This window comes from Panulirus ornatus, chromosome 2 (assembly GCF_036320965.1).
Source record: "Panulirus ornatus isolate Po-2019 chromosome 2, ASM3632096v1, whole genome shotgun sequence".
Taxonomy (NCBI): Eukaryota; Metazoa; Arthropoda; class Malacostraca; order Decapoda; family Palinuridae; genus Panulirus; species Panulirus ornatus.
In genome coordinates, this window is record NC_092225.1 from 5662705 (window position 1) to 5734793 (window position 72089).

At 40.6% G+C, this 72089-nt stretch overlaps 1 pseudogene; it reads left to right on the forward strand.

The window, feature by feature from the left end:
* Positions 1-6922: 6922 nt before the first annotated feature.
* On the forward strand, positions 6923-54626 carry LOC139753273 (charged multivesicular body protein 4b pseudogene; annotated as a pseudogene).
* Positions 54627-72089: the final 17463 nt, after the last annotated feature.

A 72089-nucleotide genomic window follows, 5' to 3' on the forward strand; every position in this document is an offset into this window, starting at 1 on the left:
TGAGGGAATAATGGGGTGTTCAGTGTTGTAAATGGAAATGGTGAAGAGCTTGTAGATTTTTGTGCTGAAAAAGAAATGGTGATTTGGAATACCTGGTTTAAAAGGAGTGATATAAATAAGTATATGTATGTAAGTAGCAGAGATGGACAGAGAGCGTTATTGGATTACGTGTTAATTTGATAGGCGCATGAAAGAGAGACTTTTGGATATTAATGTACAGAGAGGTGCAACTGGAGGGATGTCTGATCATTATCTTGTGGAGGCGAAGGTGAAGATTTGTAGAGGTTTTCAGAAAAGCGAGAACGTTGGGGTGAAGAGAGTGGTGAGAGTAAGTGAGCTTGGGAAGGAAACTTGTGTGAGGATGTACCAGGAGAGAATTAGTACAGAATGGAAAAAGGTGAGAGCAAAGGACATAAGGGGAGTGGGGTAGGAATGGGATGTATTTAGGGAAGCAGTGATGGCTTGCGCAAAAGATGTTTGTGGCATGAGAAGCGTGGGAGATGGGCAGATTAGAGAGGGTAGTGAGTGGTAGGATGAAGAAGTAAGATTGCTAGTGAAAGAGAGGAGAGAAGCATTTGGACGATTTTTGCAGGGAAATAATGCAAAAGACTGGGAGATGTATAAAAGAAAGAGGCAGGAGGTCAAGAGAAGGTGAAGAGGTGAAGAAGAGGGGAAATGAGAGTCGTAGTGAGAGAGTATCATTATATTTTAGGGAGGATGAAAAGATATTTTGGAAGGAGGTAAATAAAGTGCGTAAGACAGGGGAATCAGTGGGAACTTCAGTGAAGTGGGCTAATGGTGAAGTGATAACAAGTAGTGGTGGTGTGAGAAGGAGATGGAGTGAGTATTTTGATTTTTTTTTAATGTGTTTGATGATAGAGTGGCAGATGTAGGGTGTTTTGGTTGAGGCGGTGTGCAAAGTGAGAGGGTTTGGGAAAATGATTTGGTAAAAAGAGAAGAGGTAGTAAAAGCTTTGCAAAAGATGAAAGCCGGCATGGCAGCGAGTTTGGATGGTATTGCAGTGGAATTTATTACAGAATGGGGTGACTGTATTGTTGACTGGTTGGTAGGGTTATTTAATTTATGTATGACTCAAGGTGAGGTACCTGAGGATTGGCGAAATGCTTGCATATTGCCATTGTACAAAGCGAAAGGGGATAAAAGTGAGTGCTCAAATTACAGAGGTATAAGTTTGTTGAGTATTCCTGGTAAATTATATGGGAGGGTATTGATTGAGAGGGTGAAGGCATGTACAGAGCATCAGATTGGGGAAGAGCAGTGTGGTTTCAGAAGTAAAAATGGATATGTAGATCAGGTGTTTGCTTTGATGAATTTATGTGAGAAATACTTAGAAAAGCAAATGGATTTGTATGTAGCATTTATGGATCTGAGGAAGGCATATGATAGAGTTGATAGAGAGGCTCTGTGGAAGGTATTAAGAATATATGGTGTGGGAGGCAAGTTGTTAGAAGCAGTGAAAAATTTTTATCGAGGATGTAAGGCATGTGTACGTGTAGGAAGAGAGGAAAGTGATTGGTTCTCAGTGAATGTAGGTTTGCGGCAGGGATGTTTGATGTCTCTATGGTTGTTTAATTTGTTTATGGATGGGGTTGTTAGGGAGGTGAATGTAAGAGTTTTGGAAAGAGGGGCAAGTATGCAGTATGTTGTGGTGGAGAGAGGTTGGAAAGTGAGTCAGTTGTTGTTCGCTGATGATACAGCGCTTGTGGCTGATTCGTGTGACAAACTGCAGAAGCTGATGACTGAGTTTGGTAAAGTGTGTGAAAGAAGAAAGCTGAGAGTAAATGTGAATAATAGCAAGGGTATTAGGTACAGTAGGGTTGAGGGACAAGTCAATTGGGAGGTAAGTTTTAATGGAGAAAAACTGTAGGAAGTGAAGTGTTTTAGATATCTGGGAGTGCATTTAGCAGCGGATGGAACTATGGAAGCGGAAGTGAATCATAGGGTGGGGGAGGGGTCGAATGTTCTGGGAGCGTTGACGAATGTGTGGAAGTCGAGAACATTATCTCAGAAAGCGAAAATGGGTATGTTTGAAGGAATAGTGGCTCCAATAATGTTATATGGTTGCGAGGCGTGAGCTATAGATAGAGTTGTGCGGAGGAGGGTGGATGTGCTGGAAATGAGATGTTTGAGGACAGTATGTGGCGTGTTTAGTGATGGAATGTCTATATTCCTACCATGTTCAATATTGTTTTTCTGTGTCTGATTCACAGTTAGTTCGTATGTATTTCTGTTTGATATTTTGTCTTTAGTGTTTTCAATTATTATTCATATGCTATTTACTCTGGATTTTCTTAAAGTGTGTTTCTTGTATACATTACATTTGAGATTTACGTTTCATATTCAAATTTGGAAGGCAGATTTTTCTCTCTATTTTGTAGATTCCTGTTGATGCCTCTTTGAAGGCGAAAGCTTGATTGAAGAAAAATATATGGTAATTTTGTACACCTAGTGTCGAACATCCATTTAGTTGTAGAATGATACTGGGAAAATAAAAGAACATAAGAAAGAAGATTAATAACTCTATGTTGATGGATTTAAGTGTAAGTGTATATGTGTAATCGCGAACAAAGAACCTGGACACAATTGGCGACTTTTGACAACAACCCCAGTAGTACACATAGAGATGGTAGTTTAAATAATGAATAGAGAGGAAAGTTTGTGTTATAGTGTGTGATTGGTGGACTTATCGCTGTCTCAGTCACTGCCATATAATCATATGTTGGAGAGGGTTCTGTGTGTGAGTACTCTATATCGCAGCGTGAATTATACAGTATAATATCTATCATTACGCGCATTTTTTTTAGTTTTATCAGGGATTATGACTCATATTTACGGCATTGCTAAAGCATATGAATTTGTGGAGTCAACGGGAGCTGTCTAGGGTGTGGGCTCCCTATGAGACCGAAGCCTCAAATGTTTGATCAATTCATATCAAATGAAATACTTTATTTATCAATGCCTTCGTCCACATGCTTTACTAATGGGTATCTCACTGAAATATGGCGTTTTTTTTAACAATCTTTATCACTTAGTTACATTTTCAGTAAATACGAGAGGTCTCCCTTGAAGGTGGACAGAGTTTCATTGAGCACATACACACCCATTATTGTTAATTTCTTCATCAAACTGGTAAAACAATCTAAGCTTTTACTAAACTGATGTTTGTTCAATCCATGATAAATACAGATTGTAGCCATGATACTCAAAACATTCTTATTAAGATCTGTACCCTCTCGCACCACAATCTCTTCTACGAGCTAGCCTCACACGAGCACACACCTCCCAGCTAGCCTCACACGAGCACTTACCTCCCAGTTAGCTTCACACGAGCACTCACCTCCTAGCTAGCCTCACACGAGCACTCACCTCCCAACTAGCATCACAATGGCACTCTTCTCCCACACTGTCTTCCCTGATTTCGTTCATCCTTCGAGTTCAGTCACAAAATATGCACGTTGAAGTAATGTATGGAGAATGTTGTGTCAATAAAACGGCGATCTGTCACTCCACAGTTTAAAGCAAAGAAATTCTAATGAGGCCTTTTGAGGGCGAGTGCATTTTGAAGTCAGTGTAAATGACTGCACTCATAGGGTAAGAGTTGCTTCATCCTTCACACGTGTTACGAGGTAGACACACTATAGCAATCAACTCCAAAGAGCTGATGGACATGCTATTCTTTTACACCGGACAATTCAAATTCATCTACACACTGAGGGTTACCACTTTCGCTGCGTGGGGTTTCCTTTATGTTGAATATAATCGTGTAGCGACAGTCTAAGTAAAATAGTCTGGCATCAGCCAGAGTAAAATACTAGTCACGTGCAGGCCGCTCTTAGCACTCTCTTACCTCTTTTGTCTTTCTCCCTTGCTACAACCTTTATAACTGAGCTAGGTCCATAAATATTTTCTCCTATTTTCGCTGTTTTTTCGCACTTTTTCTTTTTTCGCTCTATAGAAACTTAGATTTGGGCAGGTTTGTCTTTGCTGTATTCGATACTGTAAAAAAAAGTGACGTATGCTTGAGAAAGTTACTTAGATTACAGTAATTCTGTTTTTCACACATTTCATCCTTTCAAGTAAAAAGTGAATTTGTCAAGTATAAGGATGACTTAAGGTGCCGTACATGATAAATCATGATAAATCGTATGCTCTGTAGTACCTCGGGCAATTTCACTTGTATGAAATACCATAAAAAGAAAGATTAAAATCTTTCTTAAGGTTGCAAGGAATACGGCAAATTTGTTTACTATATCAATATGCTTAACGGAAGACGATTTTACTGATAACCAGGAACAATCCGCCATCAATAAGGGTTATAAGTATCCATGGAATAAAGATGAGGTTATCAGCAGATGAGTATTTCCAATTTTACAATATTCTACGTGACTACATTTTCTCTATTCAGCCTTATTTCTCGCAAATGTTTTGTTTTTCATGCAGACTTAGTTTCTAAGTAATAAACAACACCTTCGCGTTTCCTCATGTTTGATTGTGTTGCCTATGTTGATGGAAATAACGTCTAAAGGTGTGCAACATTATCATGTCTCTCTCACAAGAGGTGACATCTTTACATACCATAAGTTTCTGTTTTTTTCTGAAGTTAACAACTGTTCTACTCTCAGCGAACAGACTGAATGGCTGGGTGGTCATCATCTGAGGTAGTATAGGCGCAGTTGAAGCGTAAAATGGATATACACGATGCATGATTAGGAATTATAGCCTTCCTGAACTGTTTACATTCATAATGTATGGTTGATATGACTGTTTAACAGCCGTTTGTATGAAATGATACGGATAACACGTAACCAACAAATCTAACAATACTCCACAAACTTAGGTGATCAGCCTTCCGTGTCAACAGTGCTCATGTTATGACTTTGCTATATTATTACATTATTGGTTTCTGATTTCTTATGGTGCAATTTTCCTCAGAATATCGAGTCTTGCGACCTTCTTTAACCTATTATACGCAGCTAAAGTTCACTGTTTGCTCTCCTTTGCATTCATTAGTATGGCAGACACTACAGTTTATTCATATGTCAATGAAAAATGGTATAGCATGTTTATTATAAGTCATAGCTACCCACACTCATACATCCAAACATACTTAAAACATACACGCAGACTCTGCCATTCTCTGAAGCTCACATTTCAGACCCATACTCAGAGGCCAATCCACCCTCCGCCCATCTCAATTACTTCCGCAGTCGTTCGGGAACAGAAGCCACGTGTCTGACAACCAGCTCAGGCATCCTCTTCAGGATTTCCCACTCCCTCTTGGCGTACAATACCAGTTGATCCGATGTTCGTTCCTATACTGGCTCCCACACATTAACAATATTTGCCCATATGTTCTCAATAGGATTGAGATCGCTTGCTTTGCTTGGCCATTCGAGGAGTTCAACTTTACTCACATCTTGGAACCATCGTCTGACGATCCTGGCCGTGTGTATGGGACAGTTGTCCTGCATAAAGATGATCCTCTATGGGTAGGGTAGATCGTAGGTCTGCATCTAGGGGAGCATGACTTCGTCAAATATTTCTATATGCTTGTCTGCAGTTAAACGTCCCTCGATATCACCACTTCACCTACCCCGTGCAGGTAGATCCAGCCCCTAGTATTGACAATAACGTGACAGCTCCTGGTTACCTCATAGATGTCGTAGTGCACTTAACTGGTTAAAGGAAATGTTTTTTATATTGATTATTTTGTTATTCAGTATACAGCTATGCTAAGTAAAGGAGAAATATGAAAAAAAAACTGATGGACAATAAGTAGTAGAGGTTTTTTTTTATTGACATTCACTGCATGTTATAATCTTAACTTGTCCTGTAGCCAACACAGATGTAAAGAAGGGTAGGAACAGGATTGAAAAGATAAACAGTGTGATATTCTTACAAAGCAAACTAACATTCTTAGAAACCATAGGCACAATATGTCAAAAGAAGATGTAATTGATAATGAAATATCCTAGTAGACGTAAGCAAAGGAATAAATGAATAACTGTGAAACCCTGTAGTATTTTGTAGTCTTTGCATTATACATCCTACTTATAAAGTCGTACCCTCCATTATATCTGTTCCAGCAATGAACTCTTCACGTTGATGATGAACAGAAAGGCTTTTCATCGCTCCAGATGACACACGCCCTGAAGTTCAATCCCTCCTCTGCATACTGTTAGCAAAGCAAAGTCGGTATTCTCTGTGTCTCTCACTGAGCTTTTCTTTTATAGCAGACGTCCGATGGTGTATGCCAGACTCGTGTAGCTTCTTCCTCACCGTTCCCTTGGAGTAACGTCGAGTCTTACCTGTTCCCCAATGGTGACAGCATTCGTGAAGGGGTTTGCTACAACTGCTCCACGTATAGCTTCATCCTGAGCTGGTGTTGTTTCTCTGGGATGTGCTGACTTTAGCCGATCATCGAGATGTTTCTTTTCATCCCATCTTCTTAACCATTTATACACTGTTGTGTGAGACATCCCCAGCTCCAGCGATATTTCTGATGCCATCAGGAGAGCCAGTCTCTCATGCCTACGATGCTTCCGCGTTGAGTAGTTTTCGCCAAGTTCATTTTGACGGTTGGTGACGGGGTGTGTGGAGCGAATGTCAGTAGACCGCCAACCGATTTTCAAACAATGCTTAGGCTTCGAATATAGAAATATAGTAAGCTTCGAAATATCAAACGAGATAAATGGTGGGATCCAAACCCCTGATAGATGCCACCGACTGCACGAATACTTTCAGCTTCGTAGTGTCTTAAATATAAGTCATACAACTTAACATAGCAAATCAGTTGTACATAATAGAAATTATACTGTGGTATTGCAAAAAATACACATACATGTAATTCTTATCTATTACATAGAGTATTCATACACACAACTCATTTATATATGACTACATGGCAATGACAGATTGTGATATATCGACCAATAACACAGTATGACAAAAACGTTACCCCTCCATTCATGACATGTCCTCACCAATAAATATGGGTAGATAAGTAGATGGGCCATTATTCGTGTTTCCAGGCGTTACCTCGCTAACACGGGAAACGATGATCGAGTACAATGATTATAGTAGTAATGATAATTATGATAATAATAACAATAATAATAATAACAATGACAATGATAATAATAATGATAATGATAATAGTAATAATAGTAATAATGGTAATAATAATAATGATAATAATAATAATAATAATAATAATAATAATAATAATAATAATAATAATAATAATAATAATAATAATAATAATAATAGTAATGATAATGATAATAATAATAATGATAATAATAATAATAATAATAATAACAACAATAAAAATAATAGTAACAATAATAATAATAATAATAATAATAATAATAATAATAATAATAATAATAATAATAATAATAATGATAATAATAATAATAATAATAATAATAATAATAATAATAATAATAATAATAATAATAATGATAATAATAATAATAATAATAATAATAGTAATAACAATAATGATAATAATAATAATAATGATAATAATAATAATAATAATAATAATAATAATAATAATAATAATAATAATAATAATAATAATAATAATAATAATGGTAATAATAATAATAATGATAGTAATAACGACGATAATAATAATAATGTTGATAATGATAATAATGATAATAACAATAATAATGATAGTAATAACAAAGATAATACTAATAATTTTAATTATGATAATAATGATAATAATAATATTAATAATAACAATAATAATAATGATAATAATCATAATACGGATAATAATGAAATTAATAATAATGATGATAGTAATAATAATAATAACAACAATGATAATAATTGTAATAATAATGATAATAATAATGATAATGATAAAGATAATAATGACAATGATAATAATAATAATGATAATGATAATAATATAATAGGGGAGAAAGAATAATTCCCATGCATTCCCCGCGTGTCGTAGATGGCGACAAAAAAGGGAAGGAGCGGGAGAGTGGAAATCCTTCCCTCTGCTTTTTTTTTTTAATTTTCCAAAAAAAGAAACAGAGAAGGGGGCCAGAAGGGGATATTCCCTTAAAAGCCCAGACCTCTGTTCGTAGCGCTACCTCGCTGATGCGGGAAATGGCGAATAGATTGAAAGAAAAAAAAGAAACATATATATATATATATATATATATATATATATATATATATATATATATATATATATATATATATATATATATATTCCTATGAGTCCACGGGGAAAATAAAACACGAAAAGTTCCCAAGTGCACTTTCGTGAATAATCACATCATCAGGGGAGACACAAGAGAGAAATATAACAGTCAGTTCATATACATCAAAGAAACGAAGCTAGGACGCCATTTGGTAGACATGTGATTGTCCAAAACATACAACGAGCGTTCATAAACTTATCATTTTACAAATCTTATCAACAATAAAGTTATCTAATTTGTACAGACCATCCCTAATATTAAGATTATAATTCTTTGTGTATTTGATAAGAGAAGATTCAATGATATTTTTCTTGGTAATAGAGTTAGAGTTAACAACTGAGATGGCGTTACTCCAGTCAATACAATGATCATAGTTTTTAACATGATTAAACAAGGCATTTGATTCTTGTCCCGTTCTTATACTATATTTGTGTTGCTTAAGTCTAAATGAAAGATCCTTACCAGTCTGACCAACATAAAATTTATCACAGTTACACATAAACAAAATTTTCCAGCAAGACCTATAGTGAATTCAGTAGGCTCCATCACATATAAATTATCAAAATGGTTAGTTTCCTTATTAAGCCATTTAGTGAGTAAGGTATCAAATTCTAATATCATGAACAATGTAGATTTAGTCAACAAGCTAAACAATATCAACATTAATTTTGATTTCAAACTAGTTAGCTTTGATGATTCCTCACTTTTCACTAAAGTTCCAGTTGATGACCTTTTAGAATATTTATTTGATGTCTTGGATGATATTCATTTACCTGTTTCAAAGTCTAACTTCATTGAACTGAAAAAATTGTGTATGAAATACTGGGTATTTCAATTTAATGCAGATTATTATGCTCAAAAATTTGGTATGGCAATGGGTAACCCTCTTTCACCTGTACTAAGTAATATTTATATGGAATTTTTTGAAACAAAATTACAAAAGGATATCTTACCCACTAATGCAATTTGGTTTAGGTATGTAGATGATGTTCTTTGTGTTTGGCCAACAAATGAATATTTACAAACATTTCTCCCCTTAACAATTTAGTATCTTCCATCAAATTTACTATAGAAAATGAAAATAATGGTATGTTACCATTTTTAGATTGCATGATCCATAGACAAGTAAACAAGTTTAAGTTTAGCATATACAGAAAACCCACCAATGCATGCTCATATATCCATTATTACTCATCTTAACATGACAGAGTTAGATTATCATCAATTCAATCTATGTTCCTAAGGGCATTACGTATTTGCAGTCCACAGTTCATTGATGATGAGTTTGAGAAGATATATTCTATTGGATATAAGTTAAAGTACCCTAGAACTTTCATTGATAAATCCCTTAAGTTAGCAAAGAAATCATTTTATAAAGTTGAGCCCAAACCTCCCATTGACACCGAGAATCTTTTAGTTCTCCCCTTTTCATAATAATTTCACTTTGCTTCCCATGTTCCTTAAATACTTTAATGTAAATGTTGTTCGTAGCAACAATAATACTATAAAGAATATCTTAATCAGGAATTCACCAGAAAATTCTCTTGGTTGCATCTATAAAGTTCCTTGTGGAAACTGTGATAAATTTTATGTTGGTCAGACTGGTAAGGATCTTTCTGTTAGAATTAAGCAACATAAATATAGTATAAGAACGGGACAAGAATCAAATGCCTTGTTTAATCACGTTAAAAACTATGATCATTGTATTGGCTGCAGTAACGCCATCTCAGGTGTTAACTATAACTCTATTACGAAGAGAAATATCATTGAATCTTCTATTATTAAATACAAAAAGAATTATAATCTTAATATTAGTAATGGTCTGTACAAATAAGATAACTTTATTGTTGATAAGATTTGTAAAATGATGAGTTTATTAACACTCGTTGTATGTTTAGGACAATCACATGTTTAACAAATGGCGTCCTAGCTTCGTCTCTTCGATGTATATCAACTGACTGTTATATTTCTCTCTTGTGTCTCCCCTGATGAAGTGACTATTACACGAAAGTGCACTTGGGAACTTTTCTTGTTTCATTTTCCACGCGGACTCATAGGAATATCTTGATCACGCGCAAATTTGTGATCCTCTCCAATATATATACATATATATCTATCTCTCTCTCTCTCTCTCTCTCTCTCTCTCTCTCTCTCTATATATATATATATATATATATATATATATATATATATATATATATATATATATATATATATATATATATATATATATATATATATATATATATAAGTTGATGGAGAGAGATGGGTGATTATTGGTGCATATGCATCTGGGCATGAGAAGAAAGATCATTAGAGGCAAGTGTTTTGGGAGCAGCTGAATGAGTGTGTTAGTGGTTTTGATGCACGAGACCGGGTTATAGTGATGGGTGATTTGAATGCAAAGGTGAGTAATGTGGCAGTTGAGGGTATAATTGGTATACATGGGGTGTTCAGTGTTGTAAATGGAAATGGTGAAGAGCTTGTAGATTTATGTGCTGAAAAAGGACTGGTGATTGGGAATACCTGGTTTAAAAAGCGAGATATACATAAGTATATTTATGTAAGTAGGAGAGATGGCCAGAGAGCGTTATTGGATTACGTGTTAATTGACAGGCGCACGAAAGAGAGACTTTTGGATGTTAATGTGCTGAGAGGTGCAACTGGAGGGATGTATGATCATTATCTTGTGGAGGCTAAGGTGAAGATTTGTATGGGTTTTCAGAAAAGAAGAGTGAATGTTGGGGTGAAGAGGGTGGTGAGAGTAAGTGAGCTTGGGAAGGAGACTTGTGTGATGAAGTACCAGGAGAGACTTAGTACAGAATGGAAAAAGGTGAGAACAATGGAAGTAAGGGGAGTGGGGGAGGAATGGGATGTATTTAGGGAATCAGTGATGGATTGCGCAAAAGATGCTTGTGGCATGAGAAGAGTGGGAGATGGGTTGATTAGAAAGGGTAGTGAGTGGTGGGATGAAAAAGTAAGAGTATTAGTGAAAGAGAAGAGAGAGGCATTTGGACGATTTTTCCAGGGAAAAATTGCAATTGAGTGGGAGATGTATAAAAGAAAGAGACATGAGGTCAAGAGAAAGGTGCAAGAGGTGAAAAAAAGGGCAAATGAGAGTTGGGGTGAGAGAGTATCATTAAATTTTAGGGAGAATAAAAAGATGTTCTGGAAGGAGGTAAATAAAGTGCGTAAGACAAGGGAGCAAATGGGAACTTCAGTGAAGGGCGCAAATGGGGAGGTGATAACAAGTAGTGGTGATGTGAGAAGGAGATGGAGTGAGTATTTTGAAGGTTTGTTGAATGTGTTTGATGATAGAGTGGCAGATATAGGGTGTTTCGCTCGAGGTGGTGTGCAAAGTGAGAGGGTTAGGGAAAATGATTTGGTAAACAGAGAAGAGGTAGTGAAAGCTTTGCGGAAGATGAAAGCCGGCAAGGCAGCAGGTTTGGATGGTATTGCAGTGGAATTTATAAAAAAAGGTGGTGACTGTATTGTTGACTGGTTGGTAAGGTTATTTAATGTATGTATGACTCATGGTGAGGTGACTGAGGACTGGCGGAATGCGTGCATAGTGCCATTGTACAAAGGCAAAGGGGATAAGAGTGAGTGCTCATATTACAGAGGTATAAGTTTGTTGAGTATTCCTGGTAAATTATATGGGAGGGTATTGATTGAGAGGGTGAAGGCATGTACAGAGCATCAGATTGGGGAAGAGCAGTGTGGTTTCAGAAGTGGTAGAGGATGTGTGGATCAGGTGTTTGCTTTGAAGAATGTATGTGAGAAATACTTAGTAAAGTAGATGGAATATGTATGTAGCATTTATGGATCTGGAGAAGGCATATGATAGAGTTGATAGAGATGCTCTGTGGAAGGTATTAAGAATATTTGGTGTGGGAGGAAAGTTGTTAGAAGCAGTGAAAAGTTTTTATCGAGGATGTAAGGCATGTGTACGTGTAGGAAGAGAGGAAAGTGACTGGTTCTCAGTGAATGTAGGTTTGCGGCAGGGGTGTGTGATGTCTCCATGGTTGTTTAATTTGTTTATGGATGGGGTTGTTAGGGAGGTGAAGGCAAGAGTTTTGGAAAGAGGGGCAAGTATGAAGTCTGTTGTGGATGAGAGAGCTTGGGAAGTGAGTCAGTTGTTGTTCGCTGATGATACAACGCTGGTGGCTGATTCATGTGAGAAATTGCAAAAGCTAGTGACTGAGTTTGGTAAAGTGTATGAAAGAAGAAAGTTAAGAGTAAATGTGAATAAGAGCAAGGTTATTAGCTACAGTAGGGTTGAGGGTCTAGTCAATTGGGAGGTAAGTTTGAATGGAGAAAAACTGGAGGAAGTAAAGTCTTTTAGATATCTGGGAGTGGATCTGGCAGCGGATGGAACCATGGAAGCGGAAGTGAATCATAGGGTGGGGGAGGGGGCGAAAATCCTGGGAGCATTGAAGAATGTGTGGAAGTCGGGAACATTATCTCGGAAAGCAAAAATGGGTATGTTTGAAGGAATAATGGTTCCAACAATGTTGTATGGTTGCGAGGCGTGGGCTATGGATAGAGTTGTGCGCAGGAGGGTGGATATGCTGGAAATGAGATGTTTGAGGACAATGTGTGATGTGAGGTGGTTTGATCGAGTAAGTAATGTAAGGGTAAGAGAGATGTGTGGAAATAAAAAGAGCGTGGTTGAGATAGCAGAAGAGGGTGTTTTGAAATGGTTTGGTCACATGGAGAGAATGAGTGAGGAAAGATTGACAACGAGGATATATGTGTCGGAGTTGGAGGGAACGAGGAGAAGTGGGAGACCAAATTGGAGGTGGAAAGATGGAGTGAAAAAGATTTTGAGTGATCGGGGCCTGAACATGCAGGAGGGTGAAAGGAGGGCAAGGAATAGAGTGAATTGGATCGATGTGGTATACCGTTGTTGACGTGCTGTCAGTGGATTGAATCAGGGCATATGAAGCGTCTGGGGTAAACCATGGAAAGTTTTGTGGGGCCTGCATGTGGAATGAGAGCTGTGGTTTCGGGCATTATTACATGACAGCTGGAGATTGAGTGTGAACGAATGGGGCCTTTTTTATCTTTTCCTAGCGCTACCTCGCACATATGAGGGGGGAGGGGGATGGAATTCCATGTGTGGCGAGATGGCGATGGGAATGAATAAAGGCAGACAGTGTGAATTGTGTGCATGGGTATATATGTATGTGTCTGTGTGTGTATATATATGTGTAAATTGAGATGTATAGGTATGTATATTTGCGTGTGTGGACGTGTGTGTATATACATGTGTATGGGGGTGGGTTGGGCCATTTTTTTCTTCTGTATCTTTGCGCTACCTTGCAAATGCGGGTGACAGCGACAAAGCAAAATATAGAAATAAAAAATACATATATATATATATATATATATATATATATATATATATATATATATATATATATATATATATATATATATATATATATATATATATATATATATATATATATACATATATATGTATATATATATATATATATATTTTTTTTTTTTTTCATACTATTCGTCATTTCCCGCGATAGCGAGGTAGCGTTAAGAACAGAGGACTGGGTCTTTGAGGGAATATTCTCACCTGGCCCCCTTCTCTGTTCCTTCTTTTGGAAAATTAAAAGAAAAAAAAAAAAAAAACGAGAGGGGAGGATTTCCCCCGCTCCCTTCCCTTTTAGTCGCCTACTACGACACGCAGGGAATACGTGGGAAGTATTCTTTCTCCCCTATCCCCAGGGATAATATATATATATATATATATATATATATATATATATATATATATATATATATATATATATTTATTTTATTTATTTATTATACTTTGTCGCTGTCTCCCGCGTTTGCGAGGTAGCGCAAGGAAACAGACGAAAGAAATGGCCCAACCACCCCCCCATACACATGTATATACATACGTCCACACACGCAAATATACATACCTACATAGCTTTCCATGGTTTACCCCAGACGCTTCACATGCCTTGCTTCAATCCACTGACAGCACGTCAACCCCGGTATACCACATCGCTCCAATTCACTCTATTCCTTGCCCTCCTCTCACCCTCCTGCATGTTCAGGCCCCGATCACACAAAATCTTTTTCACTACATCTTTCCACCTCCAATTTGGTCTCCCTCTTCTCTTCGTTCCCTCCACCTCCGACACATATATCCTCTTGGTCAATCTTTCCTCACTCATCCTCTCCATGTGCCCAAACCACTTCAAAACACCCTCTTCTGCTCTCTCAACCACGCTCTTTTTATTTCCACACATCTCTCTTACCCTTACGTTACTCACTCGATCAAACCACCTCACACCACATATTGTCCTCAAACATCTCATTTCCAGCACATCCATCCTCCTGCGCACAACTCTATCCATAGCCCACGCCTCGCAACCATACAACATTGTTGGAACCACTATTCCTTCAAACATACCCATTTTTGCTTTCCGAGATAATGTTCTCGACTTCCACACATTCTTCAAGGCCCCCAGAATTTTCGCCCCCTCCCCCACCCTATGATCCACTTCCGCTTCCATGGTTCCATCCGCTGCCAGATCCACTCCCAGATATCTAAAACACTTCACTTCCTCCAGTTTTTCTCCATTCAAACTCACCTCCCAATTGACTTGACCCTCAACCCTACTGTACCTAATAACCTTGCTCTTATTCACATTTACTCTTAACTTTCTTCTTCCACACACTTTACCAAACTCAGTCACCAGCTTCTGCAGTTTCTCACATAAATCAGCCACCAGCGCTGTATCGTCAGCGAACAACAACTGACTCACTTCCCAAGCCCTCTCATCCCCAACAGACTTCATACTTGCCCCTCTTTCCAAAACTCTTGCATTTACCTCCCTAACAACCCCATCCATAAACAAATTAAACAACCATAGAGACATCACACACCCCTGCCGCGAACCTACATTCACTGAGAACCAATCACTTACCTCTCTTCCTACACGTACACATGCCTTACATCCTCGATAAAAACTTTTCACTGATTCTAACAACTTTCCTCCCACACCATATATTCTTAATACCTTCCACAGAGCATCTCTATCAACTCTATCATATGCCTTCTCCAGATCCATAAATGCTGCATACAAATCCATTTGCTTTTCTAAGTATTTCTCACATACATTCTTCAAAGCAAACACCTGATCCACACATCCTCTACCACTTCTGAAACCACACTGCTCTTCCCCAATCTGATGCTCTGTACATGCCTTCACCCTCTCAATCAATACCCTCCCATATAATTTACCAGGAATACTCAACAAACTTATACCTCTGTAATTTAAGCACTCACTCTTATCCCCTTTGCCTTTGTACAATGGCACTATGCACGCATTCCGCCAATCCTCAGGCACCTCACCATGAGTCATACATACATTAAATAACCTTACCAACCAGTCAACAATACAGTCACCCCCTTTTTTAATAAATTCCACTGCAATACCATCCAAACCTGCTGCCTTGCCGGCTTTCATCTTCCGCAAAGCTTTCACTACCTCTTCTCTGTTTACCAAATCATTTTCCCTAACCCTCTCACTTTGCACACCACCTCGACCAAAACACCCTATATCTGCCACTCTATCATCAAACACATTCAACAAACCTTCAAAATACTCACTCCATCTCCTTCTCACATCACCACTACTTGTTATCACCTCCCCATTTGCGCCCTTCACTGAAGTTCCCATTTGCTCCCTTGTCTTACGCACTTTATTTACCTCCTTCCAGAACATCTTTTTATTCTCCCTAAAATTTAATGATACTTTCTTACCCCAACTCTCATTTGCACTTTTTTTCACCTCTTGCACCTTTCTCTTGACCTCCTGTCTCTTTCTTTTATACATCTCCCACTCAATTGCATTTTTTCCCTGCAAAAATCTTCCAAATGCCTCTCTCTTCTCTTTCAATAATACTCTTACTTCTTCATCCCACCACTCACTACCCTTTCTAATCAACCCACCTCCCACTCTTCTCATTCCACAAGCATCTTTTGCGCAATCCATCACTGATTCCCTAAATACATCCCATTCCTCCCCCACTCCCCTTACTTCCATTGTTCTCATCTTTTTCCATTCTGTACTCAGTCTCTCCTGGTACTTCCTCACACAGGTCTCTTTCTCAAGCTCACTTACTCTCACCACCCTCTTCACCCCAACATTCACTGTTCTTTTCTGAAAACCCATACAAATCTTCACCTTAGCCTCCACAAGATAATGATCAGACATCCCTCCAGTTTCACCTCTCAGCACATTAACATCCAAAAGTCTCTCTTTCGCACGCCTGTCAATTAACACGTAATCCAATAACGCTCTCTGGCCATCTCTCCTACTTACATAAGTATACTTATGTATATCTCGCTTTTTAAACCAGGTATTCCCAATCATCAGTCCTTTTTCAGCACATAAATCTACAAGCTCTTCACCATTTCCATTTACAACACTGAACACCCCATGTATACCAATTATTCCCTCAACTGCCACATTACTCACCTTTGCATTCAAATCACCCATCACTATGACCTTGTCTCGTGAATCAAAACCACTAACACACTCATTCAGCTGCTCCCAAAACACTTGCCTCTCATGATCTTTCTTCTCATGCCCAGGTGCATATGCACCAATAATCACCCAACTCCCTAAATCAACTTTCAGTTTTACCCATATTAATCGAGAATTTACTTTCTTACACTCTATCATATACTCCCACAACTCCTGTTTCAGGAGTATTGCTACTCTTTCCCTTGCTCTTGTCCTCTCACTAACCCCTGACTTTACTCCCCAGACCTTCCCAAACCATTCTTCCCCTTTACCCTTGAGCTTCGTTTCACTCAGAGCCAAAACATCCAGGTTCCTTTCCTCAAACATACTAACTATCTCTCCTTTTTTCACATCTTGGTTACATCCACACACATTTAGGCACCCCACTCTGAGCCTTCGAGGAGGATGAGCACTCCCCGCGTGACTCCTTCTGTTTCCCATTTTAGAAAGTTAATACAAGGAGGGGAGGATTTCTGGCACCCCGCTCCCGTCCCCTCTAGTCACTTTCTACGACACGCGAGGAATACGTGGGAAGTATTCTTTCACCCCTATCCCCAGGGATAATATATATATATATATATATATATATATATATATATATATATATATATATATATATATATATATATATATATATATATATGAGTATATATATATATATATATATATATATATATATATATATATATATATATATATATATATATATATATATATATATATATATATATATATATATATATATATATATATATATATATATATATATAGAATGTAAGAAAGTAAATTCTCGATTAATATGGGTAAAACTGAAAGTTGATGGAGAGAGGTGGGTGATTATTGGTGCATATGCACCTGGGCATGAGAAGAAAGATCATGAGAGGCAAGTGTTTTGGGAGCAGCTAAATGAGTGTGTTAGCGGTTTTGATGCACGAGACCGGGTTATAGTGATGGGTGATTTGAATGCAAAGGTGAGTAATGTGGCAGTTGAGGGAATAACTGGTATGCATGGGGTGTTCAGTGTTGTAAATGGAAATGGTGAAGAGCTTGTAGATTTATGTGCTGAAAAAGGACTGATGATTGGGAATACCTGGTTTAAAAAGCGAGATATACATAAGTATACTTATGTAAGTAGGAGAGATGGCCAGAGAGCGTTATTGGATTACGTGTTAATTGACAGGCGCGCGAAAGAGAGACTTTTGGATGTTAATGTGCTGAGAGGTGCAACTGGAGGGATGTCTGATCATTATCTTGTGGAGGCTAAGGTGAAGATTAGTATGGGTTTTCAGAAAAGAGGAGTGAATGTTGGGGTGAAGAAGGTGGTGAGAGTAAGTGAGCTTGGGAAGGAGACCTGTGTGGGGAAGTACCAGGAGAGACTGTGTACAGAATGGAAAAAGGTGAGAACAATGGAAGTAAGGGGAGTGGGGGAGGAATGGGATGTATTTAGGGAATCAGTGATGGATTGCGCAAAAGATGCTTGTGGCATGAGAAGAGTGGGAGGTGGGCTGTTTAGAAAGGGTAGTGAGTGGTGGGATGAAGAAGTAAGAGTATTAGTGAAAGAGAAGAGAAAGGCATTTGGACGATTTTTGCAGGGAAAAAATGCAATTGAGTGGGAGAAGTATAAAAGAAAGAGACAGGAGGTCAAGAGAAAGGTGCAAGAGGTGAAAAAAAGGGCAAATGAGAGTTGGGGTGAGAGACTATCAGTAAATTTTAGGGAGAATAAAAAGATGTTCTGGAAGGAGGTAAATAGGGTGCGTAAGACAAGGGAGCAAATGGGAACTTCAGTGAAGGGCGCAAATGGGGAGGTGATAACAAGTAGCGGTGATGTGAGAAGGAGATGGAATGAGTATTTTGAAGGTTTGTTGAATGTGTCTGATGACAGAGTGGCAGATATAGGGTGTTTTGGTCGAGGTGGTGTGCAAAGTGAGAGGGTTAGGGAAAATGATTTGGTAAACAGAGAAGAGGTAGTAAAAGCTTTGCGGAAGATGAAAGCCGGCAAGGCAGCAGGTTTGGATGGTATTGCAGTGGAATTTATTAAAAAAGGGGGTGACTGTATTGTTGACTGGTTGGTAAGGTTATTTAATGTATGTATGACTCATGGTGAGGTGCCTGAGGATTGGCGGAATGCGTGCATAGTGCCATTGTACAAAGGCAAAGGGGATAAGAGTGAGTGCTCAAATTACAGAGGTATAAGTTTGTTGAGTATTCCTGGTAAATTATATGGGAGGGTATTGATTGAGAGGGTGAAGGCATGTACAGAGCATCAGATTGGGGAAGAGCAGTGCGGTTTCAGAAGTGGTAGAGGATGTGTGGATCAGGTGTTTGCTTTGAAGAATGTATGTGAGAAATACTTAGAAAAGCAAATGGATTTGTATGTAGCATTTATGGATCTGGAGAAGGCATATGATAGAGTTGATAGAGATGCTCTGTGGAAGGTATTAAGAATATATGGTGTGGGAGGCAAGTTGTTAGAAGCAGTGAAAAGTTTTTATCGAGGATGTAAGGCATGTGTACGTGTAGGAAGAGAGGAAAGTGATTGGTTCTCAGTGAATGTAGGTTTGCGGCAGGGGTGTGTGATGTCTCCATGGTTGTTTAATTTGTTTATGGATGGGGTTGTAAAGGAGGTAAATGCAAGAGTCCTGGAAAGAGGGGCAAGTATGAAGTCTGTTGGGGATGAGAGAGCTTGGGAAGTGAGTCAGTTGTTGTTCGCTGATGATACAGCGCTGGTGGCTGATTCATGTGAGAAACTGCAGAAGCTGGTGACTGAGTTTGGTAAAGTGTGTGGAAGAAGAAAGTTGAGAGTAAATGTGAATAAGAGCAAGGTTATTAGGTACAGTAGGGGTGAGGGTCAAGTCAATTGGGAGGTGAGTTTGAATGGAGAAAAACTGGAGGAAGTGAAGTGTTTTAGATATCTGGGAGTGGATCTGTCAGCGGATGGAACCATGGAAGCGGAAGTGGATCATAGGGTGGGGGAGGGGGCGAAAATTTTGGGAGCCTTGAAAAATGTGTGGAAGTCGAGAACATTATCTCGGAAAGCAAAAATGGGTATGTTTGAGGGAATAGTGGTTCCAACAATGTTGTATGGTTGCGAGGCGTGGGCTATGGATAGAGATGTGCGCAGGAGGATGGATGTGCTGGAAATGAGATGTTTGAGGACAATGTGTGGTGTGAGGTGGTTTGATCGAGTAAGTAACGTAAGGGTAAGAGAGATGTGTGGAAATAAAAAGAGCGTGGTTGAGAGAGCAGAAGAGGGTGTTTTGAAATGGTTTGGGCACATGGAGAGAATGAGTGAGGAGAGATTGACCAAGAGGATATATGTGTCGGAGGTGGAGGGAACGAGGAGAAGAGGGAGACCAAATTGGAGGTGGAAAGATGGAGTGAAAAAGATTTTGTGTGATCGGGGCCTGAACATGCAGGAGGGTGAAAGGAGGGCAAGGAATAGAGTGAATTGGAGTCATGTGGTATACAGGGGTTGACGTGCTGTCAGTGGATTGAATCAAGGCATGTGAAGCGTCTGGGGTAAACCATGGAAAGCTGTGTAGGTATGTATATTTGCGTGTGTGGACGTGTGTATGTACATGTGTATGGGGGGGGGGGGTTAGGCCATTTCTTTCGTCTGTTTCCTTGCGCTACCTCGCAAACGCGGGAGACAGCGACAAAGTATAAAAAAAAAAAAAAAAAAAAATATATATATATATATATATATATATATATATATATATATATATATATATATATATATATATATATATATATATTATTTTTTTTATTATTATACTTTGTCGCTGTCTCCCGCGTTTGCGAGGTAGCGCAAGGAAACAGACGGAAGAAATGCCCCCCCCCATACACATGTATATACATACGTCCACACACGCAAATATACATACCTACACAGCTTTCCATGGTTTACCCCAGACGCTTCACATGCCTTGATTCAATCCACTGACAGCACGTCAACCCCGGTATACCATATCGTTCCAATTCACTCTATTCCTTGCCCTCCTTTCACACTCCTGCATGTTCAGGCCCCGATCACACAAAATCTTTTTCACTCCATCTTTCCACCTCGAATTTGGTCTCACTCTTCTCCTTGTTCCCTCCACCTCCGACACATATATCCTCTTGGTCAATCTTTCCTCACTCATCCTCTCCATGTGCCCAAACCACTTCAAAACACCCTCTTCTGCTCTCTCAACCACGCTATTTTTATTTCCACACATCTCTCTTACCCTTACGTTACTCACTCGATCAAACCACCTCACACCACACATTGTCCTCAAACATCTCATTTCCAGCACATCCATCCTCCTGTGCACAACTCTATCCATAGCCCACGCCTCGCAACCATAAAACATTGTTGGAACCACTATTCCTTCAAACATACCCATTTTTGCTTTCCGAGATAATGTTCTCGACTTCCACACATTCTTCAAGGCCCCCAGAATTTTCGCCCCCTCCCCCACCCTATGATCCACTTCCGCTTCCATGGTTCCATCCGCTGTCAGATCCACTCCCAGATATCTAAAACACTTCACTTCCTCCAGTTTTTCTCCATTCAAACTCACCTCCCAATTGACTTGAACCTCAACCCTACTGTACCTAATAACCTTGCTCTTATTCACATTTACTCTTAACTTTCTTCTTCCACACACTTTTCCAAACTCAGTCACCAGCTTCTGCAGTTTCTCACATGAATCAGCCACCAGCGCTGTATCATCAGCGAACAACAACTGACTCACTTCCCAAGCTCTCTCATCCCCAACAGACTTCATAGTTGCCCCTCTTTCCAAAACTCTTGCATTTACCTCCCTAACAACCCCATCCATAAACAAATTAACCATGGAGACATCACACACCCCTGCCGCAAACCTACATTAACTGAGAACCAATCACTTTCCTCTCTTCCTACACGTACACATGCCTTACATCCTCGATAAAAACTTTTCACTGCTTCTAACAACTTTCCTCCCACACCATATATTCTTGATACCTTCCACAGAGCATCTCTATCAACTCTATCATATGCCTTCTCCAGATCCATAAATGCTACATACAAATCCATTTGCTTTTCTAAGTATTTCTCACATACATTCTTCAAAGCAAACACCTGATCCACACATCCTCTACCACTTCTGAATCCACACTGCTCTTCCCCAATCTGATGCTCTGTACATGCCTTCACCCTCTCAATCAATACCCTCCCATATACTTTACCAGGAATACTCAACAAACTTATACCTCTGTAATTTGAGCACTCACTCTTATCCCCTTTGCCTTTGTACAATGGCACTATGCACGCATTCCGCCAATCCTCAGGCACCTCACCATGAGTCATACATACATTAAATAACCTTACCAACCAGTCAACAATACAGTCACCACCTTTTTTAATAAATTCCACTGCAATACCATCCAAACCTGCTGCCTTGCCGGCTTTCATCTTCCGCAAAGCTTTCACTACCTCTTCTCTGTTTACCAAATCATTTTCCGTAACCCTCTCACTTTGCACACCACCTCCACCAAAACACCCTATATATGCCACTCTATCATCAAACACATTCAACAAACCTTCAAAATACTCACTCCATCTCCTTCTCACATCACCACTACTTGTTATCACCTCCCCATTTGCGCCCTTCACTGAAGTTCCCATTTGCTCCCTTGTCTTACGCACTTTATTTACCTCCTTCCAGAACATCTTTTTATTCTCCCTAAAATTTAATGATACTCTCTCACCCCAACTCTCATTTGCCCTTTTTTTTCTATATTGTTTCTTATATTTCTCATATGTATATATATGTGTGTGTGTATGTGTGTATATGTGCTATGTATGTGTATGTGTGTGTATGTGTATATGTATATATATATGTATATTATCCCTGAGGATAGGGGTGAAAGAATACTTCCCAAGTAATCCTCGCGTGTCGTAGAAAGCGACTATAGGGGACGGGAGCGGGGGGCCAGAAATCCTCCCCTCCTTGTATTAACTTTCTAAAATGGGAAACAGAAGAAGGAGTCACGCGGGGAGTGCTCATCCTCCTCGAAGGCTCAGAGTGGAGTGTCTAAATGTGTGTGGATGTAACCAAGATGTGAAAAAAGGAGAGATAGGTAGTATGTTTGAGGAAAGGAACCTGGATGTTTTGGCTCTGAATGAAACGAAGCTCAAGGGTAAAGGGGAAGAGTGGTTTGGGAATGTCTGGGGAGTAAAGTCAGGGGTTAGTGAGAGGACAAGAGCAAGGGAAGGAGTAGCAATACTCCTGAAACAGGAGTTCTGGGAGTATGTGATAGAGTGTAAGAAAGTAAATTCTCGATTAATATGGGTAAAACTGAAAGTTGATTTAGAGAGGTGGGTGATTATTGGTGCATATGCACCTGGGCATGAGAAAAAAGATCAAGAGAGGCAAGTGTTTTGGGAGCAGCTGAATGAGTGTGTTAGTGGTTTTGATGCACGAGACCGGGTCATAGTGATGGGTGATTTGAAAGCAAAGGTGAGTAATGTGGCAGTTGAGGGAATAATTGGTATACATGGGGTGTTCTGTGTTGTAAATGGAAATGGTGTAGAGCTTGTAGATTTATGTGCTGAAAAAGGCCTGATGATTGGGAATACCTGGTTTAAAAAGCGAGATATACATAAGTATACTTATGTAAGTAGGAGAGATGGCCAGAGAGCGTTATTGGATTACGTGTTAATTGACAGGCGTGCGAAAGAGAGACTTTTGGATGTTAATGTGCTGAGAGGTTCAACTGGAGGGATGTCTGATCATTATCTTGTGGAGGCTAAGGTGAAGATTTGTATGGGTTTTCAGAAAAGAAGAGTGAATGTTGGGGTGAAGAGGGTTGTGAGAGTAAGTGAGCTTGAGAAGGAGACCTGTGTGAGGAAGTACCAGGAGAGACTGAGTACAGAATGGAAAAAGGTGAGAACAATGGAAGTAAGGGGAGTGGGGGAGGAATGGGATGTATTTAGGGAATCAGTGATGGATTGCGCAAAAGATGCTTGTGGCATGAGAAGAGTGGGAGGTGGGTTGATTAGAAAGGGTAGTGAGTGGTGGGATGAAGAAGTAAGAGTATTAGTGAAAGAGAAGAGAGAGGCATTTGGACGATTTTTGCAGGGAAAAAATGCAATTGAGTGGGAGATGTATAAAAGAAAGAGACAGGAGGTCAAGAGAAAGGTGCAAGAATATATATATATATATATAAATATATATATATATATATATATATATATATATATATATATATATATATATATATATATACATATATATATATATATATATATATATATATATATATATATATATATATATATATATATATATATATATATATATATATATATATATATATATATATATATATATATATATATATATATATATATATATATATATATATATATATATATATATATATATATATATATATATATATATATATATATATATATATATATATATATATATATATATATATATATATATATTTTTTTTTTCTTTTTTTTATACCTCGTCGCTGTCTCCCGCGTTTGCGAGGTAGCGCAAGGAAACAGACGAAAGAAATGGCCCAACCCCCCCCCATACACATGTATATACACACGTCCACACACGCAAATATACATACCTACACAGCTTTCCATGGTTTACCCCGGACGCTTCACATGCCTTGATTCAATCCACTGACAGCACGTCAACCCCTGTATACCACATCGCTCCAATTCACTCTATTCCTTGCCCTCCTTTCACCCTCCTGCATGTTCAGGCCCCGATCACACAAAATCCTTTTCACTCCATCTTTCCACCTCCAATTTGGTCTCCCTCTTCTCCTCGTTCCCTCCACCTCCGACACATATATCCTCTTGGTCAATCTTTCCTCACTCATTCTCTCCATGTGCCCAAACCACTTCAAAACACCCTCTTCTGCTCTCTCAACCACGCTCTTTTTATTTCCACACATCTCTCTTACCCTTACGTTACTTACTCGATCAAACCACCTCACACCACACATTGTCCTCAAACATCTCATTTCCAGCACATCCATCCTCCTGCGCACAACTCTATCCATAGCCCACGCCTCGCAACCATACAACATTGTTGGAACCACTATTCCTTCAAACATACCCATTTTTGCTTTCCGGGATAATGTTCTCGACTTCCACACATTTTTCAAGGCTCCCAAAATTTTCGCCCCCTCCCCCACCCTATGATCCACTTCCGCTTCCATGGCTCCATCCGCTGCCAGATCCACTCCCAGATATCTAAAACACTTCACTTCCTCCAGTTTTTCTCCATTCAAACTCACCTCCCAATTGACTTGACCCTCAACCCTACTGTACCTAATAACCTTGCTCTTATTCACATTTACTCTTAACTTTCTTCTTCCACACACTTTACCAAACTCATTCACCAGCTTCTGCAGTTTCTCACATGAATCCGCCACCAGCGCTGTATCATCAGCGAACAACAACTGACTCACTTCCCAAGCTCTCTCATCCCCAACAGACTTCATACTTGCCCCTCTTTCCAAAACTCTTGCATTTACCTCCCTAACAACCCCATCCATAAACAAATTAAACAACCATGGAGACATCACACACCCCTGCCGCAAACCTACATTCACTGAGAACCAATCACTTTCCTCTCTTCCTACACGTACACATGCCTTACATCCTCGATAAAAACTTTTCACTGCTTCTAACAACTTGCCTCCCACACCATATATTCTTAATACCTTCCACAGAGCATCTCTATCAACTCTATCATATGCCTTCTCAAGATCCATAAATGCTACATACAAATCCATTTGCTTTTCTAAGTATTTCTCACATACATTCTTCAAAGCAAACACCTGATCCACACATCCTCTACCACTTCTGAAACCACACTGCTCTTCCCCAATCTGATGCTCTGTACATGCCTTCACCCTCTCAATCAATACCCTCCCATATAATTTACCAGGAATACTCAACAAACTTATACCTCTGTAATTTGAGCACTCACTCTTATCCCCTTTGCCTTTGTACAATGGCACTATGCACGCATTCCGCCAATCCTCAGGCACCTCACCATGAGTCATACATACATTAAATAACCTTACCAACCAGTCAACAATACAGTCACCCCCTTTTTTTATAAATTCCACTGCAATACCATCCAAACCTGCTGCCTTGCTGGCTTTCATCTTCCGCAAAGCTTTTACTACCTCTTCTCTGTTTACCAAATCATTTTCCCTAACCCTCTCACTTTGCACACCAACTCGACCCAAATACCCTATATCTGCCACTCTGTCATCAGACACATTCAACAAACCTTCAAAATACTCATTCCATCTCCTTCTCACATCACCACTACTTGTTATCACCTCCCCATTTACGCCCTTCACTGAAGTTCCCATTTGCTCCCTTGTCTTACGCACCCTATTTACCTCCTTCCAGAACATCTTTTTATTCTCCCTAAAATTTACTGATAGTCTCTCACCCCAACTCTCATTTGCACTTTTTTTCACCTCTTGCACCTTTCTCTTGACCTCTTGTCTCTTTCTTTTATACTTCTCCCACTCAATTGCATTTTTTCCCTGCAAAAATCGTCCAAATGCCTCTCTCTTCTCTTTCACTAATACTCTTACTTCTTCATCCCACCACTCACTACCCTTTCTAAACAGCCCACCTCCCACTCTTCTCATGCCACAAGCATCTTTTGCGCAATCCATCACTGATTCCCTAAATACATCCCATTCCTCCCCCACTCCCCTTACTTCCATTGATCTCACCTTTTTCCATTCTGTACACAGTCTCTCCTGATACTTCCTCACACAGGTCTCCTTCCCAAGCTCACTTACTCTCACCACCTTCTTCACCCCAACATTCACTCTTCTTTTCTGAAAACCCATACTAATCTTCACCTTAGCCTCCACAAGATAATGATCAGACATCCCTCCAGTTGCACCTCTCAGCACATTGACATCCAAAAGTCTCTCTTTCGCACGCCTGTCAATTAACACGTAATCCAATAACGCTCTCTGGCCATCTCTCCTACTTACATAAGTATACTTATGTATATCTCGCTTTTTAAACCAGGTATTCCCAATCATCAGTCCTTTTTCAGCACATAAATCTACAAGCTTTTCACCATTTCCATTTACAACACTGAACACCCCATGCATACCAATTATTCCCTCAACTGCCACATTACTCACCTTTGCATTCAAATCACCCATCACTATAACCCGGTCTCGTGCATCAAAACCGCTAACACACTCATTTAGCTGCTCCCAAAACACTTGCCTCTCATGATCTTTCCTCTCATGCCCAGGTGCATATGCACCAATAATCACCCACCTCTCTCCATCAACTTTCAATTTTACCCATATTAATCGAGAATTTACTTTCTTACATTCTATCACATACTCCCACAACTCCTGTTTCAGGAGTATTGCTACTCCTTCCCTTGCTCTTGTCCTCTCACTAACCCCTGACTTCACTCCCCAGACATTTCCAAACCACTCTTCCCCTTTACCCTTGAGTTTCGTTTCACTCAGAGCCAAAACATCCAGGTTCCTTTCCTCAAACATACTACCTATCTCTCCTTTTTTTACATCTTGGTTACATCCACACACATTTAGGCACCCCACTCTGAGCCTTCGAGGAGGATGAGCACTCCCCGCGTGACTCCTTCTTCTGTTTCCCATTTTAGAAAGTTAATACAAGGAGGGGAGGATTTCTGGCCCCCCGCTCCCGTCCCCTCTAGTCGCTTTCTACGACACGCGAGGAATACGTGGGAAGTATTCTTTCACCCCTATCCCCAGGGATAATATACATATATATACACACACACACACACACACACACACACATACACACACATACGCACATACACACACACACACACACACATACATATACATATGAAAAATGTAAGAAACAATTTAGAAAACAAACTTTTAGCTTGAAAAGAATGAAAAAAAAATGAACGTCACATAATGGATCAACCTCTGGCTATGGAAAAGGAAATGTACAATTTATTCACACAAACGTCAATAGCAGTTCTCATCAATTTCACCACTGAATCAATAAGCTTCAATGTCTAAGCTACATTTTTCTCCAACTTCACTATTTTCTTGTCAAAACACCATGCATGAAAACTATCACTCCAGTAACACAACTATAAACATTTACTTCCCCTTTAAAAAGTTCTGGGGAAGTCTGTCTCGATACACCGCGGCGAGGCGACGCGACGCTGACACAATCACTGTCACAATATCACTTCTGCCTCCTTCCAAGCGTTGTTTCAGGGAATAATTCCGGGTTGCTGAAGTGCCGCACAGGCTGGCACGATAGCCCGGGCCACATATATATATATATATATATATATATATATATATATATATATATATATATATATATATATATATATATATATATATATATATATATATATAACCGCAGTGCGGTTTCAGAAGTGGTAGAGGATGTGTGGATCAGGTGTTTGCTTTGAAGAATGTATGTGAGAAATACTTAGAAAAGCAAATGGATTTGTATGTAGCATTTATGGATCTGGAGAAGGCATATGATAGAGTTGATAGAGATGCTCTGTGGAAGGTATTAAGAATATATGGTGTGGGAGGCAAGTTGTTAGAAGCAGTGAAAAGTTTTTATCGAGGATGTAAGGCGTGTGTACGTGTAGGAAGAGAGGAAAGTGATTGGTTCTCAGTGAATGTAGGTTTGCGGCAGGGGTGTGTGATGTCTCCATGGTTGTTTAATTTGTTTATGGATGGGGTTGTAAGGGAGGTAAATGCAAGAGTCCTGGAAAGAGGGGCAAGTATGAAGTCTGTTGGGGATGAGAGAGCTTGGGAAGTGAGTCAGTTGTTGTTCGCTGATGATACAGCGCTGGTGGCTGATTCATGTGAGAAACTGCAGAAGCTGGTGACTGAGTTTGGTAAAGTGTGTGGAAGAAGAAAGTTGAGAGTAAATGTGAATAAGAGCAAGGTTATTAGGTACAGTAGGGGTGAGGGTCAAGTCAATTGGGAGGTGAGTTTGAATGGAGAAAAACTGGAGGAAGTGAAGTGTTTTAGATATCTGGGAGTGGATGTGTCAGCGGATGGAACCATGGAAGCGGAAGTGGATCATAGGGTGGGGGAGGGGGCGAAAATTTTGGGAGCCTTGAAAAATGTGTGGAAGTCGAGAACATTATCTCGGAAAGCAAAAATGGGTATGTTTGAGGGAATAGTGGTTCCAACAATGTTGTATGGTTGCGAGGCGTGGGCTATGGATAGAGATGTGCGCAGGAGGATGGATGTGCTGGAAATGAGATGTTTGAGGACAATGTGTGGTGTGAGGTAGTTTGATCGAGTAAGTAACGTAAGGGTAAGAGAGATGTGTGGAAATAAAAAGAGCGTGGTTGAGAGAGCAGAAGAGGGTGTTTTGAAATGGTTTGGGCACATGAAGAGAATGAGTGAGGAGAGATTGACCAAGAGGATATATGTGTCGGAGGTGGAGGGAACGAGGAGAAGAGGGAGACCAAATTGGAGGTGGAAAGATGGAGTGAAAAAGATTTTGTGTGATCGGGGCCTGAACATGCAGGAGGGTGAAAGGAGGGCAAGAAATAGAGTGAATTGGAGTCATGTGGTATACAGGGGTTGACGTGCTGTCAGTGGATTGAATCAGGGCATGTGAAGCGTCTGGGGTAAATCATGGAAAGCTGTGTAGTTATGTATATTTGCGTGTGTGGACGTGTGTATGTACATGTGTATGGGGGGGGGGGGGGTTGGGCCATTTCTTTCGTCTGTTTCCTTGCGCTACCTCGCAAACGCGGGAGACAGCGAGAAGTATAAAAAAAAAAAAAAAAAAGAATATATATATATATATATATATATATATATATACATATATATATATATATATATATATATATATATATATATTTTTTTTTTTCTGTTTTTTTTTTTGCTTTGTCGCTGTCTCCCGCGTTTGCGAGGTAGCGCAAGGAAACAGACGAAAGAAATGGCCCAACCCACCCCCATACACATGTATATACATACGTCCATACACGCAAATATACAGACCTACACAGGTTTCCATGGTTTACCCCAGACGCTTCACATGCCTTGATTCAATCCACTGACAGCACGTCAACCCCGGTATACCACATCGCTCCAATTCACTCTATTCCTTGCCCTCCTTTCACCCTCCTGCATGTTCAGGCCCCGATCACACAAAATCTTTTTCACTCCATCTTTCCACCTCCAATTTGGTCTCCCTCTTCTCCTCGTTCCCTCCACCTCCGACACAAATATCCTCTTGGTCAATCTTTCCTCACTCATTCTTTCTATGTGACCAAACCATTTCAAAACACCCTATTCTGCTCTCTCAACCACGCTCTTTTTATTTCCACACATCTCTCTTACCCTTACGTTACTTACTCGATCAAACCACCTCACACCACACATTGTCCTCAAACATCTCATTTCCAGCACATCCATCCTCCTGCGCACAACTCTATCCATAGCCCACGCCTCGCAACCATACAACATTGTTGGAACCACTATTTCTTCAAACATACCCATTTTTGCTTTCCGAGATAATGTTCTCGACTTCCACACATTCTTCAAGGCTCCCAGAATTTTCGCCCCCTCCCCCACCCTATGATCCACTTCCGCTTCCATGTTTCCATCCGCTGCCAGATCCATTCCCAGATATCTAAAACAATTAACTTCCTCCAGTTTTTCTCCATTCAAACTCACCTCCCAATTGACTTGACCCTCAACCCTACTGTACCTAATAACCTTGCTCTTATTCACATTTACTCTTAACTTTCTTCTTTCACAGACTTTACCAAACTCAGTCACCAGCTTCTGCAGTTTCTCACATGAATCAGCAACCAGCGCTGTGTCATCAGCGAACAACAACTGACTCACTTCCCAAGCTCTCTCATCCCCATCCATAAACAAATTAAACAACCATGGAGACATCACACACCCTGCCGCAAACCTACATTCACTGAGAACCAATCACTTTCCTCTCTTCCTACACGTACACATGCCTTACATCCTCGATAAAAACTTTTCACTGCTTCTAACAACTTGCCTCCCACACCATATATTCTTAATACCTTCCACAGAGCATCTCTATCAACTCTATCATATGCCTTCTCCAGATCAATAAATGCTACATACAAATCCATTTGCTTTTCTAAGTATTTCACACATACATTCTTCAAAGCAAACACCTGATCCACACATCCTCTACCACTTCTGAAACCACAGTGCTCTTCCCCAGTATGATGCTCTGTACATGCCTTCACCCTCTCAATCAATACCCTCCCATATAATTTGCCAGGAATACTCAACAAACTTATACCTCTGTAATTTGAGCACTCACTCTTATCCCCTTTGCCTTTGTACAATGGCACTATGCACGCATTCCGCCAATCCTCAGGCACCTCACCATGAGTCATACATACATTAAATAACCTTACCAACCAGTCAACAATACAGTCACCCCCTTTTTTAATAAATTCCCCTGCAATACCATCTAAACCTGCTTCCTTGCCAGCTTTCATCTTCCGCAAAGCTTTTACTACCTCTTCTCTGTTTACCAAATCATTTTCCCTATCCCTCGCACTTTGCACACCACCTCGACCAAAACACCCTATATCTGCCACTCTATCATCAAACACATTCAACAAACCTTCAAAATACTCACTCCATCTTCTTCTCACATCACCACTACTTGTTATCACCTCCCCATTTGCGCCCTTCACTGAAGTTCCCATTTGCTCCCTTGTCTTACGCACTTTATTTACCTCCTTCCAGAACATCTTTTTATTCTCCTTAAAATCTAATGATAATCTCTCACCCCAACTCTCATTTGCCCTTTTTTTTACCTCTTGCACCTTTCTCTTGACCTCCTGTCTCTTTCTTTTATACGTCTCCCACTCAATTTCATTTTTTCCCTGCAAAAATCGTCCAAATGCCTCTCTCTTCTCTTTCACTAATACTCTTACTTTTTCATCCCACCACTCACTACCCTTTCTAATCAACCCACCTCCCACTCTTCTCATTCCACAAGCATCTTTTGCGCAATCCATCACTGATTCCCTAAATACATCCCATTCCTCCCCCACTCCCCTTACTTCCATTGTTCTCACCTTTTTCCATTCTGTACTCAGTCTCTCCTGGTACTTCCTCACACAAGTCTCCTTCCCAAACTCACTTACTCTCACCACCCTCTTCACCCCAACATTCACTCTTCTTTTCTGGAAACCCATACAAATCTTCACCTTAGCCTCCACAAGATAATGATCAGACATCCCTCCAGTTGCACCTCTCAGCACATTAACATCCAAAAGTCTCTCTTTCGCGCGCCTGTCAATTAACACGTAATCCAATAACGCTCTCTGGCCATCTCTCCTACTTACATAAGTATACTTATGTATATCTCGCTTTTTAAACCAGGTATTCCCAATCATCAGTCCTTTTTCCGCACATAAATCTACAAGCTCTTCACCATTTCCATTTACAACACTGAACACCCCATGTATACCAATTATTCCCTCAACTGCCACATCACTCACCTTTGCATTCAAATCACCCAACACTATAACCCGGTCTTGTGCATCAAAACCACTAACACACTGATTCAGCTGCTCCCAAAACACTTGCCTCTCATGATCTTTCTTCTCATGCCCAGGTGCATATGCACCAATAATCACCCATCTCTCTCCATCAACTTTCAGTTTTACCCATATTAATCGAGAATTTACTTTCTTACATTCTATCACATACTTCCACAACTCCTGTTTCAGGAGTACTGCTACTCCTTCCCTTGCTCTTGTCCTCTCACTAACCCCTGACTTTACTCCCAAAACATTCATCCAGGGAACGAGTGATGATCGTGACGTGACCGTCTCAACCACAGTAGTGACTGACTGACTGCTCTCCATTTGGATTATAAGAAGTAATACTGGGAACGTCAGACGACCATGATGGGCAAGGTCTGACCTTCTACGATGTCACTGACGGCCGCACTGATGCCAAGGGATCCCCTGGGATGAGGAAATGTCCCAGTTGCCAACGGAACTACCTTGGCCCACCAGTGATGCTACTACGTTTGTGAATCAAGAACCATTGCAACACAAACCTCGCCAGGTGGTAGAGTGTCCCGCAGTGTATCGAGACAGACTTCCCCAGAACTTTTTTTTAAAGGGAAAGTAAATGTTTATAGTTGTGTTACTGCAGTGATAGTTTTCATACATGGTGCTTTGACAAGAAAATAGTGAAATTGGAAAAAATGTAGCTTAGACATTGAAGCTTATTGATACAGTGGTTAAACTGATGAGAACTACTATTGACGTTTGTGTAAATAAATTAAACATTTCCTTTTTCCATAGCCAGAGGTTGAACCATTATGTGACATTCATTTTTTTCATTTCATTTCAAGCTAGAAGTTTCAGTTTCTAAATTGTTTCTTACATTTTTCATATGTATATATATGTATGTGTGTGTGTGTGTGTATATGTGCGTGTGTGTGTGTATGTGTGTGTATGTGTATATATATATATATGTATATTATCCCTGGGGATAGGGGTGAAAGAATACTTCCCACGCATTCCTCGCGTGTCGTAGAAAGCGACTAGAGGGGACGGGAGCGGGGGGCCAGAAATCCTCCCCTCCTTGTATTTTTTTTAACTTTCTAAAATGGGAAACAGAAGAAGGAGTCACGCGGGGAGTGCTCATCCTCCTCGAAGGCTCAGATTGGGGTGCCTAAATGTGTGTGGATGTAACCAAGATGTGAAAAAAGGAGAGATAGGTAGTATGTTTGAGGAAAGGAACCTGGATGTTTTGGCTCTGAGTGAAACGAAGCTCAAGGGTAAAGAGGAAGAGTGGTTTGGGAATATATATATATATATATATATATATATATATATATATATATATATATATATATATATATATATATATATATATATATATATATATATATATATATATATATATATATATATATATATATATATATATATATATATATATATATATATATATATATTTTTTTTTTTTATACTTTGTCGCTGTCTCCCGCGTTTGCGAGGTAGCGCAAGGAAACAGACGAAAGAAATGGCCCAACCCTCCCCATACACATGTACATACACACGTCCACACACGCAAATATACATACCTACACAGCTTTCCATGGTTTACCCCGGACGCTTCACATGCCTTGATTTAATCCACTGACAGCACGTCAACCCCTGTATACCACATCGCTCCAATTCACTCTATTCCTTGCCCTCCTTTCACACTCCTGCATGTTCAGGCCCCGATCACACAAAATCCTTTTCACTCCATCTTTCCACCTCCAATTTGGTCTCCCTCTTCTCCTCGTTCCCTCCACCTCCGACACATATATCCTCTTGGTCAATCTTTCCTCACTCATTCTCTCCATGTGCCCAAACCATTTCAAAACACCCTCTTCTGCTCTCTCAACCACGCTCTTTTTATTTCCACACATCTCTCTTACCCTTACGTTACTTACTCGATCAAACCACCTCACACCACACATTGTCCTCAAACATCTCATTTCCAGCACATCCATCCTCCTGCGCACAACTCTATCCATAGCCCACGCCTCGCAACCATACAACATTGTTGGAACTACTATTCCTTCAAACATACCCATTATATATCCCTGGGGATGGGGGAGAAAGAATACTTCCCACGCATTCTTCACGTGTCGTAAAAGGCGACTAAATGGGACGGGAACAGGTGGCGGGACACCCTCCCCTCTTTGTATTTTAACTTTCTATAAGAGGAAACAGAAGAAAGAGTCACGCAAGGAGTGCTCATCCTCCTCCAAGGCTCAGATTGGGGTGTCTAAATGTGTGTGGATGTAACCAGTAAACTCTAGATTGATATGGGTAAAACTGAAAGTTGATGGAGAGAGATTGGTGATTATTGGTGCATATGCACCTGGGCATATGGAGAAAGATCATGACAGGCAAGTGTTTTTGGAGCAGCTGAATGAGTGTGTTAGTGGTTTTGATATACGAGACTGGGTTATAGTGATGTGTGATTTGAATACAAAGATAAGTTATGAGGCAGTTGAGGGAATAATTGGTGTACATGGGATGTTCAGTGTAGTAAATAGAAATGGTGAAGAGCTTGTAGATTTATGTGCTGAAAAAAGACTGGTGATTGGGAATACCTTGTTTAAAAAGGGAGATACACATAAGCTTACGCATGTAAGTAGGAGAAATGGCCAGAGAGCGTTCTTGGATTATGTGTTAATTGATAGGCGCGGGAAAGAGACACTTTTGTATGTTAATGTGCAGAGAGTTGCAAGTGGAGGGATGTCTGATTATTAACTCTTGGAGGCGAAAATGAAGATTTTTTTGAGGTTTTCAGAAAAGAAGAGAGAATATTGCGGTGAAGAGAGTGGTGAGAGTAAGTGATCTTGGGAAGAAGACTTGTGTGAGGAAGTACCAGGAAGAACTGAAAAAGGGTGAGAGCAAAGGACGTAAGGGGAGTGAAGGAGGAATAGGATGTATTTAGAGAAGCAGTGATGCCTTGCGCAAAAGATGCTTGTGGCATGAGAAGAGTGGCAGGTGGGCAGATTAGAAAGGGTAGTAAGTGGTGAAATGAAGAAGTAAGAATTTTAGTGAAAGAGAAGAGAGAGGCATTTGGAATATTTTTGCAAAGAAATAATGCAAAATGAGTGGGAGATGTATTAAAGAAAGAGGCAGGAGGTCAAGAGATAGGTGCAAGAGGTGAAAAAGAGGGCAAAGGAGAGTTGGGGTGTGAGAGTATCATTAAATTTTAGGGAGAATAAAAAGATGTTTTGGAAGGAGGTAAATAAAGTGATTAAGACAAGGGAACTAATGGGAACTTCAGAGAAAAGGGGCAAATAGGGAGGTGATAACAATGTAGTGGTGATGTGAGAAAGAGATGGATTGAGTGCTTTGAAGATTTGTTGTATGTGTTTGATGATAGAAGGGTAGATATAGGGTGTTTTTTTGGAGGTGGTGTGCAAAGTGAGGGGGTTAGGGAGAATAATTTGGTAAATAGATAAGAGATAGTGAAAGCTTTATGGAAGATGAAAGCCGGCAAGACCAGCAGGTTTGGATGGAATTGAAGTGGAATTTATTAAAATGAAAGTGACTGTATTGTTGACTGGTTGGTAAGGTTATTTAATATCTGTATGACTCATGGTGAGGTGTCTGTGGATTGGAGGAATGCTTCCATAGTGCCATTTTACTAAGGCAAAGGGGATAAAAGTGAGTGCTCAAATTACAGAGGTATAAGTTTGTTGAGTATTCCTGGGAAATTATCTGTGAGGGTATTGATTGAAAGGTTGAAGGCATATACAGAGCATCAGATTGGGGAAGAGCAGTGTGGTTTCAGAATTGGTAGATGTGTCGATCAGGTGTTTGCTTTGAAGAATGTATGTGATAAATACTTAGAAAAGCAAATGGATTTGTATGTAGCATTTATTGATCTGGAGAAGGCATATGCTAGAGTTGATAGAGATGCTCTGTGGAAGGAATTAAGAAAATATGGTGTGGGGGCAAGTTGTTAGAAGCAGTGAAAAGTTTTAATCGAGGAATTAGGGCTTGTGCACATGTAGGAAGAGGGGAAAGTGATTGGTTCTCAGTAAATGTAGGTTTGCGGGAGGGGTATGTGATATCTCCACGTTTTTTTAAATTGTTTATGGATGGGGTTGTTAGGAAGGTGAATCCAAAATTTTTGAAAAGAGGGCCAAGTATGCAGTATGTTGTGAATGTGAGAGCTTGGGACGTGAGTCAGTTGTTGTTCGCTGATCATACAGCGTTATTGCTGATTCGTGTGAGAAACAACAGAAGCTAGTGACTGAGTTTGGTAAAGTGTGTGAAAGAAGAAAGCTGAGTAGAGTTGAGGGACAAGTCAGCGGGGAGGTAAGTTTGAATGTAGAAAAACTGGAGGAAGTGAAGTGTTTTAGATATCTGGGAGTGAATTTGGCAGCGGAACCATAGAAGCGGAAGTGAATCATAGGGTGGGGGTGGGGCGAATATTCTGGGAGCCTTAAAGAATGTGTGGAAGTCGAGAACATTGTCTCGGAAAGCAAAAATGTGTATGTTTGAAGGAATAGTGGTTCCAACAATGATATCTGGTTGTGAGGGATGGGCTATAGATAGAGTTGTGCGCAGGAGGATGGATGTGCTGGAAATGAGATGTTTGAGGACAATATCTGGTGTGAGGTGGTTTGATTGAGTAAGTAATAGTAGGTTAAGAGAGATTTGTAGTAATAAAAAGAGTGTGGTTGAGAGCACAGAAGAGGGTGTTTTGAAATGGTTTGGCCACATGGAGATAATGAACGAGGAAAGATTGACCAAGAGGATATATGTGTCGGAAGTGGAGGGAACGAGAAGAGGGAGACCAAATTGGAGGTGGAAAGATGGGGTGAAAAAGATTTAGAGTTGATCGGGGACTGAACATGCAGGAGGGTGAAATGCGTGCAAGGAATAGAGAGAAATTGGAACGATGTGGTATACCAGGGTCGACGCACTGTCAGTGGATTGAACTAGGGCATTAAAGCGTCCAGGGTAAACAATTGAAAGTTCTGTGGAGACTGGATGTGGAACGGGATCTGTGGTTTCGGTGCATTATTACATGACTGCTAGAGACTGAGTGTGAACAAATGTGGGCTTTGTTGTCTTTTCCTAACGCTACCTCAAACACATTAAGCGGGCGGGGGCTGTTATTTCATGTGCCGCGAGGTGGCGATGGGAATGACAAAAGAAAGACAGCATGAATTAGGTACATATGCATATATATATATATATATATTTTTTTTTTTTTTTTTTTTTTTTTTTTTTTTATACTTTGTCGCTGTCTCCCGCGTTTGCGAGGTAGCGCAAGGAAACAGACGAAAGAAATGACCCAACCCCCCCCATACACATGTACATACACACGTCCACACACGCAAATATACATACCTACACAGCTTTCCATGGTTTACCCCAGACGCTTCACATACCTTGATTCAATCCACTGACAGCACGTCAACCCCTGTATACCACATCGCTCCAATTCACTCTATTCCTTGCCCTCCTTTCACCCTCCTGCATGTTCAGGCCCCGATCACACAAAATCTTTTTCACTCCATCTTTCCACCTCCAATTTGGTCTCCCTCTTCTCCTCGTTCCCTCCACCTCCGACACATATATCCTCTTGGTCAATCTTTCCTCACTCATTCTCTCCATGTGCCCAAACCATTTCAAAACACCCTCTTCTGCTCTCTCAACCACGCTCTTTTTATTTCCACACATCTCTCTTACCCTTACGTTACTTACTCGATCAAACCACCTCACACCACACATTGTCCTCAAACATCTCATTTCCAGCACATCCATCCTCCTACGCACAACTCTATCCATAGCCCACGCCTCGCAACCATACAACATTGTTGGAACCACTATTCCTTCAAACATACCCATTTTTGCTTTCCGGGATAATGTTCTCGACTTCCACACATTTTTCAAGGCTCCCAAAATTTTCGCCCCCTCCCCCACCCTATGATCCACTTCCGCTTCCATGGTTCCATCCGCTGACAGATCCACTCCCAGATATCTAAAACACTTCACTTCCTCCAGCCTCTCACCATTCAAACTCACCTCCCAATTGACTTGACCCTCAACCCTACTGTACCTAATAACCTTGCTCTTATTGACATTTACTCTTAACTTTCTTCTTCCACACACTTTACCAAACTCCGTCACCAGCTTCTGCAGTTTCTCACATGAATCCGCCACCAGCGCTGTATCATCAGCGAACAACAACTGACTCACTTCCCAAGCTCTCTCATCCCCAACAGACTTCATACTTGCCCCTCTTTCCAAAACTCTTGCATTTTCCTCCCTAACAACCCCATCCATAAACAAATTAAACAACCATGGAGACATCACACACCCCTGCCGCAAACCTACATTCACTGAGAACCAATCACTTTCCTGCCTTCCTACACGTACACATGCCTTACATCCTCGATAAAAACTTTTCACTGCTTCTAACAACTTGCCTCCCACACCATATATTCTTAATACCTTCCACAGAGCATCTCTATCAACTCTATCATATGCCTTCTCCAGATCCATAAATGCTACATACAAATCCATTTGCTTTTCTAAGTATTTCTCACATACATTCTTCAAAGCAAACACCTGATCCACACATCCTCTACCACTTCTGAAACCACACTGCTCTTCCCCAATCTGATGCTCTGTACATGCCTTCACCCTCTCAATCAATACCCTCCCATATAATTTACCAGGAATACTCAACAAACTTATACCTCTGTAATTTGAGCACTCACTCTTATCCCCTTTGCCTTTGTACAATGGCACTATGCAAGCATTCCGCCAATCCTCAGGCACCTCACCATGAGTCATACATACATTAAATAACCTTACCAACCAGTCAACAATACAGTCACCCCCATTTTTAATAAATTCCACTGCAATACCATCCAAACCTGCTGCCTTGCCGGCTTTCATCTTCCGCAAAGCTTTTACTACCTCTTCTCTGTTTACCAAATCATTTTCCCTAACCCTCTCACTTTGCACACCACCTCGACCCAAACACCCTATATCTGCCACTCTGTCATCAGACACATTCAACAAACCTTCAAAATACTCATTCCATCTCCTTCTCACATCACCACTACTTGTTATCACCTCCCCATTTACGCCCTTCACTGAAGTTCCCATTTGCTCCCTTGTCTTACGCACCCTATTTACCTCCTTCCAGAACATCTTTTTATTTTCCCTAAAATTTACTGATAGTCTCTCACCCCAACTCTCATTTGCCCTTTTTTTCACCTCTTGCACCTTTCTCTTGACCTCCTGTCTCTTTCTTTTATACTTCTCCCACTCAATTGCATTTTTTCCCTGCAAAAATCGTCCAAATGCCTCTCTCTTCTCTTTCACTAATACTCTTACTTCTTCATCCCACCACTCACTACCCTTTCTAAACAGCCCACCTCCCACTCTTCTCATGCCACAAGCATCTTTTGCGCAATCCATCACTGATTCCCTAAATACATCCCATTCCTCCCCCACTCCCCTTACTTCCATTGTTCTCACCTTTTTCCATTCTGTACACAGTTTCTCCTGATACTTCTTCACACAGGTCTCCTTCCCAAGCTCACTTACTCTCACCACCTTCTTCACCCCAACATTCACTCTTCTTTTCTGAAAACCCATACTAATCTTCACCTTAGCCTCCACAAGATAATGATCAGACATCCCTGCAGTTGCACCTCTCAGCACATTGACATCCAAAAGTCTCTCTTTCGCACGCCTGTCCATTAACACGTAATCCAATAACGCTCTCTGGCCATCTCTCCTACTTACATAAGTATACTTATGTATATCTCGCTTTTTAAACCAGGTATTCCCGATCATCAGTCCTTTTTCAGCACATAAATCTACAAGCTCTTCACCATTTCCATTTACAACACTGAACACCCCATACATACCAATTATTCCCTCAACTGCCACATTACTCACCTTTGCATTCAAATCACCCATCACTATAACCCGGTCTCGTGCATCAAAACCGCTAACACACTCATTTAGCTGTTCCCAAAACACTTGCCTCTCATGATCTTTCTTCTCATGCCCAGGTGCATATGCACCAATAATCACCCACCTCTCTCCATCAACTTTCAATTTTACCCATATTAATCGAGAATTTACTTTCTTACATTCTATGACATACTCCCACAACTCCTGTTTCAGGAGTATTGCTACTCCTTCCCTTGCTCTTGTCCTCTCACTAACCCCTGACTTCACTCCCCAGACATTTCCAAACCACTCTTCCCCTTTACCCTTGAGCTTCGTTTCACTCAGAGCCAAAACATCCAGGTTCCTTTCCTCAAACATACTACCTATCTCTCCTTTTTTCACATCTTGGTTACATCCACACACATTTAGGCACCCCACTCTGAGCCTTCGAGGAGGATGAGCACTCCCCGCGTGACTCCTTCTTCTGTTTCCCATTTTAGAAAGTTAATACAAGGAGGGGAGGATTTCCGGCCCCCCGCTCCCGTCCCCTCTAGTCGCTTTCTACGACACGCGAGGAATATATATATATATATATATATACATTTTTTTTTTTATACTTTGTCGCTGTCTCCCGCGTTTGCGAGGTAGCGCAAGGAAACAGACGAAAGAAATGGCCCAACCCCCCCCCCATACACATGTATATACATACGTCCACACACGCAAATATACATACCTACACAGCTTTCCATGGTTTACCCCAGACGCTTCACATGCCTTGATACAATCCACTGACAGCACGTCAACCCCGGTATACCACATCGCCACAATTCACTCTATTCCTTGCCCTCCTTTCACCCTCCTGCATGTTCAGGCCCCGATCACACAAAATCTTTTTCACTCCATCTTTCCACCTCCAATTTGGTCTCCCTCTTCTCCTTGCTCCCTCCACCTCCGATACATATATCCTCTTGGTCAATCTTTCCTCACTCATCCTCTCCATGTGCCCAAACCACTTCAAAACACCCTCTTCTGCTCTCTCAACCACGCTCTTTTTATTTCCACACATCTCTCTTACCCTTACGTTACTCACTCGATCAAACCACCTCACACCACACATTGTCCTCAAACATCTCATTTCCAGCACATCCATCCTCCTGCGCACAACACTATCCATAGCCCACGCCTCGCAACCATACAACATTGTTGGAACCACTATTCCTTCAAACATACCCATTTTTGCTTTCCGAGATAAGGTTCTCGACTTCCACACATTCTTCAAGGCCCCCAGAATTTTCGCCCCCTCCCTCACTCTATGATCCACTTCCGCTTCCATGGTTCCATCCGCTGCCAGATCCACTCCCAGATATCTAAAACACTTCACTTCCTCCAGTTTTTCTCCATTCAAACTCACCTCCCAATTGACTTGACCCTCAACCCTACTGTACCTAATAACCTTGCTCTTATTCACATTTATTCTTAACTTTCTTCTTCCACACACTTTACCAAACTCAGTCACCAGCTTCTGCAGTTTCTCACATGAATCAGCCACCAGCGCTGTATCATCAGCGAACAACAACTGACTCACTTCCCAAGCTCTCTCATCCCCAACAGACATCATACTTGCCCCTCTTTCCAAAACTCTTGCATTTACCTCCCTAACAACCCCATCCATAAACAAATTAAACAACCATGGAGACATCACACACCCCTGCCGCAAACCTACATTCACTGAGATACAATCACTTTCCTCTCTTCCTACACGTACACATGCCTTACATCCTCGATAAAAACTTTTCACTGCTTCTAACAACTTTCCTCCCACACCATATATTCTTAATACCTTCCACAGAGCATCTCTATCAACTCTATCATATGCCTTCTCCAGATCCATAAATGCTACATACAAATCCATTTGCTTTTCTAAGTATTTCTCACATACATTCTTCAAAGCAAACACCTGATCCACACATCCTCTACCACTTCTGAAACCACACTGCTCTTCCACAATCTGATGCTCTGTACATGCCTTCACCCTCTCAATCAATACCCTCCCATATAATTTACCAGGAATACTCAACAAACTTATACCTCTGTAATTTGAGCACTCACTCTTATCCCCTTTGCCTTTGTACAATGGCACTATGCACGCATTCCGCCAATCCTCAGGCACCTCACCATGAGTCATACATACATTAAATAACCTTACCAACCAGTCAACAATACAGTCACCCCCTTTTTTTATAAATTCCACTGCAATACCATCCAAACCTGCTGCCTTGCCGGCTTTCATCTTCCGCAAAGCTTTCACTACCTCTTCTCTGTTTACCAAATCATTTTCCCTAACCCTCTCACTTTGCACACCACCTCGACCAAAACACCCTATATCTGCCACTCTATCATCAAACACATTCAACAAACCTTCAAAATACTCACTCCATCTCCTTCTCACATCACCACTACTTGTTATCACCTCCCCATTTGCGCCCTTCACTGAAGTTCCCATTTGCTCACTTGTCTTACGCACTTTATTTACCTCATTCCAGAACATCTTTTTATTCTCCCTAAAATTTAATGATACTCTCTCACCCCAACTCTCATTTGCCCTTTTTTTCACCTCTTGCACCTTTCTCTTGACCTCCTGTCTCTTTCTTTTATACATCTCCCACTCAATTGCATTTTTTCCCTGCAAAAATCGTCCAAATGACTCTCTCTTCTCTTTCACTAATACTCTTACTTCTTCATCCCACCACTCACTACCCTTTCTAATCAACCCACCTCCCACTCTTCTCATGCCACAAGCATCTTTTGCGCACTCCATCACTGATTCCCTAAATACATCCCATTCCTCCCCCACTCCCCTTGCTTCCATTGTTCTCACCTTTTTCCATTCTGTACTCAGTCTCTCCTGGTACTTCCTCACACAGGTCTCCTTCTCAAGCTCACTTACTCACACCACCCTCTTCACCCCAACATTCACTCTTCTTTTCTGAGGGCCAGAAATCCTCCCCTCCTTGTATTAACTTTCTAAAATGGGAAACAGAAGGAGTCACGCGGGGAGTGCTCATCCTCCTCGAAGGCTCAGAGTGGGGTGCCTAAATGTGTGTGGATGTAACCAAGATGTGAAAAAAGGAGAGATAGGTAGTATGTTTGAGGAAAGGAACCTGGATGTTTTGGCTCTGAGTGAAACGAAGCTCAAGGGTAAAGGGGAAGAGTGGTTTGGGAATGTCTGGGGAGTAAAGTCAGGGGTTAGTGAGAGGACAAGAGCAAGGGAAGGAGTAGCAATACCCCTGAAACAGGAGTTGTGGGAGTATGTGATAGAGTGTAAGAAAGTAAATTCTCGATTAATATGGTTAAAACTGAAAGTTGATGGAGAGAGGTGGGTGATTATTGGTGCATATGCACCTGGGCGTGAGAAGAAAGATCAAGAGAGGCAAGTGTTTTGGGAGCAGCTGAATGAGTGCGTTAGTGGTTTTGATGCACGAGACCGGGTTATAGTGATGGGTGATTTGAATGCAAAGGTGAGTAATGTGGCAGTTGAGGGAATAATTGGTATACATGGGGTGTTCAGTGTTGTAAATGGAAATGGTGAAGAGCTTGTAGATTTATGTGCTGAAAAAGGTCTGATGATTGGGAATACCTGGTTTAAAAAGCGAGATATACATAAGTATACTTATGTAAGTAGGAGAGATGGCCAGAGAGCGTTATTTGATTACGTGTTAATTGACAGGCGTGCGAAAGAGAGACTTTTGGATATTAATGTGCTGAGAGGTGCAACTGGAGGGATGTCTGATCATTATTTTGTGGAGGCTAAGGTGAAGATTTGTATGGGTTTTCATATATATATATATATATATATATATAAATATATATATATATATATATATATATATATATATATATATATATATATATATATATATATATATATATGTATATATATGTATATATATATATATATATATATATATATATATATATATATATATATATATATATATATATATATATATATATATATATATATATATATATATATATACACACATATATATATATATATATATATATATATATATATATATATATATATATATATATATATATATATATATATATATATATATATATATATATATATATATATATATATATATATATATATATATATTTCTTTTTTTCATACTTCCCTTTTAGTCGCCTTCTACGACACGCAGGGAATACGTAGGAAGTATTTTTTCTCCCCTATCCCCAGGGATAATATATATATATATATATATATATATATATATATATATATATATATATATATATATATATATATATATATATATATATATATATTATCCCTGGGGATAGGGGAGAAAGAATACTTCCCACGTATTCCCTGCGTGTCGTAGAAGGCGACTAAAAGGGGAGGGAGCGGGGGTCTGGAAATCCTCCCCTCTCGTTTTTTTTTTTTTTTTTTTTTTTTTTTTTTTTTTCCAAAAGAAGGAACAGAGAAGGGGGCCAGGTGAGGATATTCCCTCAAAGGCCCAGTCCTCTGTTCCTAACGCTACCTCGCTAATGCGGGAAATGGCGAATAGTATAGAAAAAAAGAAGAAATATATATATATATTTTTTTTTTTTTTTTTTTTTTTGCTTTGTCGCTGTCTCCCGCGTTTGCGGGGTAGCGCAAGGAAACAGACTAAAGAAATGGCCCAACCCACCCCCATACACATGTACATACATACGTCCACACACGCAAATATACATACCTACACAGCTTTCCATGGTTTACCCCAGACACTTCACATGCCCTGATTCAACCCACTGACAGCATGTCAACCCCGGTATACCACATCGATCCAATTCACTCTATTCCTTGCCCTCCTTTCACCCTCCTGCATGTTTATGCCCTGATCACACAAAATCTTTTTCACTCCATCTTTCCACCTCTAATTTGGTCTCCCACTTCTCATGGTTCCCTCCACCTCCGACACATATATCCTCTTGGTCAATCTTTCCTCACTCATTCTCTCCATGTGCCCAAACCATTTCAAAACACACTCTTCTGCTCTCTAAACCACGCTCTTTTTTTCCCACACATCTCTCTTACCCTTATGTTACTTACTCGACCAAACCACATCACACCAAACATTGTCATCAAACATTTCATTTCTAGCACTTCCATCCTCCTGCGCACAACTTTATCCATAGCTCACGCCTCGCAACCATACAACATTGTTGGAAGCACTATTCCTTCAAACATACCCATTTTTGCTTTCCGAGATAATGTTCTCGACTTCCACACATTCTTCAAGGCCCCCAGAATTTTCGCCCACTCCCTCACCCTATGATCCACTTCCGCTTCCATGGTTCCATCCGCTGCCAGAACCACTCCCAGATATCTAAAACACTTTACTTCCTCCAGTTTTTCTTTATTAAAACTTACCTCCAAATTGACTTGACCCTCAACTCTACTGTACTTAATAACCTTGCTCTTATTCACATTTACTCTTAACTTTCTTCTTTCACACACTTTACCAAAATCAGTCACCAGCTTCTTCAGTTTCTCACATGAATCAGCCACCAGCGCTGTATCATCAGCGAACAACAACTGACTCACTTCCCAAGCTCTCTCATCCCCAACAGACTTCATACTTGCCCCTCTTTCCAAAACTCTTGCATTAACCTCCCTAACAACCCCATCCATAAACGAATTTAACAACCCTGGAGACATCACACACCCCTCCCGCAAACCTAAGTTCACTGAGAACCAATCACTTTCCTCTCTTCCTACACGTACACATGCCTTATATCCTCGATAAAAACTTTTCACTGCTTCTAACAACTTGCCTCTCACACCATATATTCTTAATACCTTCCACAGAGCATCTCTATCAACTCTATCATATGCCTTCTCCAGATCCATAAATGCTACATACAAATCCATTTGCTTTTCTAAGTATTTCTCACATACATTCTTCAAAGCAAACACCTGATCCACACATCCTCTACCACTTCTGAAACCACACTGCTCTTCCCCAATCTGATGCTCTGTACATGCCTTCACCCTCTTAATCAATATCCTCCCATATAATTTACCAGGTATACTCAACAAACTTATACCTCTGTAATTTGAGCACTCACTCTTATCCCCTTTGCCTTTGTACAATGGCACTATGCACGCATTCCGCCAATCCTCAGGCACCTCACCATGAGTCATACATACATTAAAAAACCTCTCCAACCAGTCAATAATACAGTCACCCCCTTTTTTAATAAATTCCACTGCAATACCATCCAAACCTGCTGCCTTGCCGGCATTCATCTTCCGCAAAGCTTTTACTACCTCTTCTCTGTTTACCAAATCATTTTCCCTAACCCTCTAACTTTGCACATCACCTCGACCAAAACACCCTATATCTGCCACTATATCATGAAACACATTCAACAAACCTTCAAAATACTCACTCCCCCTCCTTTTCACATCACCACTACTTGTTATCACCTTCCCATTTGCGCCCTTCAATGAAGTTCCCATTTGCTCCCTCGTCTTACGCACTTTATTTAACTCCTTCCAGAACGTCTTTTTATTCTCACTAAACTTTAATGATCCTCTCTCACCCAAACTCTAATTTGCCCTCTTCTTCACCACTTGCAGCTTTCTCTTGACCTCCTGTCTCTTTCTTTTATACATCTCCCACTCAATTGCATTTTTTCACTGCAAAAATCATCCAAATGCCTCTCTCTTCTCTTTCACTAATAATCTTACTTCTACATTCAGCCACTCACTACCCTTTCTAATCAACCCACCTCCCACTCTTCTCATGCCACAAGCATCTTTTGCGCAATCCATCACTGATTCCCTAAATACCTCCCATTCCTCTCCCACTCTCCTTACTTCCATTGTTCTCAGCTTTTTCCATTCTGTACTCAGTCTCTCCCGGTACTTCCTCACACAAGTCTCCTTCCCAAGCTCACTTACTCTCACCACCCTCTGCACCCCAACATTTACTCTTCTTTTCTGAAAACCCATACAAATCTTCACCTTAGCCTCCACAAGATAATGATCAGACATCCCTCCAGTTGCACCTCTCAGCACATTAACATCCAAAAGTCTCTCTTTCGCGCGCCTGTCAATTAACACGTAATCCAATAACGCTCTCTGGCCATCTCTCCTACCTACATATGTATACTTATGTATATCTCGCTTTTTAAACCAGGTATACCCAATCACCAGTCCTTTTTCAGCACATAAATCTACAAGCTCTTCACCATTTCCATTTACAACACTGAACACCCCATGTATACCAATTATTCCATCAACTGCCTCATTACTCACCTTTGCATTCAAATCACCCATCACTATAACCTGGTCTCGTGCATCAAAACCACTAACACACTCATTCAGCTGCTCCCAAAACACTTGCCTCTCATGATCTTTCTTCTCATACGCAGGTGCATATGCACCAATAATCACCCATCTCTCTCTATCAACTTTCAGTTTTACCCATATTAATCGAGAATTTACTTTCTTACATTCTATCACATACTCCCACAACTCCCGTTTAAGGAGTACTGCTACTCCTTCCCTTGCTCTTGTCCTCTCACTAACCCCTGATTTTACTCCCAAGACATTCCCAAACCACTCTTCCCCTTTACCCTTGAGCTTCGTTTCACTCAGAGCCAAAACATCCAGGTTCCTTTCCTCAAACATTCTACCTATCTCTCCTTTTTTCACATCTTGGTTACATGCACACACATTTAGACACCCCACTCTGAGCCTTCGAGGCGGATGAGCACTCCCGCGTGACTCCTTCTCCTGTTTCCCATTTTAGAAAGTTAAAAAAATACAAGGAGGGGAGGATATATATATATATATATATATATATATATATATATATATATATATAAACAAATTAAACAAGTTGTTAGGGGTTGTTAGGGAGGTAAATGCAAGAGTCCTGGAAAGAGGGGCAAGTATGAAGTCTGTTGGGGATGAGAGAGCCTGGGAAGTGAGTCAGTTGTTGTTCGCTGATGATACAGCGCTGGTGGCTGATTCATGTGAGAAACTGCAGAAGCTGGTGACTGAGTTTGGTAAAGTGTGTGGAAGAAGAAAGTTAAGAGTAAATGTGAATAAGAGCAAGGTTATTAGGTACAGTAGGGTTGAGGGTCAAGTCAATTGGGAGGTGAGTTTGAATGGAGAAAAACTGGAGGAAGTGAAGTGTTTTAGATATCTGGGAGTGCATCTGTCAGCGGATGGAACCATGGAAGCGGAAGTGGATCATAGGGTGGGGGAGGGGGCGAAAATTTTGGGAGCCTTGAAAAATGTGTGGAAGTCGAGAACATTATCTCGGAAAGCAAAAATGGGTATGTTTGAAGGAATAGTGGTTCCAACAATGTTGTATGGTTGCGAGGCGTGGGCTATGGATAGAGTTGTGCGCAGGAGGATGGATGTGCTGGAAGTGAGATGTTTGAGGACAATGTGTGGTGTGAGGTGGTTTGATCGAGTAAGTAACGTAAGGGTAAGAGAGATGTGTGGAAATAAAAAGAGCGTGGTTGAGAGAGCAGAAGAGGGTGTTTTGAAATGGTTTGGGCACATGGAGAGAATGAGTGAGGAAAGATTGACCAAGAGGATATATGTGTCGGAGGTGGAGGGAACGAGGAGAAGAGGGAGACCAAATTGGAGGTGGAAAGATGGAGTGAAAAAGATTTTGTGTGATCGGGGCCTGAACCTGCAGGAGGGTGTAAGGAGGGCAAGGAATAGAGTGAATTGGAGCGATGTGGTATATATATATATATATATATATATATATATATATATATATATATATATATATATATATATATATATATATGTATATATATATATATATATATATATATATATATATATATATATATATATATATATATATATATATATATATATATATATATATATATATATATATATATATATATATATATATATATATATATATATATATATATATGTATATATATATATATATATATATATATATATATATATATATATATATATATATATATATATATATATATATATATATATATATATATATATATATATATATATATATATATATATATATATATATATATATATATATATATATATATATATATATATATATATATATATATATATATATATATATATATATATATATATATATATATATATATTATCCCTGGAGATAGGGGAGAAAGAATACTTCCCACGCATTCCTCACGTGTCGTAGAAGGCGACTAAAGGGGACGGGAGCGGTGGGCCAGAAACCCTCCCCTCCTTGTATTCTAACTTTGTAAAAGGGGAAACAGAAGGAGTCACGCGAGGAGTGCTCATCCTTCTCGAAGGCTTAGATTAGGGTGTTTAAATGTGTGTGGATGTAACCGAGATGAGAAAAAAGGAGAGATAGGTAGTATGGTTGAGGAAAGGAACCTGGATGTTTTGGCTCTGAGTGAAACGAAGCTTAAGGGTAAAGGGGAAGAGTGTTTTGGAAATGTCTTGGGAGTAAAGTCAGGGGTTAGTGAGAGGACAAGAGCAAGGGAAGGAGTAGCACTACACCTGATTCAGGAATTTTGGGAGTATGTGATAGAGTGTAAGAAAGTAAACTCTAGATTGATTTGGGTAAAACTGAAAGTTGATGGAGAGAGATGGTTGATTATTGGTGCAAATGCACCTGGGCATGAAAAGAAAGATCATGAGAGGCAAGTGTTTTCGGAACAGCTGAATGAGTGTGTTAGTGGCTTTGATGCACCAGACCGGGTTACAGTGATGGGTGATTTCAACGCAAAGGCGAGTAATGTGGCAGTTGAGGGAATAATTGGTATACATGGGGTGTTCAGTGTTGTAAATGGAAATGGTGAGTAGCTTGTAGATTTATGTGCTGAAAAAGGACTGGTGATGGGGAATAACTTGTTAAAAAACCGAGATATACATAAGTATACGTATGTAAGTAGGAGAGATGGCCAAAGTGCGTTATTGGATTACTTGTTAATTGATAGACGCACGAAAGAGAAACTTTTGGATGTTAATGTACTGAGAGGTGCAACTGAAGGGATGTCTGATCATTATCTTGTGGAGGCGAAGGTGAAGATTTTGGGGGGTTTTCAGAAAAGAAGAGAGAATGTAGGGGTGAAGAGAGTGGTGAGAGTAAGTGCGCTTGGGAAGGAGACTTGTGTGAGGAGACTTGTGTGGTAAATAGAGAAGAGGTAGTAAAAGCTTTACGGAAGATGAAAGCCGGCAAAGCAGCAGGTGTGGATGGTATTGCAGTGGAATTTATCTAAAAAGGGGGTGATTGTATTGTTGACTGGTTGGTAAGACTATTTAATGTATGTATGATTCATGGTGAGGTGCCTGAGGATTGGCGGAATGCTTGCATAGTGCCATTATACAAAGGCAAAGGGGTTAAGAGTGAGTGCTCAAATTACAGAGGTATAAGTTTGTTGGGTATTCCTGGTAAATTATATGGGATGGTATTGATTGAGAGGGTGAAGGCGTGTACAGAGAATCAGATTGGGGAAGAGCAGTGTGGTTTCAGAAGTGGTAGAGGATGTGTTGATCAGGTATTTGCTTTGAAGAATGTATGTGAGAAATACTTAGAAAAACAAATGGATTTGTATGTAGCATTTATGGATCTGGAGAAGGCATATGATAGAGCTGATAGAGATGCTCTGTGGAAGATTTTAAGAACATATGGTATGGGAGGCAAGTTGTAAAAAGCAGTGGAAAGTTTTTATCGAGGATGTAAGGCATGTGTACGTGGAGGAAGAGAGGAAAGTGATTCATTCTCAGTGAATGTAGTTTTGCCGCAGGGTTGTGTGATGTCTCCAGGGTTGTTTAATTTATTTATGTATGGGGTTATTAGGGAGGTGAATGCAAGTGTTCTGGAAAGAGGGGCAAGTATGCAGTCTGATGTGGATGAGAGAGCTAGGGAAGTGAGTCAGTTGTTGTTGGCTGATGATACATCGATGTTGGCTGATTCATGTAAGAAACTGCAGAAAATGACTGAGTTTGGTAAAGTCTCTGAAAGAAGAAATTTAAGAGTAAATGTGAATAAGAGCAAGGTTATTAGGTACAGTAGGGTTGAGGGTCAAGTCAATTGGGAGGTAAGTTTGAATGGAGAAAAACTGGAGGAAGTGAAGTGTTTTAGATTCTGGGAGTGGATCTGGCAGTGGATGAAGCCATGGAAGCGGAAGTCGAGTATAGGGTGGGTGAGGGGGCGAAAATCCTGGGAGCCTTGAAGAATGTGTGGAAGTCGAGAACATTATCTCGGAAAGGAAAAATAGGTATGTTTGAAGGAATAGTGGTTCCAACAATGTTGTATGGTTGCGAGGCGTGGGCTATGGATAGAATTGTGCGCAGGAGGATGGATGTGCTGGAAATGAGACGTTTGAGGACAATGTGTGGTGTGAGGTGGTTTGATCGAGTAAGTAACGTAATGGTAAGAGAGATGTGTGGAAATAAAAAGAGCGTGGTTGAGAGAGCAGAGGAGGGTGTTTTGAAATGGTTTGGGCACATGGAGAGAATGAGTGAGGAAAGATTGACCAAGAGGATATATGTGTCGGAGGTGGAGGGAACGATGAGAAGTGGGAGACCAAATTGGGTGTGGAAAGATGGAGTGAAAAAGATTTTGTGTGTTCACTGCCTGTACATGCAGGAGGGTGAAAGGAGGGCAAGGAATAGAGTGAATTGGATCAATGTGGTATACCGGGGTTTGACGTGCTGTCAGTGGATTGAGTCAGGGCATGTGAAGCGTCTGGGGTGAACTATGGAAAGCTGTGTAGATATGTATATTTGCGTGTGTGGACGTATGTATATACATGTGTATGGGGGTGGGTTGGGCCATTTCTTTCGTCTGTTTCCTTGCGCTGCCTCGCAAACGCGGGAGACAGCGACAAAGCAAAAAAAAAAAAAAATATATATATATATATATATATATATATATATATATATATATATATATATAGCGCTACTTCGCACATATGAGGGGGGAGGAGGTTCTTATTCCATATGCTGCGGGGTGCCGATGGGAATGAATAAAGGCAGACAGTATGAATAATGTACATATGTATATATATATATATATATATATATATATATATATATATATATATATATATATATATATATATATATATATATATATATATATATATATATATATATATATATATATATATATATATATATATATATATATATATATACATATGTACATTATTCATACTGTCTGCCTTTATTCATTCCCATCGGCACCCCGCAACATATGGAATAAGAACCACCTCCCCCCTCATATGTGCGAAGTAGCGCTAGGAAAGACAACAAAGGACCCATTCGTTCACAATCACTCCCTAGCTGTCATGTAATATTGCGCCGAAACCACATCTCCCTTTCCACATCCAGGCCACACAGAACTTTCCATGGTTTACCCCAGACGCCATACATGCTTGGTTCAATCCATTGACTGCACGTCGACCCCGGTATACCACAACGTTCCAGTTGACTCTATTCCTTGCACGCCTTTCACCCTCCTGCATGTTTAGGCCCCGATAATTCAAAATCTTTTTCACTTCATCTTTCCACCTCCAATTTGGTCTCCCACTTCTCCTCGTTCCCTCCACCTCTGTCACATATATTCTCTTGGTCAATCTTTCCTCACTCATTCTCTCCATGTGACCAAATCATTTGAAAACTCCCTCTTCTGCTCTCTCAACCACAATCTTTTTATTGCCACACATCTGTCTTACACTATTATTACTTACTCGTTCAAACGACCTCACACCACATATTTTCCTCAAATATCTCATTTGCAGCACTTCCACCCTCCTCCGCACAACTCTATCTATAGCCCACGACTCGCAACCGTACAACATTGTTGTAACCATTCTTCCTTGAAACATACCCATATTTTCTTTTCGAGATAATGGTCTCGACTTACAAACATTCTTCAAGGCTCCCAGAATTTTCGCCCCCACCCCCACACTATGATTCACATCCGCTTTCACGGTTCCATTCGCTGCCAAATCTACTCCCAGATATCTAAAACACTTCACTTCCTCCAGTTTTTCTGCATTCAAGCTTACCTCCCAATTGATTTGATCCTAAACCCTGCTGTACCTAATAACCTTGCTCATATTCACATTTACTCTCAATTTCTTCTTTAACATACTTTACCAAAATCAGTCACCAGCTTCTGCAGTTTCTCATACGAATCAGCCACCAGCGGTGTACCATAAGCGAACACCAACTGACTCACTTCCCAAGCTCTTTCATCCACAACATACTGCATACTAGTCCATCATTCCAAAAATCTTGCATTCACCTCCTTAAAAACCCCATCCATAAAGAAATTTTCTTCTCTAGAAAGTCCTGTTTCTGTTGATTAAGAAACAGGACTTTCTAGAGAAGAAAATTCAACAAGAAATCACCATCGCTAAGCAGAATGGCACTAAAAATAAGAGAGTCGCATTACAAGCTCTTAAGCGCAAGAAGAGGTATGACAAGCAGCTTCAGCAGATTGATGGAACTCTTAGTACTATTGAGATGCAGCGAGAAGCCCTTGAGTCAGCTAACACGAACACTAATGTCTTGCAAACAATGAGTGAAGCAGCCAAAGCTCTGAAATCAGCTCATCAACACATGAATGTGGATGAGGTCCACGACATGATGGACGACATAGCAGAGCAACAGGATGTAGCTCGGGAAATATCAGAGGCCATCTCTAACCCAGTGGCATTTGGACAAGATGTGGATGAAGATGATCTCCTGGCTGAGCTAGAGGAGCTCGAACAGGAAGACCTGGATGAGAAACTATTGACCACAGGTGAACCTGTTGGAGAGCTACCAGAGGTTCCCACCAGCTCCATTGCCAGGCCTGAGCGTAGGAAGAAGGAGGAGGAGGATGATGATATGGCTGAATTAGCTGCTTGGGCATCATAAACACTGTTCCTCTCCGTATGGACCCTGAACCCTGCTGTTTTGTTGACTTTCCAGTAATCGCTCCCAGGATGTCAAAGGTCTCCTCAATGAAACCATTGTGGGCATTGACCTTCATGTGCTTGCATACAAACCAGCCTGTTCCTAAATTCCTTCACATGTAATATATATATATATATATATACATATATTTTTTTTTTCAATTTTCCAAAAGAAGGAACAGAGAAGGGGGGCCAGGTGAGGATATTCCTTCGAAGGCCCAGTCCTCTGTTCGTAACGCTACCTCGCTAACGTGGGAAATGGCGAATAGTATGAAAAAAAAATATATATATATTTATATATATATATATATATTTCCATAGCCAGAGGTTGAACCATTATGTGACGTTCAATTTTTTCATTCATTTCAAGCTAAAAGTTTGTTTTCTAAATTGTTTCTTACATTTTTCATATGTATATATATGTATGTGTGTGTGTGTGTGTGTGTGTGTGTGTGTGTGTGTGTGTGTGTGTATATATGTATATTATCCCTGGGGATAGGGGTGAAAGAATACTTCCCACGTATTCCTCGCGTGTCGTAGAAAGCGACTAGAGGGGACGGGAGCGGGGGGCCGGAAATCCTCCCCTCCTTGTATTAACTTTCTAAAATGGGAAACAGAAGAAGGAGTCACGCGGGGAGTGCTCATCCTCCTCGTAGGCTCAGAGTGGGGTGCTTAAATGTGTGTGGATGTAACCAAGATGTGAAAAAGGGAGAGATAGGTAGTATGTTTGAGGAAAGGAACCCGGATGTTTTGGCTCTGAGTGAAACGAAGCTCAAGGGTAAAGGGGAAGAGTGGTTTGGAAATGTCTGGGGAGTGAAGTCAGGGGTTAGTGAGAGGACAAGAGCAAGGGAAGGAGTAGCAATACTCCTAAAACAGGAGTTGTGGGAGTATGTGATAGAATGTAAGAAAGTAAATTCCCGATTAATATGGTTAAAATTGAAAGTTCATGGAGAGAGGTGGGTGATTATTGGTGCATATGCACCTGGGCATGAGAAGAAAGATCATGAGAGGCAAGTGTTTTGGGAGCAGCTAAATGAGTGTGTTAGCGGTTTTGATGCACGAGACCGGGTTATAGTGATGGGTGATTTGAATGCAAAGGTGAGTAATGTGGCAGTTGAGGGAATAATTGGTATGCATGGGGTGTTCAGTGTTGTAAATGGAAATGGTGAAGAGCTTGTAGATTTATGTGCTGAAAAAGGACTGATGATTGGGAATACCTGGTTTAAAAAGCGAGATATACATAAGTATACTTATGTAAGTAGGAGAGATGGCCAGAGAGCGTTATTGGATTACGTGTTAATTGACAGGCGTGCGAAAGAGAGACTTTTGGATGTCAATGTGCTGAGAGGTGCAACTGGAGGGATGTCTGATCATTATCTTGTGGAGGCTAGGGTGAAGATTAGTATGGGTTTTCAGAAAAGAAGAGTGAAAGTTGGGGTGAAGAAGGTGGTGAGAGTAAGTGAGCTTGGGAAGGAGACCTGTGTGAAGAAGTATCAGGAGAGACTGTGTACAGAATGGAAAAAGGTGAGAACAATGGAAGTAAGGGGAGTGGGGGAGGAATGGGATGTATTTAGGGAATCAGTGATGGATTGCGCAAAAGATGCTTGTGGCATGAGAAGAGTGGGAGGTGGGCTGTTTAGAAAGGGTAGTGAGTGGTGGGATGAAGAAGTAAGAGTATTAGTGAAAGAGAAGAGAGAGGCATTTGGACGATTTTTGCAGGGAAAAAATGCAATTGAGTGGGAGAAGTATAAAAGAAAGAGACAGGAGGTCAAGAGAAAGGTGCAAGAGGTGAAAAAAAGGGCAAATGAGAGTTGGGGTGAGAGACTATCAGTAAATTTTAGGGAGAATAAAAAGATGTTCTGGAAGGAGGTAAATAGGGTGCGTAAGACAAGGGAGCAAATGGGAACTTCAGTGAAGGGCGTAAAGGGGGAAGGTGATAACAAGTAGTGGTGATGTGAGAAGGAGATGGAATGAGTATTTTGAAGGTTTGTTGAATGTGTCTGATGACAGAGTGGCAGATATAGGGTGTTTGGGTCGAGGTGGTGTGCAAAGTGAGAGGGTTAGGGAAAATGATTTGGTAAACAGAGAAGAGGTAGTGAAAGCTTTGCGGAAGATGAAAGCCGGCAAGGCAGCAGGCTTGGATGGTATTGCAGTGGAATTTATTAAAAAGGGGGTGACTGTATTGTTGACTGGTTGGTAAGGTTATTTAATGTATGTATGACTCATGGTGAGGTGCCTGAGGATTGGCGGAATGCGTGCATAGTGCCATTGTACAAAGGCAAAGGGGATAAGAGTGAGTGCTCAAATTACAGAGGTATAAGTTTGTTGAGTATTCCTGGTAAATTATATGGGAGGGTATTGATTGAGAGGGTGAAGGCATGTACAGAGCATCAGATTGGGGAAGAGCATTGTGGTTTCAGAAGTGGTAGAGGATGTGTGGATCAGGTGTTTGCTTTGAAGAATGTATGTGAGAAATACTTAGAAAAGCAAATGGATTTGTATGTAGCATTTATGGATCTGGAGAAGGCATATGATAGAGTTGATAGAGATGCTCTGTGGAAGGTATTAAGAATATATGGTGTGGGAGGCAAGTTGTTAGAAGCAGTGAAAAGTTTTTATCGAGGATGTAAGGCATGTGTACGTGTAGGAAGAGAGGAAAGTGATTGGTTCTCAGTGAATGTAGGTTTGCGGCAGGGGTGTGTGATTTCTCCATGGTTGTTTAATTTGTTTATGGATGGGGTTGTTAGGGAGGTAAATGCAAGAGTCTTGGAAAGAGGGGCAAGTATGAAGTCTGTTGGGGATGAGAGAGCTTGGGAAGTGAGTCAGTTGTTGTTCGCTGATGATACAGCGCTGGTGGCGGATTCATGTGAGAAACTGCAGAAGCTGGTGACGGAGTTTGGTAAAGTGTGTGGAAGAAGAAAGTTAAGAGTAAATGTGAATAAGAGCAAGGTTATTAGGTACAGTAGGGTTGAGGGTCAAGTCAATTGGGAGGTGAGTTTGAATGGAGAAAAGCTGGAGGAAGTGAAGTGTTTTAGATATCTGGGAGTGGATCTGTCAGCGGATGGAACCATGGAAGCGGAAGTGGATCATAGGGTGGGGGAGGGGGCGAAAATTTTGGGAGCCTTGAAAAATGTGTGGAAGTCGAGAACATTATCCCGGAAAGCAAAAATGGGTATGTTTGAAGGAATAGTAGTTCCAACAATGTTGAATGGTTGCGAGGCGTGGGCTATGGATAGAGTTGTGCGCAGGAGGATGGATGTGCTGGAAATGAGATGTTTGAGGACAATGTGTGGTGTGAGGTGGTTTGATCGAGTAAGTAACGTAAGGGTAAGAGAGATGTGTGGAAATAAAAAGAGCGTGGTTGAGAGAGCAGAAGAGGGTGTTTTGAAATGGTTTGGGCACATGGAGAGAATGAGTGAGGAATGATTAACCAAGAGGATATATGTGTCGGAGGTGGAGGGAACGAGGAGAAGAGGGAGACCAAATTGGAGGTGGAAAGATGGAGTGAAAAGGATTTTCTGTGATCGGGGCCTGAACATGCAGGAGGGTGAAAGGAGGGCAAGGAATAGAGTGAATTGGAGCGATGTGGTATACAGGGGTTGACGTGCTGTCAGTGGATTGAATCAAGGCATGTGAAGCGTCCGGGGTAAACCATGGAAAGCTGTGTAGGTATGTATATTTGCGTGTGTGGACGTGTGTATGTACATGTGTATGGGGAGGGTTGGGCCATTTCTTTCGTCTGTTTCCTTGCGCTACCTCGCAAACGCGGGAGACAGCGACAAAGTATAAAAAAAAAAAAAAAAAAAAAAAAAAAATAAAGAAATCAAACAACCATAGAGACATGACACATCGTGCCGCAAATCTACATTTATTGAGATCCAATCACTCTCCTCTCTTCCTACACGTAAACTAGCCTTACATCCTCGATAAAAACTTTTCACTGCTTCTAACAACCTGACTCCAACACCAAGTATTCTTAATACCTTCCACAGAGCATCTCTATCAACTCTATCATATGCCTTCTCCAGATCCATAAATGCTACATACAAATCCATTTGATTTTCTAAGTATTTCTCACATACAATCGTCAAAGGAAATACCTGATCCACACATCCTCGACCACTTCTGTAACCACACTGCTGTTCCACAGTCTGATGCTCTGTAAATGCCTTCACCCTCTCAATCAATACCCTACCATATAATTTCCAAGGAATACTCAACAAACTTATACCTTTGTAATTTGAGCACTCACTCTTATCCCCTTTGCCTTTGTACAATGGCAATATGCAAGCATTCCGCCAATCCTCAGGCACCTCACCGTAAATAATACATACATTAAATAACCTTACCAACCTGTCAACAATACAGTCACCCCCTTTTTTAATAAATTCCACTACAATACCATCCAAACCCACTGGCTTCCCGTCTTTCATCTTCGGCAATGCTTTTAGTACTTCTTCTCTGTTTACCAAATAATTTTTCCTAACCCTCTCCCTTTGCACACCACCTCGACCAAAACACCCTATATCTGCCACTCTATCACCAAACACATTCAACAAACCTTCAAAATACTCACTCCATCTCCTCACATCACCAATACTTGCTATCACCTCCCCATTAGCCCCCTTCACTAAAATTCCCATTTCTTCCCTTGTCTTACGCACTTTATTTACCTCCTTCCAAAACATCGCTTTATTCTCCCTAAAATTTAATGATACTCTCTTACCCCAACTCTCATTTGCCCTCTTTTTCACCTCTTGCACCTTTCTCTTGACCTCCTGCCCCTTTCTTTTATACATCTCCCACTCATTTCCAGTATTCCCCTGCAAAAATCGTCCAAATACCTCTCTCTTCCCTTTCACTAATAATCTTACTTCTTCATCCCAACACTCACTACCCTTTCTAATCTGTCCACCTCCCACGCTTCTCATGCCACAATCATCTTTTGCGCAAGCCATCACTGCTTCCCTAAATACCTTTATTCCTCCCCCACTCCCCTTATCTCCTTTGTTCTCACCTTTTTCCATTCTGTACTCAGTCTCTCCTGGTACTTCATTACACAAGTCTCCTTCCCAAGCTCACTTATTCTCACCATTCTCTTCACCCCAACATTCTCTCTTCTTTTCTGAAAACCTCTATAAATCTTCACTTTCGCCCCCACAAGATAATGATCAGACATCCGTCCAGTTCCACCTCTCAGCACATTAACATCCAAAAGTCTATCTTTCGCGCGCTTATCAATTAACACATAATCCAATAAAGCTCTTTAGCCATCTCTCCTACTTACATACGTATACTTATGTATATCTCTCTTTTTAAACCAGGTATTCCCAATAACCAATTCTTTATCAGGACATAAATCTGCAAGCTCCTCACCATTTCCATTTACAACACTGAACACCCCATGTATACCAATTATTCTCTCAACTGTCAAATTACTTACCTTTGCATTCAAATCACCCATCACTATAACCCGGTCTCGTGCATCAAAACCACTAACACACTCATTAAATTCCCCCCAGAACACTTGCCTCTCATGATCTTTCTTCTCATGACTTGGTGCATATGCACCAATAATCACCCATCTCTCTCCATTAACTTTCAGTTTCACCCAAATCAATCTAGAGTTTACTTTCTTACACTCTATCACATACTCCCACGACTCCTGATTCAGGAGAAGTGCTACTCCTTCCATTGCTCTTGTACTCTCACTAACCCCTGTATTTACTCCCAAGACATTCCTAGACCACTCTTCCCCTTTACCCTTGAGCTTCGTTTCACTCAGAGACAAAACATCCAGGTTCTTTTCCTCAAACATATGATCTATCTCAACTTTTTTCACATCTTGCTTACTTCCACACACATTTAGATACCCCTAACTGAGCCATCGAGGAGGATGAGCACTCCCCGCGAGACTCCTTCTTCTGTCTCCCATTTTAGAAAGTTAAAATACAAGGAGGGGAGGATTTCCGGCCCCCCGCTCCCGTCAATTTTAGTCGCCTTCTACGACGCGTGAGGAATTTTCTCTCCCCTGTCCTAAGGGATAATATACATATATATATATATATATATATATATATATATGTATGTATATATATATATATATATATATATATATATATATATATATATATATATATATATATATATATATATATATATATATATATATTTTTTTTTTTTTTTTTCTTTTTTTTGCTTTGTCGCTGTCTCCCGCGTTTGCGAGGTAGCGCAAGGAAACAGACGAAAGAAATGGCCCAACCCACCCCCATACACATACCTTGATTCAATCCACTGACATCACGTCAACCCCGGTATACCACATCGCTCCAATTCACTCTATTCCTTGCCCTCCTTTCACCCTTCTGCATGTTCAGGCCCCGATCACACAAAATCTTTTTCACTCCATCTTTCCACTTCCAATTTGGTCTCCCTCTTCTCCTCGTTCCCTCCACCTCCGACATGTATATCCTCTTAGTCAATCTTTCCTCACTCATTCTCTCCATGTGCCCAAACCATTTCAAAACACCCTCTTCTGCTCTCTCAACCACGCTCTTTTTATTTCCACACATCTCTCTTACCCTTACGTTACTTACTCGATCAAACCACCTCACACCACACATTGTCCTCAAACATCTCATTTCCAGCACATCCATCCTCCTGCGCACAACTCTATCCATAGCCCACGCCTCGCAACCATACAACACTGGTGGAACCACTATTCCTTCAAACATACCCATTTTTGCTTTCCGAGATAAGGTTCTCGACTTCCACACATTCTTTAAGGCTCCCAGGATTTTCGCCCACTCCCCCACCCTATGATCCACTTCCGTTTCCATGGTTCCATCCGCTGCCATATCCACTCCCAAATATCTAAAACACTTTACTTCCTCCAGTTTTTCTCCATTGAAACTTACGTCCAAATTGACTTGACCCTCAACCCTACTGTACCTAATAACCTTGCTCTTATTCACATTTACTCTTAACTTTCTTCTTTCACACACTTTACCAAACTCATTCACCAGCTTCTGCAGTTTGTCACATGAATCAGCCACCAGCGCAGTATCATCAGCGAACAACAACTGACTCACTTCCCAAGCTCTATCATCCCCAACAGACTTCATACTTGCCCCTCTTTCCAAAACTCTTGCATCTACTTCCCTAACAACCCCATCCATAAACAAATTAAACAACCATGGAGACATCACCCACCCCTGACGCAAACCTACATTCACTGAGAACCAATCACTTTCCTCTCTTCCTACACGTACACATGCCTTACATCCTCGATAAAAACTTTTCACTGCTTCTAACAATCTGCTTCCCACACCATATATTCTTAATACCTTCCACAGAGCATCTCTATCAACTCTATCATATGCCTTCTCCAGGTCCATAAACGCTACATACAAATCCATTTGCTTTTCTAAGTATTTCTCACATACATTCTTCAAAGCAAACAACTGAACCACACATCCTCTACCACTTCTGAAACCACATTGCTCTTCCCCAGTCTGATGCTCTGTACATACCTTCACCCTCTCAATCAATACCCTCCCATATAATTTACCAGGAATACTCAACAAACTTATACCTCTGTAATTTGAACACTCACTCTTATCCCCTTTGCCTTTGCACAATGGCACTATGCATGCATTCCGCCAATCCTCAGGCACCTCACCATGAGTCATACATACATTAAATAACCTTACCAACCAGTCAATGACACAGTCACCCCTTTTTTAATACATTCCACTGCAATACCATCCAAACTTACTGCCTTGCCGGCTTTCATCTTCCGCAAATCTTTTTCTACCTCTTCTCTGTTTATATATATATATATATATATATATATATATATATATATATATATATATATATATATCTTTCTTTCTTTCTTTTAAACTATTCGCCATTTCCCGCGTTAGCGAGGTAGCATTAAGAACAGAGGACTGGGCCTTTGAGGGAATACCCTCACCTGGCCCAATTCTCTGTTCCTTCTTTTCGAAAATTAAAAAAAAAATGAGAGGGGAGGATTTCCAGCCCCCCGCTCCCTCCCCTTTTAGTCGCCTTCTACGACACGCAGGGAATACGTGGGAAGTATTCTTAATCCCCTATCCCCAGGGATAATATATATATATATATATATATATATATATATATATATATATATATATATATATATATATATATAAATATATATAAATATATATAAATGAATATATATAAATAAATAGATAAATAAATTAAACATTTCCTTTTTCCATAGCCAGAGGTTGAACCCTTACGTGACAATCATTTTTTCTTTTCATTTCAAGCTAGAAGCTTCAGTTTTCTAAATTGTTTCTTACATTTTTCACATGTATATATATGTATGTGTATGTGTGTGTATATGTGCGTGTGTGTGTGTATGTGTGTGTATGTGTATATATATATGTATATTATCCCTGGGGATAGGGGTGAAAGAATACTTCCCACGCATTCCTCGCGTGTCGTAGAAAGCGACTAGAGGGGACGGGAGCGGGGGGCCAGAAATCCTTCCCTCCTTGTATTTTTTTAGCTTTCTAAAATGGGAAACAGAAGAAGGAGTCACGCGGGGAGTGCTCATCCTCCTCGAAGGCTCAGATTGGGGTGCCGAAATGTGCGTGGATGTAACCAAGATGTGAAAAAAGGAGAGATAGGTAGTATGTTTGAGGAAAGGAACCTGGATGTTTTGGCTCTGAGTGAAACGAAGCTCAAGGGTAAAGGGGAAGAGTGGTTTGGGAATGTCTTGGGAGTAAAGTCAGGGGTTAGTGAGAGGACAAGAGCAAGGGAAGGAGTAGCAGTACTCCTGAAACAGGAGTTGTGGAAGTATGTGATAGAATGTAAGAAAGTAAATTCTCGATTAAAATGGGTAAAACTGAAAGTTGATGGAGAGAGATGGGTGATTATTGGTGCATATGCAACTGGGCATGAGAAGAAAGATCATGAGAGGCAAGTGTTTTGGGAGCAGCTGAATGAGTGTGTTAGTGGTTTTGATGCACGAGACAGGGTTATAGTGTTGGGTGATTTGAATGCAAAGGTGAGTAATGTGGCAGTTGAGGGAATAATTGGTATACATGGGGTGTTCAGTGTTGTAAATGGAAATGGTGAAGAGCTTGTAGATTTATGTGCTCAAAAAGGACTGATGATTGGGAATACCTGGTTTAATAAGCGAGATATACATAAGTATACTTATGTACGTAAGAGAGATGGCCAGAGAGCGTTATTGGATTACGTGTTAAATGACAGGCGCGCGAAAGAGAGACTTTTGGATGTTAATGTGCTGAGAGGTGCAACTGGAGGGATGTCTGATCATTATCTTGTGGAGGCTAAGGTGAAGATTTGTATGGGTTTTCAGAAAAGAAGAGTGAATGTTGGGGTGCAGAGGGTGGTGAGAGTAAGTGAGCTTGAGAAGGAGACTTGTGTGAGGAAGTACCAGGAGAGACTGAGTACAGAATGGAAAAAGGTGAAAACAATGGAAGTAAGGAGAGTGGTGGAGGAATGGGATGTATTTAGGAAATCAGTGATGGATTGCGCAAAAGATGCTTGTGGTATGAGAAGAGTGGGAGGTGGGTTGATTAGAAAGGGTAGTGAGAGGTGGGATGAAGAAGTAAGAGTATTAGTGAAAGAGAAGAGAGTGGCATTTGGACGATTTTTGCAGGGAAAAAATGCAACTGAGTGGGAGACGTATAAAAGAAAGAGACAGGAGGTCAAGAGAAAGGTGCAAGAGGTGAAAAAGAGGGCAAATGAGAGTTGGGGTGAGAGAGTATCATTAAATTTTAGGGAGAATAAAAAGATGTTCTGGAAGGAGGTAAATAAAGTGCGTAAGACAAGGGAGCAAATGGGAACTTAAGTGAAGGGCGCAAATGGGGAGGTGATAACAAGTAGTGGTGATGTGAGAAGGTGATGGAGTGAGTATTTTGAAGGATTGTTGAATGTGTTTGATGATAGAGTGGCAGATATAGGGTGTTTTGGTCCAGGTGGTGTGCAAAGTGCGAGGGTTAGGGAAAATGATTTGGTAAACAGAGAAAAGGTTTAGTAAAAGCTTTTCGGAAGATGAAAGCCGGCAAGGCAGCAGGTTTGGATGGTATTGCAGTGGAATTTATTAAAAAAGGGGGTGACTGTATTGTTGACTGGTTGGTAAGGTTATTTAATGTATGTATGACTCATGGTGAGGTGCCTGAGGAGTGGCGGAATGCGTACATAGTGCCATTGTATAAAGGCAAAGGGGATAAGAGTGAGTGCTCAAATTACAGAGGTATAAGTTTGTTGAGTATTCCTGGCAAATTATATGGGAGGGTATTGATTGAAAGGGTGAAGGCATGTACAGAGCATCAGATTGGGGAAGAGCAGTGTGGTTTCAGAAGTGGTAGAGGATGTGTGGATCAGGTGTTTCCTTTGAAAAATGTATGTGAGAAATACTTAGAAAAGCAAATGGATTTGTATGTAGCATTTATGGATCTGGAAAAGTCATATGATAGAGTTGATAGAGATGCTCTGTGGAAGGTATTAAGAATATATGGTGTGGGAGGCAAGTTGTTAGAAGCAGTGAAAAGTTTTTATCGAGGATGTAAGGCATGTGTACGTGTAGGAAGAGAGGATATTGATTGGTTATCAGTGAATGTAGGTTTGCGGCAGGGGTGTGTGATGTCTCCATGCTTGTTTGATTTGTTTATAGATGGGGTTGTTAGGGAGGTGAATGCAAGAGTTTTGGAAAGATGGGCAAGTATGAAGTCTGTTGGGGATGAGAGAGCTTGGGAAGTGAGTCAGTTGTTGTTCGCTGATGATACAGCGCTGGTGGCTGATTCATGTGAGAAACTGCAGAAGCTGGTGACTGAGTTTGGTAAAGTGTGTGAGAAAAGAAAGTTAAGAGTAAATGTGAATAAGAGCAAGGTTATTAGGTACAGTAGTGTTGAGGGTCAAGTCAATTGGGAAGTGAGTTTGAATGGAAAAAAACTGGAGGAAGTGAAGTGTTTTAGATATCTGGGAGTGGATCTGGTAGCGGATGGAACCATGGAAGCGGAAGTGGATCATAGGGTGGGGGAGGGGGCGAAAATTCTGGGAGGCTTGAAGAATGTGTGGAAGTCGAGAACATTATCTCGGAAAGCAAAAATGGGTATGTTTGAAGGAATAGTGGTTCCAACAATGTTGTATGGTTGCGAGGCGTGGACTATGGATAGAGTTGTGCGCAGGAGGATGAATGTGCTGGAAATGAGATGTTTGAGGACAATGTGTGGTGTGAGGTGGTTTGATCGAGTAAGTAACGTAAGGGTAAGAGAGATGTGTGGAAATAAAAAGAGTGTGGTTGAGAGAGCAGAAGAGGGTGTTTTGAAATGGTTTGGTCACATGCAGAGAATGAGTGAGGAAAGATTGACCAAGAGGATATATGTGTCGGAGATGTCGGGAACGAGGAGAAGAGGGAGACCAAATTGGAGGTGGAAAGATGGAGTGAAAAAAATTTTGTTTGATCGGGGCCTGAACATGCAGGAGGGTGAAAGGAGGGCAAGGAATAGAGTTAATTGGAGCTATGTGGTATACCGGGGTTGACGTGCTGTCAGTGGATTGAATCAAGGCATGTGAAGCGTCTGGGGTAAGCCATGGAATGCTGTGTAGGTATGTATATTTGCGTGTGTGGACGTATGTATATACATGTTTATGGGGGGGGGTTGGGCCATTTCTTTCGTCTGTTTCCTTGCGCTACCTCGCAAACGCGGGAAACAGCGACAAACTATAAAAAAAAGAAAAAAAAATATATATATTTATATATATATATATATGTATATATATATATACATATATATATATATATATATATATATATATATATTTCGTTTTTTCCATACTATTTGTCATTTCCCGCGTTAGCGCGGTAGCGTTTAGAACAGTGGTCTGGGCCTTGGAGGTAATATCCTCACGTGGCGCCCTTCTCGGTTCCTTCCTTGGGAAAATTAAAAAAAAAAAACGGGAGTTGAGGATTTCCAGCAACCTCCTCCCTCCCCTTTTAGTCGCCTTCTACAACACTTAGGGGATAGGTAACAAGTATTCTTTCTCCCCTATCCCCAGAAATATATATACATATATATATATATATATATATATATATATATATATATATATATATATATATATATATATATATATATATATATATATATGAACGCGCACCTTCATAGAACATACAAAGCTCCAACAGGCAATATCGAACCTGGGACCCATTGTGCAAGAGGCAGGCATGCTAACCGCTAGGCTAAGGGACTGTATAATAGGAAACAACTATTCGAAATACTAAGTACTCGAATACCCTTCGTCTCACAATGGTGAGCAACGGGGTCTATCGGTTGTTTCCGAACAGAACACATAGCCAGCTGATAGCGTTTTACCGAACATGACTGTACAACGCGGAGTTATATGAATACGAATAAAGTGTATATGAACGCGCACCTTCATAGAACATACAACATAGAACATCCAGGTTCCTTTCCTCAAACATACTACCTATCTCTCCTTTTTTCACATCTTGGTTACATCCACACACATTTAGGCACCCCAATCTGAGCCTTCGAGGAGGATGAGCACTCCCCGCGTGACTCCTTCTTCTGTTACCCATTTTAGAAAGTTAAAAAAATACAAGGAGGGGAGGATTTCTGGCCCCCCGCTCCCGTCCCCTCTAGTCGCTTTCTACGACACGCGAGGAATGCGTGGGAAGTATTCTTTCACCCCTATCCCCAGGGATAATATATATATATATATTATAATTTTTATTTTTTATTATACTTTGTCGCTGTCTCCCGCGTTTGCGAGGTAGCGCAAGGAAACAGACGAAAGAAATGGCCCTACCCCCCCCCATACACATGTATATACATACGTCCACACACGCAAATATACATACCTACACAGCTTTCCATGTTTTACCCCAGACGCTTCACATGCCTTGATTCAATCCACTGACAGCACGTCAACCCCGGTATACCACATCGCTCCAATTCACTCTATTCCTTGCCCTCCTTTCACCCTCCTGCATGTTCAGGCCCCGATCACACAAAATCTTTTTCACTCCATCTTTCCACCTCCAATTTGGTCTCCCTCTTCTCCTTGTTCCCTCCACCTCCGACACATATATCCTCTTGGTCAATCTTTCGTCACTCATTCTCTCCATGTGCCCAAACCACTTCAAAACACCCTCTTCTGCTCTCTCAACCACGCTCTTTTTATTTCCACATATCTCTCTTACCCTTACGTTACTCACTCGATCAAACCACCTCACACCACACATTGTCCTCAAACATCTCATTTCCAGCACATCCATCCTCCTGCGCACAACTCTATCCATAGCCCACGCCTCGCAACCATACAACATTGTTGGAACCACTATTCCTTCAAACATACCCATTTTTGCTTTCGGAGATAATGTTCTCGACTTCCACACATTCTTTAAGGCCCCCAGAATTTTCGCCCCTCCCCCAACGTATGATCCACTTCCGCTTCCATGGTTCCATCCGCTACCAGATCCACTCCCAGATATCTAAAACACTTCACTTCCTCCAGTTTTTCTCCATTCAAACTCACCTCCCAATTGACTTGACCCTCAACCCTACTGTACCTAATAACCTTGCTCTTATTCACATTTACTCTTAACTTTCTTCTTCCACACACTTTACCAAACTCAGTCAACAGCTTCTGCAGTTTCTCACATGAATCAGCCACCAGCGCTGTATCATCAGCGAACAACAACTGACTCACTTCCCAAGCTCTCTCATCCCCAACAGACTTCATACTTGCCCCTCTTTCCAAAACTCTTGCATTTACCTCCCTAACAACCCCATCCATAAACAAATTAAACAACCATGGAGACATCACACACCCCCGCCGCAAACCTACATTCACTGAGAACCAATCACTTTCCTCTCTTCCTACACGTACACATGCCTTACATCCTCGATAAAAACTTTTCACTGCTTCTAACAACTTTCCTCCCACACCATATATTCTTAATACCTTCCACAGAGCATCTCTATCAACTATATCATATGCCTTCTCCAGATTTATAAATGCTACATACAAATATATTTGCTTTTCTAAGTATTTCTCACATACATTCTTCAAAGCAAACACCTGATCCACACATCCTCTACCACTTCTGAAACCACACTGCTCTTCCCCAAGCTGATGCTCTGTACATGCCTTCACCCTCTCAATCAATACCCTCCCATATAATTTACCAGGAATACTCAACAAACTTATACCTCTGTAATTTGAGCACTCACTCTTATCACCTTTGCCTTTGTACAATGGCACTATGCACGCATTCCGCCAATCCTCAGGCACCTCACCATGAGTCATACATACATTAAATAACCTTACCAACCAGTCAACAATACAGTCACCCCCTTTTTTAATAAATTCCACTGCAGTACCATCCAAACCTGCTGCCTTGCTGGCTTTAATCTTCCGCAAAGCTTTCACTACCTCTTCTCTGTTTACCAAATCATTTTCCCTAACCCTCTCACTTTGCACACCACCTCGACCAAAACACCCTATATCTGCCACTCTATCATCAAACACATTCAACAAACCTTCAAAATACTTACTCCATCTCCTTCTCACATCACCACTACTTGTTATCACCTCCCCATTTGCGCCCTTCACTGAAGTTCCCATTTGCTCCCTTGTCTTACGCACTTTATTTACCTCCTTCCAGAACATCTTTTTATTCTCCCTAAAATTTAATGGTACTCTCTCACCCCAACTCTCATTTGCCCTTTTTTTCACCTCTTGCACCTTTCTCTTGACCTCCTGTCTCTTTCTTTTATACATCTCCCACTCAATTGCATTTTTTCCCTGCAAAAATAGTCCAAATGCCTCTCTCTTCTCTTTCAATAATACTCTTACTTCTTCATCCCACCACTCACTACCCTTTCTAATCAACCCACCTCCCACTCTTCTCATGGCAAAAGCATCTTTTGCGCAATCCATCACTGATTCCCTAAATACATCCCAATCCCTCCCCCACTCCCCTTACTTCCATTGTTCTCACCTTTTTCCATTCTGTACTCAGTCTCTCCTGGTACTTCCTCACACAGGTCTCCTTCTCAAGCTCACATACTCTCACCACCCTCTTCACCCCAACATTCACTCTTCTTTTCTGAAAACCCATACAAATCTTCACCTTAGCCTCCACAAGATAATGATCAGACATCCCTCCAGTTGCACCTCTCAGCACATTAACATCCAAAAGTCTCTCTTTCGCACGCCTGTCAATTAACACGTAATCCAATAACGCTCTATGGCCATCTCTCCTACTTACATAAGTATACTTATGTATATCTCGCTTTTTAAACCAGGTATTCCCAATCATCAGTCCTTTTTCAGCACATAAATCTACAAGCTCTTCACCATTTACATTTACAACACTGAACACCCCATGTATACCAATTATTCCCTCAACTGCCACATTACTCACCTTTGCATTCAAATCACCCATCACTATAACCCGGTCTCGTGCATCAAAACCACTAACACACTCATTCAGCTGCTCCCAAAACACTTGCCTCTCTTGATCTTTCTTCTCATGCCCAGGTGCATATGCACCAATAATCACCCACCTCTCTCCATCAACTTTCAGTTTTACCCATATTAATATATATATATATATATATATATATATATATATATATATATATATATATATATATATATATATATATATATATATATATATATATATATATATATATATATATATATATATATATATATACATTTCTGTATTTATTTTGCTTTGTCGCTGTCTCCCGCGTTTGCGAGGTAGCGCAAGGAAACAGACGAAAGAAATGGCACAACCCACCTCCATACATATGTATATACATACACGTCCACACACGCAAATATACATACCTACACATCTCAATGTAAACATATATATACACACACATATATATACATATATTCATATGTACATAATTCATACTGTCTACCTTTTATTTATTCCCATCGCCACCTCGCCACACATAGAATAACATCCCCCTCCCACCTCATGCGTCCGAGGTAGCGCTAGGAAGAGACAAGAAAGGCCTTATTTGTTCACATTCAGTCTCTAGCTTTCATGTAATAATGCCCGAAACCACAACTCTCTTTCCACATCCAGGCCCCACAGAACTTTCCATTGTTTAGCCCAGATGCTTCACATGCCCTGATTCAATCCATTGACAGCACGTCGACCCCATTATACCACATCGATCCAATTCACTCTATTCCTTGCCCGCCTTTGACCCTCCAGCATGTTTCGGCCCCGATCACTCAAAATCTTTTTCTTTCCATATTTCCACCTCTAATTTGGTCCCCCACTTCTCGTGTCTTTCATCTCCGACACATATATCCCCTTGGTCAATCTTTCCCCACTCATTCTCTCCATGAGCCCAAACCATTTCAAAACACCTTCTGCTCTCTCAACCACGCTCTTTTTATTTCAACACATCTCTCTTACCCTTGCATTACTTACTCGATCAAACCACCTCACACCACATATTGTCCTCAAACATCTCATTTCCAGCACATCCACCCTCCTGCGCACAACTCTATCCATAGCCCACGCCTCGCAGCCATGCAACATAGTTGGAACCACTATTCCTTGAAACTTACCCATTTTTGCCATCCGAGAGAATATTCTCGACTTCCACACATTCTTCAAGGCTTCCAGGATTTTCGCCCCCTCCCCCACCGATGATTCACTTCCGCTTCCATGGTTCCATCAGCTGCCAGATCCACTTCCAGATATCTAAAACACTTTACTTTCTCCAGTTTTTCTCCATTCAATCTTACCTCCCAACTGACTTGACCCTCAACGCTACTGTACCTAATAACCTTACTCTTATTCACATTTACTCTCAACTTTCTTCTTTCACACACTTTACCAAACTCAGTCACCAGCTTCTGCAGTTTCTCACATGAATCAGCCACCAGCGCTGTATCATCAGCGAACAACAACTGACTCACTTCCCGAACTCTCTCCTCCCCAAGACACTGCATACTTGCCCCTCTTTCCAAAATTCTTGCATTCACCTCCCCAACAACTCCATCCATAAACAAATTAAACAACCATGGAGACATCACACACCCCTGGCGCAAACCTATATTCCCTAAGAACCAATCATTTTCCTCTCTTCCTATATGTACACATGCATTACATCCTCGATAAAAACTTTTCACTGCTTCTAAGAACTTGCCTCCCACACCTTATATTCTTAATACCTTCCACAGAGAATCTCGATCATAAATGCTACATACAAATCCATTTGCTGTTCTTAGTATTTCTAACATACATTCTTCAAAGTAAACACCTGATCCACACATCCTCTACCACTTCTGAAACCACATTGCTCTTCCCCAATCTGATGTTCTGTACATGCCTTCACCCTCTCAATCAATACCCTCCCATATACTTTACCAGGAATATTCAACAAACTTTTATCTCTGTAATTTGAGCACTCATTCTTATCCCCGTTGCATATGTACAATAGCACTATGTAAGCATTCCGCCAATCCTCAGGCACCTCACCATGAATCATACATACATGAACTAACCTTACCAACCAGTCAACAATACAGTCGCCCCCTTTTTTGATATATTTCACTGCAATACCATCCCAACCTGCTGCCTTGCCGGCTTTCAATTTCCGAAAACATTTTACTACCTCTTCTCTGTTTACAAAATCATTTTCCCTAAC